Genomic DNA, 72,089 nt, shown 5'->3' on the forward strand with positions numbered 1-72,089 from the left:
CTTGTAGGTCAAGCAATTCTTTGTTGGGCTTCTACTTAATTCCTGGGGTAACTATGATTAATTAGTTGTCATCATAGATCCCTGCAGATAAAAGATCCTGAATTCCACTCAATACTTCTGTTCATTACAGTAATTATGATCATCCTGTCTTTATTAGTAAAGTGATACTGCAACCTGATTGCAGACATCCTAAGATCTCACCTTCCTATTAAAATCAGTCACTTCAAAGGCATCATCTCTTACTGTCATCCACAGCCTGCAGAGTAAAGTCACCATAGACATTTAATTATTGAAGCTCCTCTCATTAGTGCAATTACTGATGTTTTAATAAGAGTCCTCTGGATTTTCTTATGAGAAATTGCCATAAGGAAAGTGAACAGGTTGCATATAATAAATGCACTCCAACATTCTCATCTCCTTATGCTTTTCAATTCTTCAGATTTAATTCCAGGAAGGTCTGGCATTTTATCATTTCTCATAGACCACTGTAAAGTCTATGCCTCAGTAAACCAATTAAAACTGCTTTAGTATAATTTTCAGCTGTTTGAGCTAGCACTCAAATGAATTTGATCTGGATACTAGGTAAATACACCTATATTAATAAACATTGACCAACCTTATATTATATACTGCATTTCTTAGTCTTACTTATGTGGATTTCATCTCCACATGTGCTTTCCAGGCATCTGCTAATAAAAATTAGCAAATATTTTGTAATTCTTTAGCTATAAAAAATATCTATTCTGGGATCAGGCTTTACACTTCACCTGAGCTATCAACAAGAGGTATTTCTGGTGAGCAAGCCATGAGGAAAATAAGCATCTCTTTTCAAGTCAACTTTTTCAGGTGGATAAATTTTAAGTTCTTTAAATAAGGGAAGACAACCCTCATCAGGCATAGCTGAATATGCTGGTAAAGGAAACTTGGGATATATTGTGATCATGGTTCTCAGATTCAACTGCATCTGTTCAAATAGCACACCTCTGTCCAAACTCTTCATTAAAGAATGAAGAGATTCATTCTTCAAAATTAATGTCTTAATACTGACATAATAAATTGGTAAGCCTGCTTTCAACTTGCAAGGTAACTCTACAAACAACACATGCTTCTGATTCTCAACAGGATTTCCCTCCTGATACAAAGAACTCTAAGAATTCCACAGCAAGCCTCTGATTCCTTGGTTGTCTCTTGAGATAAGAGTTTAAACCTCTAGACTTGTCATTTTCCACTTGAAAGCAGTCCAGCACAATCAGAAACAGTGATCCCATTTTTATCGTCAAATGCAACAGCTACTTGTTTCTCCAAAGCCTAGTTTTCAATTGGCACATCATCCCAAACAAACTAGGTTATAATTTAAAGTAATTGTGATGCCATTTGATGAGACAGATTAATTATAGTATCCCATTTTCCATCTGAATGAAGTTCTGTGGTGTGTTCAAGCTAAAAGAAGCAAGCAATCGAAGTTGCTCTTGAGGATCTGTTTCCTGGAACTAATCCTGATACCTCCCCCTAAATATTGTACTGGTAAAGGTCTACCCAGGAAAATATAAATCAATTTACATATTTCAAATAAAGGAACTTTAATACAGGTGAATGGTTACACATGTGCTGACAGGGCTGAGAAACTTAACAGAAGATCATGAAGCAATCCACAGACTAGCAGAAGCAGGAAAGCCGGTATTACCCTATAGAGCTACAGGAGGCATAAGTGATCTTGCTGGAGTCTAAAAGCCAGCAATATAGAAGGGGGCACATACCACCGGCAAGCTGGGGACTGGGACCACTGAATGAAGGAAGGGTTATCTGCCAGGAGCTGAAAGTAAGGAGGAGATGCAGTTTCTGCCAAAGATGATGCCTAAGTCAACATGAAAGGACATATAACCATAAACTCCCCCTTCTGCTTGTATTTCACCTCTTCTTCCCATTGGCTGACCCTACCTAATAGCTAGATTGCAACACACAATCATAATGGGAATATGCAGTAAATTTATCTAAGAATAAAAATATGCCATAATTGATCTGAGAACAAATAGTCAAATGACTGGCTAGCTTTCACCAGGTGGCACTAGTGGTAAAGAACCTGCCTGCCAATTGCAGGAGGTGTGAGAAACAAAGGTCCGACCCCTGGGTCAGGAAGATCCCCTGGAGGGAGGCATGGCAATTCACTCCAGTATTCTTGCCTGGAGAATCCCGTTGACAGAGGAGCCTGGCACGCTGCAATCCATAGGGTCCCACAGAGTCGGATATGAATGAAACAATTTAGCAAGCACATAGGCAACGGAAAGAATTTGCCATCACGAAATTTAGAGTTTAAGCCAGGCCAACACACAAGTAGCTAGGATTTCTTGTAACTACTTCCTGTGGAGCCCTTTTCTCTCTCATGCATATATTTCTAGCTAATCCAGGTCAGAAAGTTTGCTTTCACAGAAGAAGTTTCATCTGGTACAGCAATTTAGATTAGAAACTTAGGATTGGGTGATTGTCTATAAAATTTAAGTACATGGAGCAGGTGTTGAATGCAGACTTTACCTATAACTCTCCCAATGTCATCACTATTGAAATAATTGACACTAACCCCACTGAGATTTGTATTAATGTATAAACAGAGCATAAAGCATATTTAGAAACATAACATTATACCACTAATCTGCCCTAATATTAGTATTATGGAGTCTGAATTTCAGTTTGAGTAACTCGCTTCTCTGAGATTCAGTCAAGCTTCTCTAAAACAGATTAAAATAATTTGTAAGCGCTCTCCATGTATGCCTTCAACAAACATTTTCCCCAGTCACCTTTGATAACTGACTTCAACTAATTATAAACAATAATCTATCATTTTACTCCAAGTATATTTCAAGAAGCAAATATTATATTAATCAATTAGACAAATGCATATTAAACTGTAACTGTTCTAAGTGCTATGAGGGAGAAGTACATGATTTCATGCAGGCACTTGGTCAAGTGAGAGGAGCCAATTAAAACAGTCCATGAGGAGATGATGCATCATATGTAGGTGTTCAACAGGGAACAAGATGAGAGAAGCATCTCCAAGCAAATACAAAAGCACTGTGGTTGCAGGAATGTGACACATATTTCAGAAAGAAAGACAATGTGCCTGGAGCCGACTAAAGAGAATGGGGACGTGCTACTCACAGACACTGCAGAGGTAGTGAGGGGTCAGATAAAATGCCCCTGTGGACTGTAGCCCAACGGGCTCCTCTGCCCATGAGATCCTCCAGGCAAGAATACTGGAGTGGGGAGCCATTCCCTTCTCCAGGGGATCTTCCCAACGCATGGATCCAACCCAAGTATCTGGCATTACAGGCAGATTCTTTACCATCTGAGCCACAAGGGAAGCCTCTCAAAGATCATAGGCTTGTGTTTTTATTCATAGAGCAGTGGGAAGCTGTTAAAGGGTTTTAACCTGGAAAGTATCCTCTTCAGATTTGTACTATGAAAAGATCTCTCTAGCTAACTGTAGAAAATGAAGTAGAAGGGAAGCAGCTACTGGTAGCTTAGACTAGGTTGTAATTGACAAAAATGATGAGTACTGGGTATATTTGAGTGAGCCTTCGGAAAGTAAAATAACAGGACTTAGTGCTGAACACGACTGGCTTAGTGAATTAGAAGGATTTGTCAAGGATGATCCAATACCTCCTGGCTTGCTTGCATCCGTGGGTGAATGTTGGTGTATTTGCTGATAGCATTACTGAGGGCATCTGCTTGAAAGAGACCAAGGTGAAAGGACAGGATAGAGGTTAACTGTGTTATATTCTTGGACATATTTGACTGGGTAACTTGAGCTACTTAAGACAAAGTGCCGAGTTGGCAGGTGGATATTCAGATGTGAAACAAAAGAATAGTCTAGACTACAACAAGATATTTGGGATTCATCAGCTTAGAAATTATAATTGAAGTTTGGGGCAAAAGTTACATTGCCTAGAAGGAGAATGGCAGGTAGAGAGGAAAGAACCAAAAATGAACTGTGAGTAATTCCATTAGCCAATGGGCAGGTATTAGAGGTTGAGCCCATAACAGAAATAAGGAAAGAATGAATAGACAGGCAGGAGAAATGCCGAGGAAGTGTTGTATCACAGAACTCAAAGTTTTGAATTTTAAGAAGGAGGACATGTTGAAAGCTGCTGAAAGGGAAGAAGAGAAGTGAAAGTGTCCATTCAGTTTAGTGAAATGGACAGTATTGAGGACATGAATGAGAACAATTTTGGTGGAGTCAGGGGATCAAATGACAAACTGAGGTGCATTCAGAAGCAACTGGAAGAAATTTGGCTATAGAGGGGAGGAAAAGAGAAAGCAAAATCTGGAGGGTAAGGAGGATTTTTTTTTAACTCTTCTTAAAAAATAAAAGATATAATCATGTTTGAGAATTAATGAAAAGTATTCAAGTTAGAGGGTACGTTTTACCATGTAAGATAAAGAAACAAGTGTAAAGTTCTAAAGCACACCAGAATGGGTAAAATTCAAAATGTTAGACAGTAGGGAGATCAACATGAAGAGAAGGAAGGACATGGCTGATGCATATTTATGTTAGTTTGCTAGTTGGCAGATGCTTTGTTGTTATTGAAGAGAAGACAGAATTGTCTTCCAAAGGCTTTTAACTTCTCTGCAGTGAATATTTTCTTTCTGGAGAAAGAGGGAAAAACAGCCTGTGGGATGAGAAGGGTTGGAAACTAAAAGGAAGCAGGAAGCAGAAGGTCAGGATACTTCCAGCTCCAGTTTTTAATGATTGTATACTTTTACTTTCTATGTGGTGGTTACTAATTTCAAATTGGAAAGTATTTCCATGAACTAGTATCACGGTCCTTTGGAAAAATTACTTTGTGTCTCATAAAGGCTTTTCTCTTCATTCAACATTTTGAAAAATTAAGCCATGTGAATATTGTTGTTAAAAATCAATCCACCAGGACTTCCCTGGTGGTCCAGTGGCTAAGACTCCACACTCCCAATTCAGGAAGCCTAGATTCAATCCCTGGTCCAGGAACTAGATCCCACATGCCCCAACTAAGAATTTACATGCATAAGATAGGTGTTAGCTCTTCTCTAAATTTTTGGTAGAATTCAGCTGTGAAGCCATCTGGTCCTCCTCTATGACCCACCTCCCAGAATATTGGAAATAAAAGGAAAAATAAACAAATGGGACCTAATGAAACTTAAAAGCTTTTGCACAACAAAGGAAACTATAAGCAAGGCGAGAAGACAGCCCTCAGATTGGAAGAAAATAATAGCAAACGAAGAAACAGACAAAGGATTAGTCTCAAAAATATACAAGGAACTCCTGCAGCTCAATTCCGGAAAAATAAATGACCCAATCAAAAAATGGGCCAAAGAACTAAACAGACATTTCTCCAAAGAAGACATACAGATGGCTAACAAACACATGAAAAGATGCTCAACATCACTCATTATCAGAGAAATGCAAATCAAAACCACAATGAGGTACCATTACACGCCAGTCAGGATGGCTGCTATCCAAAAGTCTACAAGCAATAAATGCTGGAGAGGGTGTGGAGAAAAGGGAACCCTCTTACACTGTTGGTGGGAATGCAAACTAGTACAGCCACTATGGAGAACAGTGGAGATTCCTTAAAAAACTGGAAATAGAACTGCCATATGACCCAGCAATCCCACTTCTGGGCATACACACTGAGGAAACCAGATCTGAAAGAGACACGTGCACCCCAATGTTCATCTCAGCACTGTTTATAATAGCCAGGACATGGAAGCAACCTAGATGCCCATCAGCAGATGAATGGATAAGGAAGCTGTGGTACATATACACCATGGAATATTACTCAGCCATTAAAAAGAATTCATTTGAATCAGTTCTAATGAGATGGATGAAACTGGAGCCCATTATACAGAGTGAAGTAAGCCAGAAAGTTAAAGAACATTACAGCATACTAACACATATATATGGAATTTAGAAAGGTGATAACGATAACCCTATATGCAAAACAGAAAAAGAGACACAGAAGTACAGAACAGACTTTTGGACTCTGTGGGAGAAGGCGAGGGTGGGATGTTTCGAGAGAACAGCATCGAAACATGTATACTATCTATAGTGAAACAGATCACCAGCCCAGGCTGGCTGCATGAGACAAGTGCTCGGGCCTGGTGCACTGGGAAGACCCAGAGGAATCGGGTGGAGAGGGAGGTGGGAGGGGGGATCGGGATGGGGAATACATGTAAATCCATGGCTGATTCATGTCAATGTATGACAAAAACCACTGCAATGTTGTAAAGTAAATCAGCCTCCAACTAATAAAAATAAATGGAAAAAAAATTCACATGCAGCAACTAAAGGCCCAGCACAGTCAAATAAATAATTAAATTTTTTAATAAAATGTTTTAAAAATTCAATCTACTGTGACAAATTATACAGTTAGCAGTCACAGTGGAATTTAGTGACCCACTGTCAAGACCCCGAGAAACCGCTGTCTGACATTGGTTAGGTGTTTAAGGACTTCCCTGGAGTGTTGCTGTCTCTGTCACAAGTGAACTTGCAGCAGGGGCCTTAATCCAAAGCCTGCACAGCCGTTACAAAGCTCCTATCAAAGCGATGAAGAAAAAAAAGCTGCCACAAATTCTTCTTTTCTTACCTTTCCATTCATCTGGTGTGAGTGTTTGAGAAAATTCAGTGAGAATTGCTTAAAATTCAATGTGACACAGAGCAACAGGGATTGTTTGAAAAAGTGCATGGCAGGTAAAATAAAGTGCTTGAAAAACTAACCTCTATATAAGTGAATCACAGGTTCACATTGATTTGTAGCTTCCAATTAGTGAAGTGACCAACTGAATTACACCAAGATTCTCCTCTCAGGCACTAATGTTTGTTCCAAAGAAATGACTTCCTTTCTAGATGACATTACTGGCCACAGAATATTACCATGAGACTGCAACATGAAAGTGATCTTGGCTAAATTCACTCCTAGAATTCAAATTAAAGCAAATCTCCCAAACATTTAAAAAAAAAAAAAAAAGAAGAGTATTCCTTCCTGTCTTATCAACTGTTATAAAATTCATGAAGCCTTGTCTGGCTTGGGTCTTCCATCTACTGACAAATTTGATTAAAATTAGACTTCAGAGTAAGTAGTAATGGAACTGTCCAAGCGTAAGTATGCTGCCACTGAAAATTGGTTTCTAAAAAGGGCATCAATTAGAAAGGAAGTATAGAGTGGTGAGAAATCTACTGCCAATATTACATCTTCAACTATATAAAATATTGCAGTGAAAGGCTAGTGAAATTAGGAAGACTTTTATGAACTAATGTAATTAAAAGCCAATAATTTAGGATCCAACCTATGCACAAAAAGGATATTTAATGTATTGGTTTTCTACTGCTGCTATAACTTAAAACAACACAAATTTATTATCTCACAGCTGTATAATTTCTAAGGCTAACAAGGATTTCATTGGCTAAAGTTAATGTCAGCAGGGCTGTGTTCCCTCTGGAGGTTGTGAAGGAACAATCTATTCCCTTGCTAGAACAGTCTGTTTCTAGAGGTGGCCCACATTCCTTGGCTCATGGCCCCACCGTTCATCTTCAAAGCCGGCAACACAGCATCTCTCCGACTGATTCCATCAGCACGTCTCTTTCTATGACCTCATTTCTGCCTCCCTCTTTCACTTTTAAGAACCCTGTGATTACAATGGACCCACCTGTATTATACAGGATAAATTCCTATCTCAAGATCCTTAAATTAATTACATATGCAAAGTCCCTTGTGCATACAGTAGCTTACAGTCCCATGTAAGCTACCATATTCACAGGTTCTGAAGATCAGAATGGGCAAGGTGCAAGGGGGGGGGGGGCATTATTCTGCCTACCACACTCGGGAAAGCAGAAAGGCACATCATTAAAAGAAATGTTTTATCACCGGGTTTCTCTTTTCTAAGCCTTTCATAGTCAAGGAGGTTTTACAATTTTAAAGAATTTTTTCCCCATAACTGTGCAGTACATCAGATAATCAGATCACTCATTTTCAGTGACAAGAATGCTAAATAAGAAAAGGATTCCTTTGGCAAAATGAAACTAACTCAGAAGATATGAATTGATTGAAAAGCTACCAGGGATGCCCACAGTATGTCATCCATCTCCTTTTCAGGAAATTATAGCAGTAAAGAGAGCAGGCAGAAGCTGTAAAATGGTAATAAAAATGTATTTTAATTAAATTATTTCACAATAAAGCTAAAAGGAATCTGAAAACAAGAGCTGAATATTATCCTTATCATGCTTCTTGAATAGCTTGTGTAAGAAATTATTTTGAGATGAGAGCTGAGATGGTTACAAACTATTTCTCCCTGGTTCTCTCTCTCCTCTGTGTTTTTCTAAGTCTCTTTTTCTCTTTGTCTCTCTCCCTCAATCCTCTCCCTCTTGCATCTTTTATTTTATCTTGCAGAAAGTATAATCTGAGTGAAGACTCAGATGCCTCAATCCATTACCTTTGAAAGTACAGGGAATTAGTGAACTTTGCATCACTGTGGATTAAAACTGGCATAAAGCAAACTGTTGCTTTATAACTCAGCTTGTTCTACCCTTAAAACTTGTCATATGCCAAGAGATACAACTGCCAGGAAAGCTGGGTCCAGGAAACAATAACTTTCACATTTTTGTCATCATAATCCAGATCTAAATTCACTTTTGAAAAATTTCTTGCATTAACCAGTCACATTTTTCAAATAAAAAATTGGGGCATGTGGTCCAACAAAGGATGTTTTATCATTTAAATGCAAAGTGTTACAAAGTCATGAAAAATGAATTCCATTTATCTACATATTGAATAAATTTACTTTATTGAAGAAAAAAAATTATAATAAACCAAGGCAGTCCCTGGAAAACCCAGGATGCACAGTCATCATTATTTCTACCAGGCAGCTGCAGGTGTTATTTGGTTGTAAAGCCCACAAGGTATTTTGTGCAGTGTCTGCCAATGCCTCAAAAGCTTCAGAAAAGAAGTTTTTGCAATCCATGTGAAATCATGTGAACTGAGCATTTGGCCTGCTTAATTATCCCAAGAGTCTGGTTCAGTAGTTCAGGGTCTGGCACGCTAAATACCCAATAAATGTAGATTGAATAAATGAACAAACGCATGAACAATCTAAGATTAGCCACACAGAAAGCAGGCCAAGTTTCATCTCTGCCAAGACTGAGTAAAAATCTCTTAAGATTCATCTGGAAGAACAACTTCTCAGGACATCTGTCCTGTAAAGGGAGGTATTTATAATGAATAATAAGTAACTGATATCATTGAGATGTTATCAACCTGTGGTATACCCACTAAGAGGTTTTAATTTTTTGAATAAAATATTATTTGTCAAGCCTCCATTCCCCTTGGAGTTGGGCTCCCTGATGATATTTAAGTCCAATTTCATAAATTTTCAAACTAGTTTGGATGCTTTTCACTTGAAAACCTTAATCTCACATTCAATTCACAGTTCTTTTCTTCTACCATCTATGATTACTTTGGCTACCTGACATGAAGAGCTGACTCATTGGAAAAGACCCTGATGTTGGGAAAGATTGAGGGCAGGAGGAGAGGGCAGGTGACAGAGGATGAGATGGTTGTATGGCATCCTCAACTCAGTGGACGTGAGTCTGAGCAAACTCCAGGAGGCAGCGAAGACCAGGGGAGCCTGGTGTGCTGCAGTCCATGGGAGTGCAGAGTCAGACACAACTGAGCAATTGAATAACAGCAACAACTATCCATGATAGGCTAGACAATGTCCTGTAGGCTGGGAGTAGGAGGTGGGGGAGGCACGGATGGGGCCTGGGTCTTCTCTCAAGCTACTTCTCATCATCTTTGCTGTCAGACCTCTTCTGGGATTGAAGCAAAAATGAAGGAGAAAACCGATGGCATTCTGCAAGCAACCACATGTGGTAAATCTGCTTCTCTTCCTTGGTGACAGACCACTGCTGGCCTCATTTCCCCTTTCAGCTTCACGCTGACTTGCTCATGAGAGGCATTCACGGATCCTCAGGTGGGACCTCCAGGGGGATCTCCCTGCCTAACTCCCTGACATAGGGTTTCTGTCAGTGGCTCAGCTTTTTCCTCCTCACCTCAGGCCCATCTCAGGTGACCCACACCACATCCTTTTACATCCTTTAACAAAAATGTGGCCCCTGGGAGAGAGTTGTGATTGAAAAAAGTCTTAGTACTCAGTCACCTCACTTCAGTCAGATTCCACTCACATATCCTTATGATACCAAACACAGACATACGGGCTCCACCCTAGCATTTCTCTTTCAACTCTGTCCCATCTCTGGGCCTATTCTCCATGCTCAAGCCTAAAAAACAGACGACCGATCAGTTCAGTTGCTCAGCGTTTTCTAACAAATCTTTCCTCATTTGTGACTTATATATGGAGTGGGAGGAAAAAACAATTTAGGCACTCTCAATCCTGTTGAAAGGTCACAGAACAAATAATCCTTTCTTATGGAGGATGGAATAATTACGACTTTAAACAATTCATACTTCCTAAAAGATGGTATCTCATCCTCTCTGCAGATCTACTTCATATTTGTGGGGTAAGAGAGGGGAAAGTGGGTTCATTTCATTAAACTATTGATTTTTTGCCTTCCCTGAGGAGAAGTAGTTAGATTCCTAGATTGAGATATATTGCACTTAAACTTTAAGGTAACTAGTACCCATTATTCTTACTTGGAGCCACTGGTAGAGTGATTCCTGAAACAAAGAATCACAGTAATAGAAGGTTTACCATGTGTCCAAGGTTTTTCTTATACATAAAGCCCTACACACATCAAGCCATTTTTTCTTCTCATAGCAACTCTACGAAAGAGATATTAGTAAATCTCTTTTATAGTAAATTTGTAAAGAATATTTCAATGTAAATCACTAGTGCCTTGGGTATACCACTCAGCATTTATTAACTTGTTAGATTTTTAAAATTCATTTGGATAAATTGTACTAATTTAGAAGATATTATTATAATCACCTTACAACAGGAGATCAGTAATGATTCCCATTTACAATAACTTGCCCAATTTCACCAAATCAGTAAGTGTTAGAATTAGAACCAGATGTTCTAATTCTAAGCCCGGTGTTCTTCCTTGATGGAGCATAATTAATGGGAAATTGTATTTTTCTTATTATTAACGTTCAGGTCCAGGGGTTGTTCCATTTCCGGACAACACCTGTGCCATGCACCCAGATGTATATGGAGAGCCACACACATATAAAATCATAAAATAGCAAAAAAACAACTGAGTTCATTCACAATGAGTTCATCCAGAAAAAATCTAGATTCTGGTGAAGCTTCTCCATGAATAAAAGACTGCAGTTTTCACAATATGTACTATTCTTGGGCTTCTTGTAGATACTGGAGTGGGTAGCCTTTCCCTTCTCCAGGGGATCTTCCCAACCCAGGGACCGAACCAGGTCTCGCGCACTGCAGGTGAATTTGTACCAGCTGAGTCACAGGGGAAGCACTATCTATCTGGTAGATAGTTTTCTGATGTTTCCACTTGGACCAGCTTGATTCAAAAGGCACACAAACTACTGTAGAGCAAGGTAACTTGGACTGCAGAGGAAATCTCATGTAGTATGCAAATATATTCACCCCATGTGAAGTGTAAAAGTCACTCAATAGTGTCCAATTCTTTGTGACTCCACGGTAGCCTGCCAGGCTCCTCTATCTATGGAATTCTCCCAGCAAGAATACTGGAGTGGATTACCATGCCCTCCTCCAGGGGATCTTCCAGACCCAGGGATCAAAGCCTGGTCTCCTGCAGATTCTTTACCATCTGAGCCACCACATTTAGAAACATGTTTTCCTATATCTTAAAGTCTCATGGCAACATTACTTCAGAGTAATTTTTAATCCAATAAATATTCTGCCCTTACATTTACAATTTGTAACATAAGAAAAGGAGCACTGATTCAGGCCGTGTCTGAACCACTGTGAAAAACTGGTGCTGAAACAAAGACTCCCATAGAGACCCAGATTTCCATGATAAGAAGAGAAAGGTGAGTCCCAAAGGCACTGGGATTATCTCCCCACATCTACAACCTTCAAATCCACCCTTCCTAATTTCTGAAAGTCTTTACAGCATTACATCAACCATTAGATCTTTTAGCTTAACCAACTGAAAAGTCCAACAAAGGATCAGACTTATCCATCAGTAAGATATTGGTAGGAATCATTTCAATTAACAATTTCATCCTATCAATTGACAGAGGCACTGGTGACATAGACCCATTTCAAAAAACTAAAAATAAAGTTGGAGGGCAAAGTGACTATTAACAAGAAGACATGCACAACAATGTTCATTGCAGCCAAGTTTGTAGTAGCAAAAACCAGAAACACTCTAGATGCCCCTGAGGAGAATATAGTATATTATGATGGACATTGCTGACAGGATATCATATGGCAGTAAATATCAACAATTGCATTAAATATATCTCAAAAATGCAATGCTTAGAGAAAAATAAGTCAAGGGAAATTTTTTTGGTGCATTTTTGAGCCTTTAAAAAAATTACTATAAGAAATACTGCTAAAGGTTTTATACCATTACTGTGGTTAAAAACATTAGCATACAACAAACAGCTCAATATCAAATGCAGCTTAATACCAAAAACAACCCAATCAAAAAATGGGCAGAAGACTTGAACAGACATTTCTCCAAAGAAGACATACACGCGGTCAACAGGCACATGAAAAGATGTTCAATAGAGCTAATTATTAGAAAAATGCAAATCAAAACTACAATGAGGTATCACCTAACACCAATAAGAGTGGCCATTATTTAAAAATCTACAAATAGTAATTACTGGAAAGAGTATGGAGAAAAAGGAACCATCCTACACTATTGGTGGGAATATAAGTCAGTGCAGCCACTACAGGGGACAGTATTAAGGTTTCTCAAAAAACTAAAAATAAACATCTTATGATCTTGCAATCCTACTCCTTGGCATATACCCGGAGAAGATTCTAATTAAAAAAGATACATGCACCCCAATGTTCATAGCAGCACTATTTACAACAGCCAAGGAACAAAAGCAATTTAAATGTAAAGAAGATGTGGTATGTATACACACGCACACACACATAAAAAGAGTGAAATAATGTCATTTGCAGCAACATAGAGATGATCATACTCCTAAAGTAAGTCAGACAGAGAAAGATAAACATGATATGGTACCACCTATATGTGGAATCTAAAAAAATAATACAAACTTATTTACACAATAGAAATGGACTCACGGATATAGAAAACAAGCTTATGGTTGCCAAAGGAGATAGTGAAAGTCACTCAGTCGTGTCCAGCTCTTTGCAAACAGATGGACTGTAGCCTACCAGGCTCCTTTGTCCATGGAATTCTCCAGGCCAGAACACTGGAGCAGGTAGCCATTCTGTTCTCCAGGGCATCTTCCTGGCCCAGAGATCAAACCCAGGTCTCCTGCATTGCAGGCAGATTCTTTACCATCTGAGCCACCAGGGAAGCCCAAAGGAGATAGTATAGAGAGACAGATTAGTTTTGGGGCTTGGGATTAACATATACATACTACTAAATATAAAATCGATAAACAGGGGTACACTGTATAGCACAGGGAATTATACTCAGTATCTGACAATAACCTATCATTGAAAAGAATTTGAAAAAGTACTTATATATATATATATATATATTCAACAGTTATATGTAAGAAAGGAATATATATAAACAACTTAGAACAGTGCTAAGTGTACACTAAGTGCTCTGTAAACACTGGTATTTATTATTTATGCCCAGATATATGTAGAAATATATGGCTTCCTTAGTGGCTCAGAGTGTAAAGAATCTGCCTGCAATGCAGGAGACCTGGGTTCAATCCCTGGGTCAGGAAGATCCCCTGGAGAAGGGAATGGCAACCCACTCCAGTATTCTTGCCTGGATAGTTCCATAGACAGAAGAATCTGGTGGGCTACAGTCCATGGGTTTGGAAAGAGTCAGACACAATGAGTGATTAACATATTTCTATATGTAGAGAAGTATGATAATATCAACTGGAACTCATGATATTAGATGCCTTTATTTTGGGGGCTCCAAAATCACTGCAGAGGGTGACTGCAGTCATGAAATTAAAAGATGTTTGCTCCTTGGAAGAAAAGCTATGACAAATTTAGACAGTGTATTAAAAAGCAGAGACATTATTTTGCTGATGAAGGCCTGTCTAGTCAAAGCTATGGTTTTTCCTGTAGTCATGTATGGATGTGAGAGTTGGACCATCAAGAAGGCTGAGGGCAAGAGAATTGATGCTTTTGAACTGTGGTGTTGGAGAAGACTCTTGAGAGTCCCTTGGACTGCAAGGAGATCCAAACAGTCCATCCTAAAGGAAATCAGTCCTGAATATTCATTGGAAGGACTAATGCTGAAACTCCAATACTTTGGCCACCTGACGCGAAGAACTGTCTCATTGGAAAAGGCCCTGATGCTGGGAAAGATTGAAGGTGGGAGGAGAAGGGGACAACAGAGGATGAAATGATTGGATGGTACTGACTCGATGGACATGAGTTTGAGCAAGCTCCGAAGTTAGTGATGGACAGGGAAGCCTGGCATGCTGCAGTCCATGGGTTCACAAAGAGACAGACATGACTGAGCGACTGAACTGAACTGAACTTAGGGAGAAAGAGCAGAGAGGTCAGCTAGGAAAACATGAGAACTTCACCTTTATTCAGTGTCTTTTATTAAAACAAAATAAATATATGAAACCAAAGTACAGATAATGATGAAGAAAATGATGATGGTGATGATGATGTTAATGATGCCAATTTTAAAACCTGAATGTCAAAGAGTAGAAGCAACACAAAGGCAGACGGACCTGAGGAGGAGTCAAGACAAATGTCACAATTTTAAAATATGTCTGCCTTGTTTTAATTGAGGCTCAGGCATAGGAAGGATGCCAGATTAATGAACAGAAGAAGGAAGACTTCAAGCAGAGCAGCTGGATCAGCCTAAAAGGAAACCTTCTAAGCAGGGGGGCAGAGCAAGCTGATCTGCAATTCAAAGAGTAAACAAACTTCTCAGGAAGTTAGAGGTAACAATACAAATGCCTTATAATTAGAGCTGATACCTAGAGAGTTTATTCAAATAAGAACAGGGCAAGTGACAGGATTTAGAGGATGCTGATATCACTCATAAGCAAACACTCAACAAGACTATGGGGGGCTTGAAAAACACCTGGCAACAGACGTCACAGACTTCAGTTTCTGAGAGGTCCTGAGGAGGAGCAGCCATAGGGGGCTGGGCAGAAGGGCCAGATACTGGGATGCCACAAAATCAAGACCAGAATGGACAGAGCTGCAAAACTGACCTAATCCTGCAACACAAACCTAGAGCTATAGCTCTAGAAGTCGATTTCTCCTTCATAGGTGTCAGACTGGGTCTAGAGCTTGTGGAGTTTCAAATATTACAGCACAGCTAGATGAATCTGAAGGCAAGGGACCAGACCAGGCAATTTCCACAAGAAAGTAGCTCTGATCTGAGAGAGGCTGCTGCCCTCCCACATCCCAAGGTTCCTCTTTCCTTCCTCCCTACTGTTCCACCCTCTCTATAGTCTTCCATCCATCAAGAGGACTAACTAGTATCACAGATTTGAGGCTGTTCCAGAAATTCCTGTTTAGAAGTGGACCAAGTAATTTGCCTCTTTGTCCTTCAATTTCCTTATTTCTATAATTGGAATTATAACACCTAATTTAAGTGTTATAGCATTCATCATAGTGATATATTCAAGAGGTTTAGCCCACAGCCAGGTAGAGAAATGAAGAAGGAAATGGCAATCCACTCCAGTATTCTTGCCTGGAGAATCCTGTGGACAGAGGAGCCTGGTGAGCTGCTGTCCATGGGGTCACACAGAGTCAGACAAGACTGAAGCAACTTAGCAGCAGCAGCAGGCAGAGAAAATGCTGAATAAATGACATCAATTATTTCTAGCACTCATCACTTAGTAGGCATTCAATAAATATTCAACTAATTAATTCAACGTAATGTAAAAAGTTGGAACCTCTAGGCAGATGACTACTAGCAGAATAGCTGAGTTAATCCAAATATATGTCTTCTTTTTCTCCAGATGTGAGGGTCAGTTGTTATGAATTCACATATACTTTAGGCTTTGATGATTAGCCTTTTATCTCCTGACATCTAACTTGAAATTTTTATTCCACTCTCAGAATTGTGCTACTTTTCATTTTCAAATGTCAATGTCTGACTGAATGTAACACTGGGCGAGTGGAACACAAGGACAATGGTCCAGATTTTGACAAAGATGACCAGACACTTAGCAACCAATGCAGTTATCAAAGCTCACATATTCAGAATATCAAATGTACAATAAACCACAGAATTCACCCATTTCTGATATTTGGTATTTGCCAGTTTCTGAGCTGCCACTCTGAATTCACATACATGTCTCCTGATATATATCTCCCAATACAGGTTTCTCAGCCAGAAACATCAAGAATCATGGAAACAAATTCTAAGTGATGTTTCTTACTGGGTGGTCTTCAAATGGCTTGATTGCCTATGCAATTAAAAAAAAATGACTTCAACAAACACTCTGTGTTCTACTACCATTAACTAAGCTTCAACACACATTACTTCTTTATTAACAAAGGTGGATGTAAAATTTAATTTCAATAAATTTTCTTTATAATTTTAAAAATTAATTGGTCATCTTTTTATGAGGGATATGACATTTATTTGTACAGATTTAATTACAAAATGTTAAACAATAAAGTATAAAAATAATAATCAGACAAATCAGATAAGAAACTCAAATGCCTACAGAGGCCTGGAACCAAACATAGAGTGAAGAGGGTCAGGCAGAAGACAGTGGAGGAAAGTGTGGAGACTGGTAGAAACTGGGAGGCCATTCACTGGTTTAATTCAAATGATGACACACAGAAACTCCAGTTCAGTATTGCTGAAGTCTCATATGATCCAATATAAGGCAGTAACTGGCCATCTCCTTGACAAATATGATCAGGTAGCCATTGTTCTGACTTTGTGGTAGGTTGCCAAAGAGCTACTCCCAGAACTATTGCTGCCATGTTTGAGTTTCTTATATTTGTACTTTTCCGCTACATTTCAACCCACAGATTTAAGAACATCTCTTACTTTGTGAAGTATAGTGTGCTTTAAGTTCATAAACATGTAGGAATGATACTGAATCAGTCCCTCCAAAAGGTGGGACTTCAGTCTTCCTTCAGAGTAACCCATAGACCATTTGTGATCAACTCACACAATCAGATGAATGTACCATTTCTAATCCATATACTAAATCCTGATGAAGCTTAAGCTATTAGTTAATATTTTTTAACATTAGATAACAATTGAAATGGAAGTTCTAGTACTTTGTCCTCATTCCCTAATGGATTACCCTGCTCATTTCATTATATGTATGCTCCTAACTCTCTTTGGAGACTACTGACATGAATGATTTACCTGACGTAATATACACTTCAACAGCAACAAAAACATTTTGGGGATAATATAAATAGTCTTATGAGAGTCCACTTAAAAAAAAATTACCTGATAAGAATCTCACACTGAAGAAGTCCTGAACTATGTAAGTTAAAAATTCTAAAATTGTCATTTGCTTATGGGCCCACACACATGAGCAGAAGAGAAGCTGCACAGAATAATGTTGCCATGAGCCCCATCATTAATAGAAAAAAGTCTTGCTGGGGTAGCAGCAATCAGAAACTTCTTTGGACATCCTCCATATGCACTGTACTTAGGATGAAATATTGGTTCACCAGGCTTTGACTTGGCCTGCTATGTAAGTCACTGTGTGATATTTATGGCGTGTCTGAATCTAATCTGTTTCTTAATGCCATCCTACTCAAACCAGACCTGGTTGTACCAACTCATGATTTCCACTGTAGTAATAGTAGAATGATACACAGAGCCTCAGAAAAGAACCTACTCACTATTTCCATTGTCACTTTTTGGTTAAGTCAGTTCTGAAAAGGCTATTGCAACCATAAGCTGAATCTATTAATTGGAAAGAAGTGTTTCATTCATTAGAGTATTGCCTTGTATCATCTGATTGATTTGAAAAATAAATTTATATGCAACCAACCAACACTTTAAAATTCTTACTTTAAATCCTTTCCTCCAAAATATTTTATTTGTATTTTGGAGAAGCAAATGCCTTACTTTGCACATATACTCATGTTTTCCATCTTTTCCCCACCCTTTCTGGTTTTAAATAATGAATAATATATATCTCAGTGCTCCACTTCTACTTGGAGAAATTTATGAATGCCCGAAAAGACTACTGTAGCATATATTCTCCCCATTTAAAAACTATTTTCCATGTCTACAAAACTCAAATATGTTAAAGATTTATTTGTAAGTTTTTGGGGAAGCCAGGTAATATTTCTCCAGGAAGAAAGGAGCTTTCTAGGTTATTTATGAAGTGGTAATGTGTGTGTGTGTGTGTGTGTGTGTGTGTGTGAGAGAGAGAGAGAGAGAGAGAGAGCAGTTGTATGTGGGACCACAGTTAAATATTTTCCAGTAACTTGGAGAAAAGGGACCTTAGAAATGACTTGGCCTAATGTCACTGATCAACATAGACACAAAGATCCTCAACAAAATTCTGGCAACAGAATCCAACAACATATTAAAAAGATCATACATCATGAACAAGTGGGTTTTATTCCAAGGATGCAAGGATCTTTCAATATTTGCAAATCAATCAATGTGATACACCATATTAACAAATTGCAAGATAAAAACCATATGATTATCTCAAAAGACACAGAGAAAGCCTTTTTAAAAATTCAACACCCATTTATTATAAAAACTCTCCAGAAAACAGGCATAGAATGAACATACTTCAACATAATAAAAGCCATAAACAACAAACCCAAAGCAAACATTATCCTCAATGGCAAAAAAATGAAAGCATTTCCTCTAAAATCAGGAATAAGACAAGGGTGCTGACTCTCACCACTACTATCCAGCTAGTTTTGGAATTCACAGCAACAGCAATCAGAGAAGAAAAAGAAGTAAAAGGAATCCAGACTGGAAAAGAAATAAAACTCTCACTGTTTGCAGATGATGTGATCCTCTACATAGAAAATCCTAAAGATACCACCAGAAAATTACTAGAGTTAATCAATGAACATAATAAAGTTGCAGGATATAAAACTAATACACAGAAATCCCTTGCACTCCTATATACTAACAATGAAAAAACATAGAAATTAAGGAAACAATCCCATTCACCGTTGTAACAAAAAGGAATGAAATACTTAGGAATAAATTTACCTAAAGAAACAAAAGACCTATATGTAGAAAACTATAAAACACTGATGACAGTGTTGTGTCAAAGATGACACAGATAGATAGAGAAATACACCATGTTAATGGATTGGAAGAATCAATATAGTGAAAATGAATATAATATCCAAAGGAATCTATAGATTCAATGCAATCTGATTCAAGCTACCAACAGTAGTTTTCACAGAACTAGAACAAATAATTTCACAATTTGTATGGAAACACAAAAAATTTCTAATAGCCAAAGCAATTGAGAAAGAAGAATGGAACTGAAAGAATCAACCTTCCTGACTTCAGACTCTACTACAAAGTTACAGTCATCAACACAGAATGATACTGACACAAAGACAGAAATGTAAATCAGTGGAACAAAATAGAAAGCCCAGAGATAAATCCATGCCCCTATGGACACCTTAGGGCTTCCCTGGTGGCTCAGATGGTTAAGAATTTGCCTGAAATGCAGGCAACCAGGGTTCAAACCCTGGGCTGGGAAGATCCCCTGGAGAAGCACATGGCAACCCACTCCAATATTCTTGCCTGGAGAATCCCATGGACAGAGGAGTCTAGTGGGCTATAGTCCATGGGGTCACAAAGAGTCAGACATGACTGAGTGACTAACACTTACTTACTTACTTATGGACACCTTATCTTTGACAGAGGAAGCAAAAATATACAATGAAGAAAAGACAGTCTCTTTAACAAGTGGTGCTGGGAAAACTGATCAACTACATGTAAGAGAATGAAACTGGAACACTTTCTAACACCATACACAAAAATAAACTCAAAATGGTTTAAAGTTCTAAATGTAAGACCAGAAAATATGAAACTCTTAGAGGAAAACATAGGCAGAACACTCTGTGACAAATAACAGCAAGATCCTCTATGACCCACTTCCCAGAGTAATGGAAATAAAAACAAAAATAAACAAAAGGGACCTAATTAAACTTAAAAGTTTTTACACAATAGAGGAAACAATTAGCAAGGTGAAACAGCATCCTTCAGAATGGGAGAAAATGATAGCAAACAAAACAACTGACAAAGAAGTAATCTCCAAGATACACAAGCAGCTCATGCAGCTCAATACCAGAAAAATGAACAACCCAATCAAAAAGTGGTCAAAAGAAATAAACAGACATTTCTCCAAAGAATGCATACAAATGGCTAATAAACACGTGAAAATATGCTCAACATCACTCATTATCAAAACCACAATGAGGTATCATCTCACACCAGTCTGAATGACTGCCATCAAAAAGTCTACAAACAATAAATGCTGGAAAGGATATGTAGAAAAGGGAACCCTCTTACACTGTTTGTGGCAATACAAACTGGTACAGCCACGATGGAGAACAGTGTGGAGATTCCTTAAAAAACTGGGAACAGAACTGCCGTATAACCCAACAATCCCACTGCTGGGCATACACACTGAGGAAACCAGAATTGAAAGAGACACAGGGACCCCAGTGATCATTGTAAGACTGTTACAATAGCTAGAATATGGAAGCAATCTAGATGTCCACTGGCAGAGGAATGGATAAGGAAGTTGTGGTACATATACACAATGGAATATTACTCAGCTATAAAAAAGGAACACATTTGAATCTGTTCTAATAAGCTGGGTGAAACTAGAGCCTATTATACAGAGTGAAGTAAGTCAGAAAGTGAAACACCATGACTATATATTAATGCATATATATGGTATTTAGAAGGATGGCAATGATGATCCTATATGCAAGGCAGCAAAAGAGACACAGATGTAAAGAACAGATTTTGGGGCTCTGTGGGAGAAGGTGAGGGTGGGATGATTTGAGAGAACAGCATTGAAACATGTATATTACCATATGTAAAGTAGATGACCAATCCAAGTGTGATGCATGCAGCAGAGCACTCAAAGCTGGTACTCTGGGACAACCCAGAGGGATAGGGTGGGGAGGGCAGTGGGAGGGATTTCAGGATGGGGGGACACATGAGCACGTATGGCTGATTCATGTTGATGTATGGCAAAAACCATCAAAATATTGTAAAGTAATTACCTTCCAATTAAAATAAATTATTAATAAAAGAAGCGACTTGGCCTCTTTGGATATAATTGAAGTGGCAAACTATCAGCATTAAAGGGGAAAGGGGGAGGGGATAGAAATTAGAAGTTTGAGATTAAAACATCTATATTACTATATATAAAATTAATAACCAGTAAGAACCTACAGAAGAGCACAGGAACCATGTTCATATCTTGTAATAACCTATAATGGAAAGGAGTCTGAAAAAGAAATAGATTTATAAACATATATGCATCCAGTCCCATCACTTCATGGCAAATAGATGGGGAAACAGTGGAAAGAGTGGCTGACTATTTTTCTGGGTTCCAAAATCACTGCAGATGGTGACTGCAGCCATGAAATTAAAAGATGTTTACTCCTTGGAAGGAAAGTTATGACCAACCTAGAAAGCATATTAAAGAGCAGAGACATTACTTTGCCAACAAGGTCTGTCTAGTCAAGGCTATTGTTTTTCCAGTGGTCATGTATGGATGTGAGAGTTGGACTATAAAGAAAGCTGAACGCAGAAGAATTGATGCTTTTGAACTGTGGTGTTGGAGAAGACTCTTGAGAGTCCCTTGAACTGCAAGGAGATCCAACCAGTCCATCCTAAAGATCAGTCCTGGGTGTTCATTGGAAGGACTGATGCTGAAGCTGACCAATACGTTGGCCACTGATGCAAAGAGCTGACTCATTGGGAAAGACCCTGATGCTGGGAAAGATTGAGGGCAGGAGGAGAAGGGGACAACAGAGGATGAGATGGCTGGATGGCATCAGCGACTCAATGGACATGGGTTTGGCTGGACTCCAGGAGTTGGTGATGGACAGGGAGGCCTGGCGTGCTGTGGTTCATGGGGTCGCAAAGAGTTGGACACGACTGAGCGACTGAACTGAACTGAACTGAAATGTATGTAAGTCTGTTCTTACAGATCTAGATCTGTCCTATATATAGACAAAGAAGGTAAAACTGAATCACTTTGCTGTACACCTGAAACTGACACACACTGTGAACCAATTATATCTCAATAAAAATTAAAATAAAAATAAAATGGGCTTGGCTAGTGAAGACGTTTGAATAAATGGAATCACCAAAATATCTTCCTAATTCTTTTTTTCACTGTTCAAGATGGATGTAGCCAGGCAAGTTTCTCTGGGAGGTAAATGTGTCTGTTGCAGAGATAGACAGCCAATCTATAGAGCTTGATGTCTCAAGATTTTATCTAGCAGCCAATTCTATTTCTGAATATTTTGTACAGCTTTTTTGGAGGCATAGTTTATACATCATGACAGATACCCATCATAAGTATACAGTTGAATAATTTTACTAAATTTATATAGCTTTCTAATCATGATCACAAGCCAGTTTTAGTACATTTCCATCACCCAAAAAGTTCCCTTCTGCCATGTGCAATCAATTCTCACTCACAGTCCCAGACTATCTAAATTTGCCTTCTATCTCTACAGATTCACCTTTTCTTGAAATTTCATATAAGTGGAGTCATAAATATATAGTCTTTTGTGTTAAGCTTCTCTCATCTAGTTGAGGTATTTGAAATTCATCCATGTTATTGTAGATATCAGTAAATCACTTTTTAAACTGATGAATAGCATCCCCTTGTATAGCTCTAAATTTATCTATTTGCCTGTTGGGGATATTTGGATTGCATGAATAAGCTGCCATGAACAACCAAGTCTTTTAGAGGACCTATGTCTTAAGTTCTCTTGAATAGATACCTAGGCATGGAACTGCTGGGTCATATATAAGTATATGTAAATGTACCCATTTTACATACTCAACAGCAATGTCAGAGGATTTCAGTTTCTCTAAAACCTCACCAGCATTTAGTAGTGTAAATCTTTTGGATTACAGCCATTTTAGTGGGTGTGTAGAAGTATATCACTGTGATCTTAATTTGTATTTCTCTAATGATTAATGATATTAAACATCCTTTCAGGCACTTGTTGACAATTTGTATATCTTATTCACGAAGTGTCTATTCATATATATTGCCCATTTTTAAAAAAATTAGGTTGTCCTGTTGTTGAACAAGAAATATGTTAAATATATTCTGGTACAATGCCTTTATCAGATATGTTTTGCAAATATTTTTTCCCAACTTGTTAGTGGTCTTTTCATTTTCATTCTTCTGAAGAGTAAAAGTTTTTAAATTTTTATAAAGTCAAACTGATCAATTACTCCTTTTATTGATCTAAGCAATTGCTGTCTAACTCAAGTCACAAATATTTCTCTTGATTTCTTCCAGAAGTTTTGTGATTTTAACTCTTAAACTTAGGGCTGTGATTCATTTTAACTGAGCCTAACTCCTTACCTACTGGGCACAACCATGGGAGTAAAATCACTTCAGACCAGCCACTAGAGCAGGCAGGACAAAGTACAAATACAGACTTCCTTGAGAGAACAAAACAGGCCAAACTTCTCAGACTTTATCAGCTGTTCCACCACCCTGAGAGCAGTTTGGATTTTTTGTTAACCTTTACAAAATTTCCAAAATTAAGCGAAAAGTTTTATCTTTCTGTAATTGTCTCTCTCTCTCTTTCTTGGATTAAGAGGTAAGGAAGTAGTCTCTTCTTTTTTTTTTTTCCTTCTTGCCTATGTATATCTAATTTTTCCAGCTAATATGACTATCTACTCCTTCACAGAATTGCTTTGGCACCTTTGTTGAAAGCCAGTTGACCATAAATGTAAGAATGTGTCTCCCTTAACATAATGCAAATCACAATATCCTCTCAGAATAACTTGACTCCCACATAAATTAGCTTTTATCTAAGGAATGCACTGCTGAGCCCAATGTGAATAGCAAAGCATATTTCTCATTTTAAATAAATTAAATGGAATTCCAATTCATAAATAAGTTTTAAGTGCAGTTAACCTGAGTTTTTGAATGCACAAAGCTGAAGACCTAACAGGGATAAATTTCTTAAGGTGATTATAATCTTTGGAAGACTCCTGGCAGTCAGTCAGCCTCTTCAGATATCATTTTCTAGAAACTTTCCAACTTTAACCACAAATATCTGCTGAGCTTCTTTTTTCAATTAATTAATTTATTTTAACCGGAGGATAATTACTTTACAATATTGTGGTGGTTTTTGTCATACATCAACTTGAATCAGCCATGGGTGCACATGCTGAGCTTCTTTTATGTGGGAGTCATTATGAAGGATTCAAAGAGATATAAACTGTGTCAGTATTCCTCTGATATGTGCCAGTATGACCAGATCATTCACATCAGCCTTCATGATTAGTGAAGTCTATCCATTTCACTAATTAGTGAAGTCCAGTGTGGGTCTATACCACATTGGTTATAAATATTTTGACCATCACACTGAACAAAAGATATGGTTGTCAGTCTTCCATGAGCTAGTTGGAGAGCTAAGGTAGCTACATAGTTAAAATGATCAAGGTAGTAAATGGTATGTTAGAGTCAGAAGATGAAGAGAGGGAAAATCACAGAGAGATATTGGTAATGCTAGTTAAAAAAAAATAGAAAAAAAAAGTTTCTAAAAATAAAATCAGTTTTTAAAAGAATAATATTATACAAATGTTAGGCTCTGGAGGGTTACAATGTATTGCCTCAATTATCTTAAGCAGTGATACCTGGTAAAAAATTAATTTAAAATAATAATTTTGACTGTCTTACTAGGTATTAGGCTATGAACAGTATTACCTAACTCCGCTAGGCTATAGCTATAACTATGCTATGCTCTGGGCTATATCATGTCTAATCCTTACAACAAACCTAATAAATAGAAGACATTACTACAGCCATAGGCCTAACCTGGCCATCTTGAAATAAAAATAAGGCTACAAAAAGACAGTAATATTCAAATTAAAATATTCTAACCCTGATGCCTATAATGAAAATTTTATTCTCCAAGCTTCCTCACTCTAAGGAATGACTCAGAACTCAAGGAATGATTATGTAGATTATAAATTATTTCTCCTCTTTGGTTCTTGCCTCCTGCCTTTGGCCAGGAGGGGCCTGAAATTCACTCACAGACAATAGGACCAGTCACCATGACGACTAGTCTTTGGACAGCCAATTTCAAGGTCACAGTTTCTTCCAATGATGTCCTACCACTCTCACTGATGAAGTGCACTGTGATTTTGAATTTTCAATGTTCATCAAGATATAGGAAAGTGACGTTCCTTTCTCCATTGTCATGCTGAGTCCTGGAGCCCACTGCATAAGCAGTTTTTATTAAGCACAAGCATGTCCCTGAGGGTGACCATGATGACAGAAACACAAGGCACTAAGAAATTGAACAGTTTCTGTGTCAACCTGTACATCTTTCCCAAGGCTCCCACCATTCAATCCCTTGAGATTGAAGAAATTCATACTTCTCCTAATGAAGTAGAGAGCTGACTGATAGTTGCTTTAGGAGAACATTCATTTATTACCCTATCTTCATTTTAAAGCTAAGAAAACAGAGGCAAAGAGAATTTCAGTGAGTTGCCTAAGAGCACACATCAGCAGACATGAAATACAAACTTAATATTTTCAAATTCCCAAAACCAATATTTTTTCACTCTGTTTTATTGTCTATCTATCAAATCCATATTAATTGCAGATAAGTCAGTTCTGGGCAGGTTGGATCTGAGGAAAGGGCAGCCTAAATGTGTTCTCTCATCCTCACAGACAAAGCTCATCAAATAATATTTAAAAGGTACCTGGTAGACAGCTTACAAGGCCTCTCATTCTCCCACAGTTTCTAGTCTGAAAGAATATTTGTGCAAACTAGAATATGAGCTGTTAGTAAATAACATGAAGCTATCTATTAATTGGGGGTAAATGGCGTGCTGCGATTCATAGGGTCACAAAGAGTCGGACACGACTGAGCGACTGAACTGAACTGAAAAATGCAGTTGAGTTTGGTTCTGCAAACAAACTCATAGGATCCAACACACCCAGACAGTCTTGCAGGACAGGGAAAGAGAGAGTGAGAATGAGAAACATTCTGATATTACCTTCCTGCAGTAGAAAAAATTCCTACTAGGATGACAGGCACAGATTTAATGGTTGTGGCTTTATCACTAACTAGTTGGTTGTCTCCTTCAGCCAGTCCTTAAATCTGTATGGACCCCAGCTACCCAGCTTATCTGCCTTTAAGCTGGAGCTAAGAAGGGTGGGTGTGAGGACATGATGATATGAAAGAAACATAGAGGAAAAAATTCAATACCAACACAACAGCACATTAAGAAACTTTGTTGAATAAATCAGTAAGATAAGTAACAGTCTGGAGTATTAGAAAAACAATGACGTCTGAAGTCATATAAGCTGTGATAAGTAAGCAAATTAACTCAAATATAACCTCTACCATTAACTAAACCTTTGACCCTGAGCAAGTCTCTCCTCTTACTTTCAGTTTGCCCATCGCTACACCAGGGCCCATATTGCCAAAATAAGAATAAGGGGCAGGCTGGCTATCACTCAGGGTGCTCATGTATGGCAGTGCTGGAAGGTCAGTGGATTAGATGGAAAACTTGGCCCTAGCTGATTTGAGTTCCCAAATATGGCTTCTAGTGAAGCCTGGTGACATGTCCTTGGTTCCCTTTTAACCAAAATAGAGTCTTCTAGTAGACATTTTAAAAATAGAAAACATACGTATGTCACTCTAAATAAATAAATGTATGTATAAATAATATGTTGGATTAGGGTATAGTGCAGCAATAATTCTGGAAGGTCAATGGCTCAAAAAATAAGGGTTTATGTCTCAGTGTTTTATGTACGCTGGTTGACTGTTCTTCAACATGAACTTTTATCACCTATGAAATACATGATTTTTCCAAGTTTACTACAGTAAATAAATAAAGACATAGAAGATGTGTGCTGAGTCACTTTAGTCGTGTTTGACACTGCAGCCCTATGGACTGTAGCCCACCAACCTCCTCTGTCCATGGGATTCTCCAGGCAAGAATACAGGAGTGGGTTGCCATGCCCTTCTCTAGGAGATCTTCCCAACCCAGAGATCGAACCCATGCCTCTTGCATTATAGGTGGATTCTTTATCACTGAGGTACCACAGAAGACCCTGGCATTTGCTCACACTGTCTTAAAGTGGCATTCATTATTTCTGCTCCCAGTCTCTTGGATAAAATTTTGGTATGAATCAACCTAACTGGGAAATGTAAGGACTACCTACTGGGTCTCAGATGGCATAGTATTTATCAGCTTAGATACCTAATGTCTGAGTATAAGCATCAATATTATGCAGTGATTGTGAGAATTACATTAAATAACTTACAGTAAGAACCTAGCCCAGGGTCAGGCACACACTTAGTGATCAGTAATTGCTAGTCTCTTTTTCCCATCGCCAAACTCAAAGGTGAACTTTGCCGATCCTGCAGAATTAACCACAACAACCTGTGTACTCCCAACTACTACAGCCGAAGCACTCTCACATCTTGCTCAGGGCACCAGAAAGAGGGAGACTGAAAATGATAACCGCATCCCTATGACAATGTGCAGCCCACCTTTCAGATCAGCAAGGTTACAAATGTATAGCATAACGTTCATATACTGAGGGTCCTTCTATGGTTCGGTTCAGTTCAGTCACTCAGTCGTGTTGACTCTTTGTGACCCCATGAATCACAGCACGCCAGGCCTCCCTGTCCATCACCAATTCCCAGAGTCCACCCAAACCCATGTCCATTGAGTCGCTGATGCCATCCAACCATCTCATTCTCTGTCATCCCCTTCTCCTCCTGCTCTTAATCTTTCCCAGCATCAGGGTCTTTTCCAATGAGTCAGCTCTTTGCATCAGGTAGCCAAAGTATTGGAGTTTCAGCTTCAACATTAGTCCTTCCAATGAACACCCAGGACTGATTTCCTTTAGGATGGACTGGTTAGATCTCCTTGCAGTCCAAGGGACTCTCAAGAGTCTTCTCCAACACCACAGTTCAAAAGCATCTATTCTTCGGCGCTCTTTCTTTATAGTCCAACTCTCACATCCATACATGACCCTTCTATGGTTACCCAAGTTTTAAGAAAACAGTTGAAACTCGTTAATGTAACACGCTTTATAGAGTTGTTACTCCAACCTCCCTCACTTGGATCACAACGCCTCACTCACACTCACTCTCCACTCCAGCTCTGACAAACAGGCTCAGTGTCCCCAGACAAGTGTTTTATGTCATGTCTCTGCATGAGCAAGAGCTGATGAATTTTCCAGGAATGTCTTAAATCACTCTTCACCTGACAGCTTATGCTTTATTTAAACCTCATCTTATCTGAAATGCGTTCTCTGGCTTTACCAAGATGCCCCTACATATAAGCCTCACAGTACCATCTGCATTCCTATATCACAAATTATTGAATTACAAACATTGGCCCAAGGGTCTATCTCCCCACTTTCAAGGTAGAGTTTCACAGGAGGCCAGAGCTATGTTGTCTTCAATGCAGGACCTGCAGGGCGTAATAAAGTGCTTGGCACACTGTAGAGACAAATAGTCACATAATCAATGAATGGCAACCTCATTTTGTGTTTTGCTTCATATATCAGATCACAATCTCTTCCTGTGCTCTGACTCCTAGATTTTCCAGCAAATTACAACCCAAATATGCTACCTCTCTGTCAGTTACTGGCTTCAGATGCTTTGGGCCACTTCTGACTCCAGCTGGGCGAAGTTCCAATCTGCATTTGACGACCAAGGTTAAGGGATGGACAGTGCATTGTTTGCAACCAGAAAGGCCTGGGACCAAATCTAAATCCTAGTAAGTAGGATTACTACTTACTATTTGTGTGAATTCAGGTAGAGCCTGTTAAACTCTACCACCTCATTTGCCTCACAAGGAAATTAAGACTTCTGTCTCCATACCATGGGGCTACTGTGGATATTAAAAAGGAATTCTAATTTTTTTTATCTACTGCATTTTCCTCCAAGTAGAAAAACAAAATCTATTTCCTAGAAGCCCCCTTGGGCAGGGAAGAGATTGTTTTCCCAGGAAGTTTCTTTAAAAGATGATTGAAATAACATTTAAGACCAAAAGAGGCTTGAGAATGGACATCACACTGTAAGTGACAAACAAATTGTTCCTTAAGGGCAGCAGAAAAGAACGCAACAGGGAAGAAATGAGAGAAGGAAGAGTCAGGAATGATGGCCAACTTCTCTGTAACCTGCCCCCGCCGCCCCACCCCCCCCCCCCCCCCCAGTTTTAAACTAAGTCTCAGAACATGGAGTATACATTTTAGAGTATCTAATAATATACCCTGTCACATAATAAGTAGACTACAAACTATAGATGCAACTACCATATAAAGTGCTGTCATTATTATTAACCCAGACTCAGCTATCAGTCAATTTGCAGAGAGGTTAGTTGAAAACTGGAAATACCCACCAGAGCTTTTGTCCTATTTCTCACTCTAGGACAATTTCTCACTTGTATCCTGATTTTCTTTGTTTATAGTTCTCTATCCAGGGTCTTTCATTGCTGTCACCTTCTTACAAATTTTATTGAAGTTCAATTTGTGTACAAGAAATAGCATCCATTTAAAACATACTATTCATGAGTTCTGACACATGTATACATCCATTCTATGTGCATGCACAAACAAAAAAAACACACAATCAGATTCAGGTATCAGATCAGATACAGATCATTTGCATTAAACTCATAGTTTCCTTGGGCCCCTTTGTAGTCCATGCCTCTGTGCCCTTGTCCTAGGTAAGCACCAATATGACTTGTATCCCTAGAAAAATCAAATGATCTAAATTTATAAATACAATAGAACAGTGTGGTGAACATTTGGGTTGTTTTTGTATATTGTGAATAATACTGATATGAATGTTCACATATGGGTTTTTATATGGACATGTATGCTTTCATTTTTCTTTGGTGTACATGTAAGATTGGAATGAGTTAACTGATATGCTAGATGTATATCTAACCTTTAAGAAACTGTCAACAGTGGTTGTAGCATTTTATATTCACCATCAACAACATATGAGAAGTCCAATTGTTTCACATCCTTAACGCTTGGTATTGTCAGTCCATTTAATTTCAGCCATTCTAATGAGTACTCTCTCACTAGAGGTAAAGGCATCTCATTATCTTAATCTTCATTTTCCTGATATCTAGTGGTGGTAAGTATCTTTTCTGTATATTTTCTTTTGTCTTCTATTGACTTTGAGGATCCTTGAGAATGTTCCTTACTGGTTCTATACTTAAACTGTCCCTACTGTTATTCTGAGGCATCACCTTCACATCATTAACCTTCTGAATGCTGAGAACGTGCCTTTCTTATATTGCCCTTCCTGGTTTAGGCTGGTCTTTTGGATTTATTTTTAGATGTGTACTACTCTTTTCACCTGTGACATAAGAATTTGCCAAATTTTAACACTTGGGGACAATGTATTTCGAAGACACATTCAGTAGATCAACTATACTTTAGTAAGTAAATAAAAATTGAAAAAACATCATTTCAATAGACAAAAGTTTTGCTCAGTTTAGCAGCTGATTTATGTTTGTCAATTTTATCGATTATTTTTATATAATTTCAAGGTTTCAGATTGGAACATGCTGTATTTATTTTAAAATCTGCATCTAGCTTGGGAAATCCTAGACTAATTGCTTAGCTTCTCGGCCAAGCCAATAATAGTGAACTTCTGCCTATTTTCCATGGATTTACCATCAAAACTAGGAGTTAGAAGAACTTGAACAGGCAAACAAATGTACCACAGTTAAGCCATGTTACAAGACTTAGCAATTTAGATTCTTAAAATAAAATGAATATTTAATACATTTGTCTCCAGGTGCATCGGAGAAGGCAATGGCACCCCACTCCAGTACTCCTGCCTGGAGAATCCCCTGGATGGAGGAGCCTGGTAGGCTGCAGTCCATGGGGTCGCTAAGAGTCGGACAGGACTGAGTGACTTCACTTTCACTTTTCACTTTCATGCATTGGAGAAGGAAATGGCAACCCGCTCCAGTGTTCTTGCCTGGAGAATCCCAGGGACGGGGGAGCCTGGTGGGCTGCCGTCTCGGGGGTTGCACAGAGTCGGATAGGACGGAAGCGACTCAGCAGCAGTCAAGTGCACTAAATTTAAAAGCATCTGTTTCCCTCCATGAATTCAAAATTAAAATGACAGTAGTAAGAGCAAATAAATTCTGAAGGATGAAAATATACCTCAGATGGCCTCATGCTGACAAAATAAGCATTGTGATGGATGAAATCCACAACATTCATCTGAGAACCTTGTTCCATTGGTCTAGAGAGTTGGAGGTGTCTATTCTACTGAATGGGACATAGGCCACGGACATCCATTTCCATGTTGTATAGCAAGACGTGAAAAAGAAAACATCTTTTTATCATAGTGTTTTCAAATATTTGATAATGAAAGGTGTTCATGAATATATATACAAATGATTAACGAATGTATATAATTTAGTGCATCTGCAGAGTTTTCAAATGTGGTTTTCAAATATGAAAATAAGTCTTTATTTAAAAACTTGCATTTTCTTCTGAAATTAAAAAAATGGCTTTGAGAATGTATTTTTTAAAAAACCACAACTTAGAGAAAAGTAAAGTACATTCATCTTCATTACAGAGAAAGTTAAGGTCACTCTGACCTTAGGAGGTAAGATGTCATTCAGGACCACCGGGGTTGGATGAATCTTCATTCCCTAGCAAGATTTATCTCTGGTAAATCTAACCACCATTTTCATCTAATTCACAAAACCTTTTTCCATTTTTCTCTTTAACTTTTGTGTTCCTATGTGGTCTAAAAGTTAAGAGCCTAGAGATCATGCTAATGAATACCACAATTCTGCTTTGAGAATATGTCCTGGAAAGGAATTCCTAAATTTTCAACATTAAAAATAGAGAAATCCTAATAGCATCTGTTTCTAATAATACACTATTAAACCAAGCATGCTGCAAATGGCCTATTTTGGTTATAGTTACTAAAAAAAGAACACAAACGTTTTTCTATAGAACTTGCATTAAATCAGCCAGCGTTTTTAGAAACTGATGGGAAAACAGAGGTGGAGAAAGGTTATATAATTTGCTAAAGCTAACACAGCCAGTGACAAAGTCAGACTGAAAACCAAAGTCTTCTGGCTCTCATGATGAGAAAAAATGTGGTCAAATCAGAGTGTTAGAGTATGCAAACTAGAAAACTAATTGCTTGAATAATTAAGTATTAGGTTGGTACAAAAGTAACTGTGGTTTTGCATTGCTGAAATTTGCCATTTGATATTGGAATACATTCTTGAATAAATGTGATTATGTTATACATCATTTTAATGTGCATGTATCACTCTTTTTTGCTAATATTATTTTTTGCTAATATTATTACTTGCTGCTTATTTTATATTTACTTTAGACCATGGAAATGATAATAGACAAAAAGCAAATTCAAACAATTTTCTTATTCAAATTTAAAATGGGTTGTAAAGCAGAGACAACTTGCAACATCAACAACACATGTGACCAGGAACTGCTAACAAACATACAATGCAGTGGTGGTTAAAGAAGTTTTGCAAAGGAGAAAAGAGCCTTGAAGATGAAGAGTGCAGTGGCCAGCCATCAGAATTTGACAACTAATTGAGGGAATCACTGAAGCTGATCCTTTTACACTAAATGAGAATTTGCCCAAGAACTCAGCATCAACCACTCTATGGTGGTTAGGCATTTGAAGCAAATCAGAAAGGTGAAAAAAGCTCATTAAGTGGGTGCCTCATGAGCTGACTGCAAATAAAAAAAAAAAAAAAAAAAAAACCATGTTGTTTTGAAGTGTTGTCTTATTTTATGCAACAACGAACCATTTCTCTTTGGATTGTGACATGCAACAAAAAGTGGAATTTATATGACAACTGGCAATGACCAGCTCAGTGGCTGAACCCAGAAGGAACTCCAAAGCCTTTCCCAAAGCCAAACTTGCTTCAAAAAAAGGTCATGGTCACTGTTTGGTGATCTGCTGCCCATCTGATCCACTACAGCTTTCTGAATCCCACGACATCATTACAGAGAAGTATGGTCAGCAAATCAATGAGATGCACCAAAAACTGCAATGCCTGCAGCAAGCAGTGATCAACAGAAAGGGCCCAATTCTTCTCCACAACACTTTATCACATGTCACACAACTAATGCTTCAAAAGTTGAACAAATTGGGCTGTGAAGTTTTGCCTCATCTGCCAGTATTCACCTGACCTCTTGCCAACAGACTAGCCTACCACTTCAAGCATCTTGACAATTTTCTGCGGGGAAAACACTTCCTCAACCAGCAAGATTCAGAAAATGCTTTCCAACAGTCTGTCAAATCCTGAAACATGGATTTTTATGCTATAGGAATAAACAAACTTATTTCTCATTGGCAAAAAAACCTGTGGTGATTGTAATGGTTCCTATTTTGATTAATAAAGATGTGTTTGAGCCTAGTTACAATGATTTAAAATTCATGATCAAAAATTGCAATTATGTTTGCATCAACCTAATAATTAGTGACTCTTACCTATGTCAGTGCTGTACATTGTAAGTTTCCACCTCTAGAATTTATCCAAGAAATATTCAATGTACAGGTTATATATTAATCAGCTATTACCTTTTCCTTATGTTTTTGTTCAGTTGGACATGACTTAGCAACTGAACAACAACAACAAACCTTTTCCTTAAGGACCTTAGAGTGTTGTATGAAAATATTGTAGGTATGTTTCTTCACGAATATACTAAATATTACAAAGGCAAATCATAAAAGTGGGTGGGTAATGTAGTGTAGCAATTTAGGATGCGTGCTAAGGATATCCAGTATTACTTCCTATTACCAATCAACATTGGTGCTTAAATATATCTAAGATTATAAAGATGGAGCAGTGTACAGTGAAACACAGGCAGAACATCTCCATGAGCTTCTATCCAATTCCCCCCAGAGAACCCCTGACTGACCACTAAGAATAAGCCACACACATGCCTTCAAACCCAATGAGCCTGCATATAACAAAGGCTTTCTGCTGTTCTTCTTAATCCCGCTGTACATTCCATTTGCTTTCTGGTCACAACTTCTGAGCCCATAGGCCTCTAAACACACCCCTTGACATAGTCTTGCCCCACAGTGGGACAAGACCCAGCTCCATCCACCAGAGGGCAGGGATCAGTCTCTCCAACCAGGAAGCCTACATAAACCTCTAGATTTGCCTTACCAACCAAAGGCAGACACCAAAAGCAAGAGGAACTAAAACTCTGCAGATGGCTGCTGCTGCTGCTGCTAAGTCACTTCAGTCGTGTCCGACTCTACACGACCCCATGGATGGCAGCTCACCAGGCTCCCCCATCCCTGGGATTCTCCAGGCAAGAATACTAGAGTGGGTTGCCATTTCCTTCTCCAAAGCATGCATGCATGCTAAGTCGCTTCACTCGTGTCCGACACTGTGTGACCCTACGGACAGCAGCCCACCAAGCTCCTCCATCCACAGGATTCTCTAGGCAAGAATACTGGAGTGGGTTGCCATTTCCTTCTCCACTGCAGATGGCAAATGGAGACTATAAACACAGAAAGTTAGACAAAATGAGTGGAATGAAACAATATCACAGATGAAGAGAAACAGAAAAATCCTCAACAAAACACTAGCAAACTGAATCCAACAATACATTAAAAGGTTTATTCACTCTGATCAACAGGGATTTATCCCAGGGATGCAAGGATTTTTCAATATTCACAAATCACTCATTGTGCTACACCACATCGCCAAATTGAAGAACAAAAACCTTATGATCAACTCAATAGATGCAGAAAAATATCCTGACAAAATTCAACACCATTTATGACAAAAACCCTCCAGAAAGTACAGAGGAAATCTATCTCAACATAATGAAGGTCATATATGACAAACCTACAACTAATATCATATTCAATGGTGAAAAGCTGAAAACATTTCCTCTAATATCAGAAATAAGACAAGGATGTCCACTCTCACCACTTTTATTCAACATAGTTTTGGAGTCCTAGACACAGCAATCAGAAAAGAAAAATAATTGAGAAAGAAGTAAAACTGTCACTGTTTGCAGATGGCATGATACTACACATAGAAAATTGTAAAGATGCTACAAGAAAACTAATAGAGCTTATCAATGAATCTGTTGAAGTTGCAGGATACAAAATAAATACACAGAAAACTGTCACAATTCTATACACTAACAATGAAAGATCAGGAAGTGAAATTAAAGAAACAATTTCATTTACCACTGTATTAAAAAGAATAAAATACCTAGGAATAAACCTACCTAAGGAGGTAAAAGACCTGTACTCTGTAAACAATAAGACACTGACCAAAAATCTGAAGATGACATAAATAGATGGAAAGATATACTATCTTCTGGAAGAATCAATATTGTCAAAATGACTATACTACAAAAGGTAATCTACCGACACAATGCAATTCCTATCAAATTACCAATGGCATTTTTTTCCTGCAAATCTAGAGCAAAAAAAATCTTAATTGTAAGGAAACACAAAAGACTCCAAATAGACAAAGCAGTCTTGAGAAAGCAAAACAGAGCTGGAGGAATCAGGCTCCCTGACTTCAGGCTCTTATAAAACTTGAGTAATCAAAACAGAATGGTACTGGCACAAAGATAGCTTTATTGATCAATGAAACAGGATAGAAAACCAAGAAATAAACCCACACACATATGGTCAATTAATCTACAAAAAAGGAGACAACAATATACAATGGAGAAACAACTGTCTCTTCAATAAGTGGTGCTGGGAAAACTGGACAGTTACATGTAAAAGAATGAAATGAGAACATTCTCTAACACAATATAAAAAAATAAACTCAAAATGGTCCAAAGACCTAAAGGTAAGACCAGATACTATAAAACTCTTAGAGGAAAATATAAGCAGAACACTCTTTGACATGAATTGCAGCAATATCTTTTCTGGATCCACCCCCTTGAGTAATGAAAATAAAAACAAAAATAAACAAACAGGACCTAATTATACTTAAAAGCATTTGCACAGCAAAAGAAACCATAAACAAAAATGAAAAAAACAGCCTGTAGAATCACAGAAAATATTTGCAAATGATGTGACCAATAAGGGATTAATCTTTAGAATATACAAACAGCTCATGTAGCTCAGTATCAAAACAAAACAAACAGCCCAATAAAAAAATGGGCAGAAGACCTAAATAGACATTTCACCAGAGAAGACATACAGGTGACCAAAAAACACATGAAAATATGCTCTACATCGCTAATTATTAGATAATTACAAACCAGAACTATAACGAGACATCACCTCACACTGGTTGGAGGGGCCACCATCGAAAAGTCTACAAACAATAAATGCTAGAGAGCGTGTGGAGAAAAGGGAAACGTCTTATACTGTTGGTGGGAACGTAAATTGATATGGAGAACAGTATGGAGGTTCCTTAAAAAACTAAAAATAAAACTACTATATATGATCTAGCAATCCCACTCCTGGGCATATATCCAGAGAAAACCATAAGCCAAAAAAATACATGCACCCCCAGTGTTCATATAAGCACTACTTACAACCACCAGGACATGGAAGCAACCTAAATGTCCATCAGTAGAGGAATGGATAAAGAAGATGTGGTACATATATAAAATGGAATATTACTCAGCCAGTAAAAAGAATCAAATAATGCCATTTGCAGCAACATAGATGGACCTAGAGATGATCATACTGAGTGGAGTGAGTCAGAGAACGAGAAACATCCTATGATATCACTCATGAAATCTAGAAAGATGTACAAATGAACTTATTTACAAAACAGAAACTGACTCACAAACATGGAAAACAAACTTATATTTCCCAAAAGGGAAAGGTGGAGAGAAAAATAGGAGTTTGGAATTAACATAGACACACTAATATACATAAAAAATATAACCAACAAGGTTCTACTGTATAGCATAGGGAACTCTGCTCCATATTCTTTAATAACATAAATGAGAAAAGAACCTAAAAAGAATGGATATAGGTATTTGTATAACTGAATCACTTTGCCATATACCTGAAACTAACACAACATTGTAAATCAACTATCCACTAATATCAAAGAAAAAAGAATTATACAAACACATGCTTAACTGATGTGGAGACTCCACATCCTATGATGCTGCAATAAACTAAGCAACTGTTCCTTGAAAGAGACACCAAGCTTTTTTCAATTTTTCTTTTTTTTTACTTCTGGTATATAATGGCATCTCTAGCACATAGTAAGTACCCAAGACATATTAATAAATAAACAAATGGATGAAGATCTCTAATATTTTCAGTGTTCTATCAATCTGAATTAACAAGCATTGCAGGTAGTCTAGATTTTGGACATCTAGAATAATTCTGAGAACTAATCTTTCTTGTAAGTTCTAGTTGATCAAGCCTTAACCAACAATTCCTATCAAACACAAGGATTCATCTTGGGAACCTAAAAACTTCATGAATCTACCCCCAGTGAACACATGCACCAGAGTGCTGGAGAATCAACTTGTAAATCCATATAGCACCATGAATGCAATGAAACTAGTATTCACTAATGAGTTTTTTAATTTAAAAGACTATGGGCAATAGAGATAGAGGTTGGATTTTACTAGTTTATTCATGACTCTCCAAAGGAACAGTTTGGATTATACAGAAAGGTTTATTAGTCAGTCTGATCTTGTCATCTGCATTATCAGAAAGGAAAACAAAAAATATTTCAAAAAAGTAAGATAAATCGGGTTGTCAGACCGTCAGTATTCACAAGAAATGGGCTTATTTTCTCAAATAAAGTCAACATGTTAAAAAAAGATCCTGGGGCAATACACCAGAATTTTTTGTAGACCTCTCTCTCTCCAGTATAATCACTGAGACAATTCACTGATCAGATGTCTAAGTTGAGGATTTGAATATTCTAACTCCAAAATCTAATGGTCAAGTCTGTTACATTACACAGAAATAGCTCCAGTGAGCTTTTAGCACTCTGGGTATTTTGCATGTCCTCTAGTAATTCATCATCTGTGAATCTTGAGGGATTGGGCTTGACTGGGATTTGAAGTCTGGACTATTAGTGTGAGTAATGCTACAAGTGAACAACCGGGGGCCTGACAACAATCAAGCTCAGTGGTGTGAAATATAAAGAATCAAGAAAGCAGCCATGCTCAGCTAAGTGAAGTGAAGCAAAAACAGAAATAGGAATGCAACCGAATAACAAACTGAGGAAATGAAGAGTGACCTCCACAGTTCCAGGCTGCTTCCACACAGTTTCCTCCTGCGAGGCCCAGAGAAGAAGGGCTCAAATTCAATCGCACACCAACATAAGATGTCAAGTGTCTTAGCTCCTAATTACCAGGGGAAAAAAAAGACAAAGAAATAAGAGTCTACAAAGAGTCCGCATATTCGTAAGCTATATTCCTTGTTAAAAATCAAGATCTACCTATGAATAGGGTGGGTTTATCATCTGGACTAATAATTTGTTAGTGGGCTCACAATATTATTTAATAATCTTCACAAGGGCATAATGGCTAACACAAAATATTGCTTCTTTAAGTGTTAAAATATTAATAGTAAAAGCAAAAATACTCAAAGCAAATAAAAAACAATATGACTTCCTAATTTCACTGAAATGAATGTGTTATGTATATGGCAGATTTTCTTGACAAAAAGAACTTTTTTCTTATCACCCAACTCAAATATTAAGGATGTGGAAAAATACATTTTTTTATTTTAAAAATGACAACAGAAAATGTCTGGCCCTGACATTCACAGAAGCAATAAGTCAGGATTCTAATGCATTGCTAGCCTAATGAAAACATCAAAAGCGATATGAAAAATATCATGTGTCTTGCCTGAGAGAAAAATAAAGTGAAATTGTAATCAGTTGCTAAAACTTAATCAATATAATCGCATTGCAAAGTTTCTAGAGAGTGTTTTCTTTAATGAAAGTTTTGAGGTCACTAAGTTGTGGGTTTCTCTGAATTACATCATCAGGTCCTCTCAGAAATGATGTTTATCATTGTCATCACCATAAACACAAGCCCAGTAATTAAAATATTTGTGGATACGTTGACCATTAAGAGAGTCAAAAAACAGTCTCATTTTCATGTTTCCCTCATATCTTAAAACAAGGCCAGCTTGGTAATTCAGCATGTTGTAAAGGGGGTTATATCATATTCCTAAATGTTTGATTAGGCTATTCCATGAAGACCCATAAAGGCAAACATGTGGTCACCCCTTTCTCTGTCCTTCAGAAAAAAAAGAAAAGACAGTTTGTAATCCTGAGGAAGGTCATGAATCCAATTTTAATACTCCTGGTTCTCCTAGTTAAAAATGGACTTTGCTTGAGAAAAAAAGTTCCTTTCAGAAAACCAGTAATTTTCTTTATAATCTTCGTATATGGTGATGCTATCACAACAAGTAGCATTTTGAAACAAAGTTAAAAGGAGGTGGCTTGCAAAACTTATTTCTCCTTGCTCCAACAACTATAATTCTGAAATAATTCCTTTCCATGAAACTTCCTTAAACTAGCTCATGGCTTCAATGTTAACCTTCTCCAAGAAAAATCCAAATTCAAATTTCTTCACTACTGAAGAAGCAAAGCTTAAAGAACCAATAACAGAAGATATGGACTATTCCAGGCATAATTTGAGTATTTTTTCACTCCTGTCCCTATGTTCCATCCTATCCACCAAATCCAAATACATGTTGAGGAAACATATAACTGATGAAAATCTTATGGAAGATACCATGTTGCTAGCATGGCTGGCCCTGCTTAAGTTATGTTCTTTAAAGATTCTCTGTGGCAGACATAAAACAGAGGCTGTACCCGTCACAAGCTGAGTGATAGAAGGCAAGTCATTTAAACTCTCAGAATCTGTTTTCTCACCTGGGAAATAAGGAAAATTCACAGAATTGTTTGAGGATTAAATTAGATAGTATAGGATACAAATTAGATAGGCTATGTGAAAAGTCTAGAAAAAGCACTGGACATATGATGGCTAAAGGTTAACAATTAAATGAAACAATCTAAGCCACTACTCTTCCTGAGAAGTTAATAACAATTATACAACCAAGTTGAAACACTTCTCAGAGTTAAATTCATCACCTTAAATGTTCTTATAAGAGAAAACTGGAGAGACCAAATTTGTATTATGCACTCAGTTAAGTAATTTATTAAAAAGAGTCAAAAGTATCTGAGAAAATAATAATAAAGGAAAATGAAGGCAGAAGAATAAGAAAATAGAGGATTAAACAGATCCAAGAACTAGTTACTGAGGGGAAATAAAAAATATGCAAATAAAATTCTAAAAAATTATATTAGAGCACCTATCTGTGCCTACTTAGAACAAAGTAGACATTTTCCTAGGAATACAATAATTGTTAATTAATAGATTCATCAATGTAATTCAGTGCATTGATACATATTAAAGGAGAAAAACCTGTGTCATCTGAATAGAGGCTAAAATGTTCTTCTATAACCTTCAATATTCATTCATATTAATAAAAAAAGAAGATCTGAAAAGTTAGTAAAATTAAATAAAAGAGGGGCTTAATTTGCTGTAAAATATATCCACAGTAAGCCTACAGCAAGCATCCTACTTCATATGACATATTTAAAGCCTTTCTCACTAAATTCAGAAACAAAGTAGAAATAATGCATGCATAACTCCTTTCACACCTTCTACTGAACATTGTAATTATCCCAAACAATGCAATGAGATACAGACAGAAGATGTAATAATTACAAGACAGTGGACACAAGGCACAAAATTATAATTATTAGTAAATGATATGTCTGGATTCATAAAAAGGTCAAGGAAAGTCACAGATAAAGGATTAAAATCAAAAGAACAAATCAGCAAGTTAGTAACGTACAGTATACATTTAAAAATTTACATTTTTTCTACTAACAAAAAACAAATATATAATGTAATAAAAAATAAAAGCTACTTCTTAAAGGGAATAAAAACTGTGAAGTATATAACAATATATATAATAAGAATTGCATCATCTTCCTAGAGAAAATTTTCTTTAAAGACCTAAATAGGAGACATGAATAATGTGGTGTGTATGGAAAGACTCAATGTTTTATAGATATCATTTAAGCTCAAATTAATCTCTAGCAGCAAATAGTTCTAATCAATTTAAATGACTGCAATATGAAAATACAGCTCCAAAATTCACATGGAAGAGTGCCAGATGTTAAATACATTAGTTAGGATGTACTTGGCTGCAAGTAACAGCAAACCCACCTAAAAAAAATGTCTAAACTGTAAAGAGGCTTAAAGTGTACATCCCATCTATTTACAAGGCTGTTGTGTTACTCTCATATCCTGACTTCTCTATTTAATCTGGTTATGTTCAAAAGAGCATAACATTTCCAGAAGTCACACAAGAAGAAAGCAAACAGAGGCTGCATAGGGGTAGAAAAAATAATTCCACTATTCATTTTCAAAATGAGGGGGAAATACCCAGAGGTCTTCACATCTCACTGGACACATTTCATCACATGTTCAGTCCTAAACTAATCACTGGCAAGCAGGAATGCAGTTGCCACAATTATTTAAAATAATTCTAACTGTATACCCCCACACTTAGGATTTTAATGGTGTTCAAATCCCCAGAAGGACATCATTGCCCAGAACCTGAAAATGAACTGAAGTTCTATTAGCAAAACAGAATGAATGGGGAAGATGACCACTGGGTAGGCAGTCTTACAAAATGTATTCAGAATATACACAGAATCCATTCAATCAATTTAACATTTACAAGCATAAGTAAAAATACAAATAGGCAATTTACAAACAAATAAGGAAATACAAATGTCAAATAAACATATGAAAGTATCGTCAGTTTTACTAAGTGTTCATAGAAATGCAAATTAATACCATGACATGCCATCCTTTTCCATTAGATCAGGAGTTAGCATGCTCTCTGTTAAAGGGATAGATATTAAATATTTTAGGCCCTGTGGCAAAGTGAGGCTACTTTGTAGGTATGTATACAACTATTTTAAATGTAACCATTTAAATATTTTTAAACCATTACTAGTTTACAGATCTATAATAAATGATAGTGGGTCAATTCCTCCATTAAACAAATTTTTAAAAGCTTAATAATAGCAGGTGATAATGAAATGTAATTAAAAGAGTGTCCTGTAACTGGGAAGGTTTATTGGTGCAACAGAAATGGAGAATTATATGGTATTACTTATGAAAAATAAAAATGTTCACACCCTATAACCCAGTATTTTCACTATTTGATATTCCTCCTAGAGAAGCAGTTGCACATATACACAAGAAAGCATGTACAAAATGTTTACTGTATCATGATATACTTTATGAAACATTGGAAAAATCTAACTGTCCATCATCAGAAAATGGCTGAATAACCTAACTGGGATATATTTGTGTTATTTTTCTAAATGTATTGGCAACTAAAAACAAAAAAACAACCAGCTCTATACAAATATGGAAAATTGCTGAAGACATACTGATAACTCTCTAAAGAAAATTATAGAATATACTAAAAGAAACATAAAATAATTTTATGCTAAGAATGTATAAAATAATAGTTATCTACCTTCTATAGGATAAAAAATGAGAACCATAGGTATAAGGGATATGTTTGGAGTGACAGACTAAACTCACAACTCTCATTAACTTTCAAGCAGTAGGAAGAGGCCAGGTTCTAAGAATGCTTCCAGAGGTGCTGTATTTCTGGGGTTTTTGATATTTTATAAGAAGGAAGTATTCATACTTCATTTATTTTTAATTAAAAATTTAAAAGCATATACAAAACATTTTGAGAACTGACACAGAAAAGTGAGAAAATATTCAGCTATAATAAGTTTAAATATCATAGCTAAAAATTCTATGTGTACATTAAAACATATATAGGTTCTGAAATATGATTTGAGAGTAAAATTCACTAAACATTTGGAATCCCAGTATGCAAAGTTCAAAATTTAATGTCAATTAATGAACGGTTCTGATCTCCAAGAGTTGAACATAAGTCACAAGGGCTTTCCAACTAAGTATATTTATTTCATACTAAAGATAACGAAGGGGCTTATGACATGCTGCCTCAAAATATGCCACTCTGGCATACTGAATAAGACACCTGAGGAAGAACAAACACAGGAAGAGTTTGCCCTTCCTAACAAAAATAGGTCATAAAATGTCCCATGAAAAGGATGCCTTCCTTGTACCAAAAAGAATAAAAAAGAATGTCCTGTTAATCAGAAACAGGGAGCAGTGCTAAAGTGGGTCTGTGTAAATAAGCCTATTGTTAGTAAAATAACCCTGATAATCCATTGGTTTTTGTCTTGCCCTCACAAGTATCTCTTAGTCACTTCCCCACAATTTGTTGCCTCTACCGAGCCCAAATCTTTAATATCTGAAAAATACCATTATTTTATTAACAAATAACTACTCTGTTCTCTGTTCTGCAGCATTTCTGATAATGGGGATACAGCAGAAAACAAAGATATACTATGAGGTGAACTTTCTTATGATGCAGCATTATTTATACTCCTTCTCTCTTAAAGATTTTTTTTTTTATTTAAACAAAGTCATGAACTTTTTATTTTGTGTTGAGGTATAGCCGATGAACAATGTTATGATAATTTCAGGTGAATAGCAAAGGGAGTCAGCCATACATATACAAGGATCCATTCTCCCCCAAACCTCCCTCACCTCCAGGCTGCCACATAACATTGAGTAGAGTTCCATGTGCTAACAGTAGATCCATGTTGGTTATCCATTTTATATACAGGAGTGTGTACATGTTCATCCGAAACTTCTATGATTTTTAACTACCCTGTTCAAATATGATTAAAGCCTGCCTTCAGGCTGAAGGCCACAAAATAGAATCTGACCCATCATATCCTTCCCTCCACCATGGAATTCAGACTATCCTGTAATAAAAGCTTAACTAAAAAGAGAAAAACATCAGAGCTTCCCTGGTGGCTTAGATGGTAAAGCGTCTGCCTACAATGCGGGGGACCCGGGTTCAATCCCTGGGTCAGGAAGATCTCCTGGAGAAGGAAATGGCAACCCACTCCAGTATTCCTGCCTGGAAAATCCTATGGATGGAGGAACCTGGTAGGCTACAGTCCATGGGGTCCCAAAGAGTTGGACACGACTGAGTGACTTCACTTTTCACTGAAAAATATGGTATAGAACTTATAAGAAGGAAATAAAAGTGATACTGTTATGAAAAATTAGGTCACCTTACTGTGTGAAGAGGCTAAATTCCCTCCTTATCACAGAGGCAAGAAAACTATAGTAGCAATAGTAAGGATTTCATTTGTCCAGGAAAAGAAAACAAATCTCACTTGATTAAAAGTAACAGTTCTGAAAAAATTATTATCTAGCCTTTCTGATAGTCTCAGTTTTCCAATGATAGAAAAAAAAAAAAATGACTAAGAACTACCACTCTAGACCTAATTACAACCAGGAAAGGAGTTATTTAGTGATAGGGAAGTGATAAAAAATCTTGGAAAAAATAAATCCTGTCATCTTAGATCATAATACCTATGGTATACAATGTTGGGCAAAGCCTATAAAAATAGCCACAGAGACAGATAGGTATATTTCAAAAATAATACCATAACTCATGGTTCCATTGTACACGGTTCTAAGCATGATCCTTGACTCAAGATAGTCAAAAAGCCCTTACTGATGCAATTCCAGTTATGGAATGGCAAATCATCTTAAGTGAAAGAAATAAAGAGGAAATGCATGCAGTAAGCATATGTCCCAAAAATGAAAAAAGGAACTAATAACTGAGGATATATATGAAACCATGGCATTATGGACCCTAAGTCCAAAGAGAGTGGGCTTAGAGATGTTCAGTGTTAAGGACAACAAACACTTTAAAAAATATTATTTCACAAATAAGGCAAATAAGCGAGGACCAAGACCACTGCAAGGGACAAAAGGTGTTAAACTGAAGTTTGGTAGGAAGAAAACAGAACACCTAAATTCCTGCTTTTGCTTCTGATTTCTCTGCCAAGTATAGAACAAGCATTCCTAAGGGAATACAAAATCCAAGGGTAGTAAAGTTCTTTTTGTATGAATTCAAGTCATTTGGCTTAGATGAATTGTATCCCAAGGCTCTAAGAGAACTTATAAGTGAAATCATCCTTGTTTTATGGAAAATCTTAAAGAAGGGCAAAGGAAACAGAAAACTGGAAGAAAGCCAACATCAGCCCCACTTTCAAGTGGAAAATGATAGGTCTGGCAAATAAACCACTGGATACAAGGAAGGATTGCTAAAGGAATGGATGGTGAGTACCTAGAGGAGACGGCAGTCATCATAAAATGTCTAAGAATGTCTTGTCACCTTCTACTTAATGTTTTGCTCTGAGACGATTACAGCACTTGTCTAATATGAGAATGTGGGACACAAAGTTTATAGGAACTTCAGCAAGCCCACGAACAATCAGACGGTTTTCTTTTTAGATACTTTCGCATAGAATTGAGAACTATGGATTGAATGCTAAGAGAGATGATCAGATTAGTAACTGGAGGATGTATTTTAGGTAAACAGTAGTGATTTGGGTAGTAATGAGTTGGTGTCCACCCACAAAGTAATGTTGACAAGTGTTATGGGTGTAACTGTCTGCCCCACCAAAATAAGCTGAAGTCCTGTGCCCTGGCACCTTATTTGGGAATGCAACTTTATTTGGAAATAGGGTATTTGCTATTGTAATCAAGTTAATGTAAGATCATTAGAGTAGACCATAACACAATATGTCTGCTCTGCTTATGGTGTTACTGTTCAGCCGCTAAGTCAAACTTTTTTTGGAACTCCATGAACTATAGCATGCCAGGCTTCCCTGTCCTTCACTGCCTCCCAGAGTTTGGTCAAACTCATGTCCATTGAGTCAGTGATGCTACCTACCATCTCATCCTCTGCCACCCCCTTCTCCTATTGCCCTCAACCTTTCCCAGTACCAGGGTGTTTTCCAATGAGTTGGCTCTTCGCATCTGGTGGCCAAAGTACTGGAGCTTCAGCTTCAGCATGAGAAGAGTTTAATACTGATTGAAGACACAGACACACAGGACCAACACCATGTAAAAATGGAGGCAGAGACTGAAATGGTAGAGCTACAAGGTAATGCATGCCAAGGCTTGCCTGCAAAGCAGCAGAAACTAGGACGAGGCAAGGAAGGATTCTTCTCTACCAGCTTCAGATAGAGCGTGGCCCAGTCAACACGTCATTTCAGACGTCTAGTACCCCGAACTGTGAAAGGATAGACTTCTGCTGTCTAGGGCACCCAGGGGGTGGTATTTTGTTACAGCATCCCTAGGAAACTAATCACAGGTATATCCCAGAATTGGGAGCCTGATTCTGACTCCGTCCATTCGACATTCCAAAAAGAACTGTGAAGATAATAGACATGCTAGAAATACTACCGAATAAACATTGTAAGAATAAAAATGTACTTAAATAAAAATAATAACGTAACCCGTTTAAGGTTGTTTCATCACCGTTTAAAAATAAAATTACACAAGTATATGCAGAATTTACATTTCCAAGTTTTTTCTTACTCAGGAATTCAAGAAAAGTCATTTTTTTCTCTGAATAACTTAATGATGGATCTTTCCACCATTTTAACAACCAGAACTGGCATAGAATGTTTCATTCCAAATACAGGGCATGAAAGAAGCTTGAAAAATGAGTCCCAGTTCTGAGAAAAGTGATCAAAAGAAATGATTTCAAAATCATGCCATATCAAAGTTTAAAGAAAGTGAGAAAGTGACAGAGTTTAGTGTGGAGAAGACATGACTCAAAGCAGATACCACACTGCCTACAAACACAGAAGCAGCACCAGCCAGTTTCTCCGTAACCTCAGGAGGCCTCACTAGTTTCAAGGACTCTCACAGTCCTAGTACTAAGCTGCAATAAGCAATGTGCTACCTGCAGTTTATATCAATAATTAAAGTGTCACATTGTGGCTAATCACATAAATGCAATTTTCAATTAATCCCGAGACACCTTTCCCTGCACATCCTAACATCCCTGAAATCAGCAGAGACCTTACACTTAAAGACTGACAGGTGATGGTCATAAAGGAGTTTTCATCAACTGTGCATGGACAAATTGCACATAGCTTAGCTGTTGAGAAATGTGCATTGCTGGGGCATCACCTGCTGAGTTCAAATGTCATTTAAAATGTTTTCAGGAATACTGTACTTTGATTTAACAATGAAATGAAACTCTTGCATATGAAGAAAGGCAGGGGAACAGAGCAAAAATGTATATGATTGAGGAGCAAATATTAATTAGCAAAGTAAATATTAATCATGGAAGGTATAATTGCAATTCTGTGTTTTCTTGCAATGGAACAATCAAATTCTTTACTAGATTTAGGAAAATATGAATGTTTTGTAACTGATTTACATGCAAAAAAACATTGCCTATCTCTTGGTAAGAGATACAATTGAGGAGGAGCCAAGATGGCGGCGGAGGAGGACGGGGAGACCACTTTCTCTCCTACAAATTCATCAAAAGAATATCTGAACACAGAGCAAACTTCACAAAACAACTTCTGATCACTAGCTGAGGTCATCAGGCGCACAGAAAAGCAGCCCATTGTCTTCGAAAGGAGGTAGGACAAAATATAAAAGATAAAAAGTGAGACAAAAGAGCTAAGGACGGAGATCCATCCTGGGAAGGGAATCTTTAGAGGACGTTTCCAGACACCGGGAAACCCTCGCACTGGCGGGCCTGGGGGAAGTGTTTGAATCTCGGAGGGCAACCTGACTGGGAGGGAAACAATAAATAAAACCCACAGACTATGTGCCTAAAAGCAACTCTCAGCAGAAAAGTACCCCAGACACCTGCATCCGCCACCAGCAAGTGGGGGCGGCACGGAGAGGAGCAGGCAGCATTGCTTGGGGTAGGGTCCAGGCCTGAGTGCCCTGAGGACAATCGGAGGGAGCTTTTGTGAGTTGCCAACTTGAACTGTGGGAGAGTAAAAGAGAGAGAGTAAATTAACCGGCCCGAGCACGCTGCCGGCCGTTCGCAGAACAAAGGGACCGAGAAAGTCCAGAGAAGAGCTCGCAGACTGCGGACTGGCCCAGCCCTGCCAGAGGCGGGAGCAGGTCGCGGCGAGACACAGGGCGCAGGCACCCGACCGGCGCGGGCGGGGACTGGGGCTGGGGACGCGGAGGGCAGAAGGCGCGCGCACCCGACTGGCGCCGGAGGAAACCGAGATTGGGACCGTGGAAGGGAGTGGGCGCGCCGCACCCGGGGCGAGTGCGCCTGTCAAGCCCCTGGCTGCCTGGACCGCTCTGACGGGGAGGGCACGGAGCGGACGCAGCCTTTTGTTCCGCGCTTTTGTGGAACACCCGAGGCCTGGAGCTGCGCGCAGCGCGGGGTGCGCTCCATATGGAGCAGCCGGGAGCCTGAGCAGCGCAGACGGAGAAAGCAGCGCCAGCCCCTCCCGGCAGCGCCAGCCCCTCCCCGCAGCGTCGCCCCGCCCCGCAGAGCGACAGAACTAGCTACCTGAATAAGAGTCCACCTCCGCCCGCCTGTGTCAGGGCGGAAATGAGGCTCTGAAGAAACCGGCAAACAGAAGCCAAATAAACAAAGGGAACCGCTTCAGAAGGAACCGGTGCAACAGATTAAAATCCCTGTAGAAAACACTGATTACACCGGAAGGGGCCTGTAGATATCAAGAAGTGTAAGCTGGAACGAGGAGATATCTGAAACTGAGCAGAACCCACACTGGCTGCAACAGCTCCAGAGAAATTCCTAGATATATTTTTACTTTTTTTTTTTTTAAGTAAGAAAAAAAATTTTTTTTTTAATTTTTTCTTTTTTATTTTTTCTCTTTTATTTTCCTTTAAAATTCCCTATTACTCCCCCATTACTACTTAACTGTCATTTTCATTGATTTTTTTGATTTTTTTAATTAGGGAAAATTCTTTTTTTTTTCTCCTTTTTCTCTTCTATTTTCTATTTTTCTTTTTCTCTTATTTCTTTTAAAGTCCTCTAGTACTCCTCTACCACTCCTTAATTTTCATTTTCAATACACTATAACCTTACTAAAAAAAAAAAAAAAAAAAAAGAAGAGAAGCCCTATTTTTAAACAGAACTTGATATATATTTTAAAAAATTTTTTGTGTGTGTTTTGGTTTTTGTTTTTAATATAGTATTTTTAAGAGTCTAACCTCTACTCTAGATTTTTAATTTTTCTTTTTCAGTATATGATATACATTGTGAACATTTAAGAATCCAATATTCAGTTCCCATTTTTATTCAGGAGTGTGTTGATTATTCTCTCCCAACCTTGACTCTCTGTTTTCTACCTCAGAACACCTCTATTTCCTCCTTCCCCCTTCTCTTCCCAATCCAATTCTGTGAATCTTGGTGGGTGTCTGGGCTACGGAGAACACTCTGGGAACAGACAACTGCGTAGATCTGTCTCTCCTCTTGAGTCCCCCTTTTTCTCCTCCTGCTCATCTCTATCTCCCTCCTCCCTCTCCTCTTCTTCATGTAACTCTGTGAACCTCTCTGGTGTCCCTAACGGGGGAGAATCTTTTCGCCATTAACCTAGAAGTTTTATTATCAGTGCTGTATAGTTGGAGAAGTCCTGAGACTACAGGAAGAATAAAACTAAAATCCAGAGGCAGGAGACTTAAGCCCCAAACCGGAGAACACCAGAAAACTCCTGACTACATGGAACTTTAAGTAATAAGTGACCGTCCAAAAGCCTCCATACCTACACTGAAACCAACCACCACCCAAGAGCCAATAAGTTTTAGAGCAAGACATACCACGCAAATTTCTCCAGCAACGCAGGAACATAGCCCTGAACATCAACATACAGGCTGCCCAAGGTGACACCTAACACATAGACCCATCTCAAAACTCATTACTGAGCACTCCATTGCTCTCCAGAGAGAAGAAATCAAGTTCCATGCACCAGAACACTGACGCAAACTTCCCTAACCAGGAAACCTTGACAAGCCAAATCGTCTAACCCCACCCACTGGGTAAAACCTCCACAATAAAAAGGAACCACAGACCTCCAGAATACAGAAAGCCCACTCCAGACACAGCAATCTAAACAAGATGAAAAGGCAGAGAAATACCCAACAGGTAAAGGAACATGAAAAATGCCCACCAAGTCAAACAAAAGAGGAGGAGATAGGGAATCTACCTGAAAAAGAATTTAGAATAATGATAATAAAAATGATCCAAAATCTTGAAAACAAAATGGAGTTACAGATAAATAGCCTGGAGACAAAGATTGAAAAGATGCAAGAAATGTTTAATAAAGACCTAGAAGAAATAAAAAAGAGTCAATTAAAAATGAATAATGCAATGAATGAGATCAAAAACACTTTGGAGGGAACCAACATTAGAATAACGGAGACAGAAGATAGGATAAGTGAGGTAGAAGATAAAATGGTGGAAATAAGTGAAGCAGAGAGGAAAAAAGAAAAAAGGATCAAAAGAAATGAGGACAACCTCAGGGACCTCTGGGACAATGTGAAAAGCCCCAACATTCGAATCATAGGAGTCCCAGAAGAAGAAGACCGAAAGAAAGGCCATGAGAAAATACTCGAGGAGATAATAGCTGAAAACTTCCCTAAAATGGGGAAGGAAATAGCCACCCAAGTCCAAGAAACCCAGAGAGTCCCAAACAGGATAAACCCAAGGCGAAACACCCCAAGACACATATTAATCAAATTAACAAAGATCAAACACAAAGAACAAATACTAAAAGCAGCAAGGGAGAAACAACAAATAACACACAAAGGGATTCCCATAAGGATAACAGCTGATCTATCAATAGAAACCCTCCAGGCCAGAAGGGAATGGCAGGACATACTGAAAGTAATGAAAGAGAATAACCTACAACCTAGATTACTGTACCCAGCAAGGATCTCATTCAGATATGAAGGAGAATTCAAAAGCTTTACAGACAAGCAAAAGCTGAGAGAATGCAGCACCACCAAACCAGCTCTTCAACAAATGCTAAAGGATCTTCTCTAGACAGGAAACACAAAAAAAAAGTAGATGGCAATGGGACCACACCTATCAATAATTACCTTAAATGTAAATGGGTTGAATGCCCCAACCAAAAGACAAGGATTGGCTGAATGGATACAAAAACAAGACCCCTATATATGCTGTCTACAAGAGACCCACCTCAAAGCAAGAGACACAGACAGACTAAAAGTGAAGGGCTGGAAAAAAATATTTCATGCAAACGGAGACCAAAAGAAAGCAAGAGTCGCAACACTCATATCAGATAAAATAGACTTTCAAATAAAGGATGTGAAAAGAGACAAAGAAGGACACTACATAATGATCAAAGGATTAATCCAAGAAGAAGATATAACAATTATAAATATATATGCACCCAACATAGGAGCACCACAATATGTACGGCAAACGCTAACAAGTGTGAAAGAGGAAATTAATAGTAACACAATAATAGTGGGAGACTTTAATACCCCACTCACAACTATGGATAGATCAACTAAACAGAAAATTAACAAGGAAACACAAACCTTAAAGGACAAAATGGACCAGCTAGACCTAATTGATATCTATAGGACATTTCACCCCAAAACAATCAACTTCACCTTTTTCTCAAGTGCACACGGAACATTCTCCAGAATAGATCACATCCCTGGGCCATAAATCTGGTCTTGGAAAATTCAAAAAAATTGAAATCATTCCAGTCATCTTTTCTGACCACAGTGCAGTAAGATTAGATCTCAATTACAGGAAAAAAATCATTAAAAATTCAAACATATGGAGGCTAAATAACACGCTTCTGAATAACCAACAAATCATAGAAGAAATCAAAAAAGAGATCAAAATATGTATAGAAATGAATGAAAATGAAAGCACAACAACCCAAAACCTATGGGACACTGTAAAAGCAGTGCTAAGGGGAAGGTTCATAGCATTACAGGCTTACATCAAGAAACAAGAAAAAAGACAAATAAATAACCTAACTCTACACCTAAAGCAATTAGAGAAGGAAGAAATGAACAACACCAGAGTTAGCAGAAGGAAAGAAATCTTAAAAATCAGGGCAGAAATAAATGCAAAAGAAACTAAAGAGACCATAGCAAAAATCAACAAAGCTAAAAGCTGTTTTTTTGAAAAAATAAACAAAATTGACAAACCATTAGCAAGACTCATTAAGAAACAAAGAGAGAAAAACCAAATTAACAAAATTAGAAATGAAAATGGAGAGATCACAACAGACAACACTGAAATACAAAGGATCATAAGAGACTACTACCAGCAGCTCTATGCCAATAAAATGGACAACTTGGATGAAATGGACAAATTCTTAGAAAACTATAACCTTCCAAAACTGAACCAGGAAGAAATAGAAGATCTTAACAGACCCATCACAGGCAAGGAAATCGAAACTGTCATCAAAAATCTTCCAGCAAACAAAAGCCCAGGACCAGATGGCTTCACAGCTGAATTCTACCAAAAATTTAGAGAAGAGCTAACACCTATCTTACTCAAACTCTTCCAGAAAATTGCAGAAGAAGGTAAGCTTCCAAACTCATTCTATGAGGCCACCATCACCCTAATTCCAAAACCAGACAAAGATGCCACAAAAAAAGAAAACTACAGGCCAATATCACTGATGAACATAGATGCAAAAATCCTTAACAAAATTCTAGCAAACAGAATCCAACAACATATTAAAAAAATCATACACCATGACCAAGTGGGCTTTATCCCAGGAATGCAAGGATTCTTTAATATCCACAAATCAATCAATGTAATACACCACATTAACAAATTGAAAGATAAAAACCATATGATTATCTCAATAGATGCAGAGAAAGCCTTTGACAAAATTCAACACTCATTTATGATTAAAACTCTCCAAAAAGCAGGAATAGAAGGAACATAACTCAACATAATAAAAGCTATATATGACAAACCCAGAGCAAGTATCACCCTCAATGGTGAAAAATTGAAAGCATTTCCCCTGAAATCAGGAACAAGACAAGGGTGCCCACTCTCACCACTACTATTCAACATAGTGTTGGAAGTTTTGGCCAATCAGAGCAGAAAAAGAAGTAAAAGGAATCCAGATAGGAAAAGAAGAAGTAAAACTTTCACTGTTTGCAGATGACATGATCCTCTACATAGAAAACCCTAAAGACTCTACCAGAAAATTACTAGAGCTAATCAATGAATATAGTAAAGTTTCAGGATATAAAATTAACACACAGAAATCCCTTGCATTCCTATTATTCTAACAATGAAAAAACAGAAAGAAAAATTAAGGAAACAATACCATTCACCATTGCAACAAAAAGAATAAGATACTTAGGAGTACATCTAACTAAAGAAACAAAAGACCTATACATAGAAAACTATAAAACACTAATGAAAGAAATCAAAGAGGACACAAACAGATGGAGAAACATACCGTGTTCATGGATTGGAAGAATCAATATTGTCAAAATGGCTATTCTACCCAAAGCAATCTATAGATTCAATGCAATCCCTATCAAGCTACCAAAGGTATTTTTCACAGAACTAGAATAAATAATTTCACAATTTGTATGGAAATACTAAAAACCTCGAATAGCCAAAGTAATCTTGAGAAAGAAGAATGGAACTGGAGGAATCAACTTGCCTGACTTCAGACGATACTACAAAGCCACAGTCATCAAGACAGTATGGTACTGGCACAAAGACAGAAATATAGATCAATGGAACAGAATAGAAAGCCCAGAGATAAATCCACGAACCTATGGACACCTTATCTTTGACAAAGGAGGCAAGGATATACAATGGAAAAAAGACAACCTCTTTAACAAGTGGTGCTGGGAAAGCTGGTCAACCACTTGTAAAAGAATGAAACTAGAACACTTTCTAACACCATACACAAAAATAAACTCAAAATGGATTAAAGATCTAAATGTAAGACCAGAAACTATAAAACTCCTAGAGGAGAACATAGGCAAAACACTCTCCGACATAAATCAAAGCAAGATCCTCTATGACCCACCTCCCAGAATATTGGAAATAAAAGCAAAACTAAACAAATGGGACCTGATGAAACTTAAAAGCTTTTGCACTACAAAGGAAACTATAAGTAAGGTGAAAAGACAGCCCTCAGATTGGGAGAAAATAATAGCAAATGAAGAAACAGACAAAGGATTAATCTCAAAAATATACAAGCAACTCCTGCAGCTCAATTCCAGAAAAATAAATGACCCAATCAAAAAATGGGCCAAAGAACTAAACAGACATTTCTCCAAAGAAGACATACAGATGGCTAACAAACACATGAAAAGATGCTCAACATCACTCATTATCAGAGAAATGCAAATCAAAGCCACAATGAGGTACCATTATACGCCTGTCAGGATGGCTGCTATCCAAAAGTCTACAAGCAATAAATGCTGGAGAGGGTGTGGAGAAAAGGGAACCCTCTTACACTGTTGGTGGGAATGCAAACTAGTACAGCCGCTATGGAAACCAGTGTGGAGATTCCTTAAAAAACTGGAAATAGAACTGCCATATGACCCAGCAATCCCACTTCTGGGCATACACACTGAGGAAACCAGATCTGAAAGAGACACGTGCACCCCAATGGTCATCGCAGCACTGTTTGTAATAGCCAGGACATGGAAGCAACCTAGATGCCCATCAGCAGATGAATGGATAAGGAAGCTGTGGTACATATACACCATGGAATATTACTCAGCCATTAAAAAGAATTCATTTGAACCAGTTCTAATGAGATGGATGAAACTGGAGCCCATTATACAGAGTGAAGTAAGCCAGAAAGATAAAGAACATTACAGCATACTAACACATATATATGGAATTTAGAAAGATGGTAACGACAACCCTATATGCAAAACAGAAAAAGAGACACAGAAATACAGAACAGACTTTTGAACTCTGTGGGAGAATGTGAGGGTGGGATGTTTCAAAAGAACAGCATGTATATTATCTATGGTGAAACAGATCACCAGCCCAGGCTGGATGCATGAGACAAGTGCTTGGGCCTGGTGCACTGGGAAGACCCAGAGGAATCGGGTGGAGAAGGAGGTGGGAGGGGGGATCGGGATGGGGAATACGTGTAAATCTATGGCTGATTCATATCAATGTATGACAAAACCCACTGAAAAAATAAATAAATGGGGGGGGGGGGAAGAGATACAATTGAAAGCAAGATGTACTGGCTGTATTTATTAGAATAGCTGAAAGAATATTCCAAACAAAAAGTGGCTGGTATGATCTTTACATGCCTCAAACAGCATACTAAGGCACTATATAGTTTAATTGGTAGTATATTTGTTCTAAGTGAAATGTAACTAATGATACATTTTATGATTTATAATCATAGGCAATAAAATTATGACACTTTTTATTTATACAGTATGTTATAATTTACAAAGCATTCTCATGAATATCATTTTAGTTGACCTCAATAGATACATGAAACAAGCAATCTATTTTTTTACAACCATTTAGACTCAGAGGGTAAAGAATCTGCCTTGTAGGAGATACATCTGACATGCAGGCCCGATCCCTGGGTCAGGAAGATCCCCTGGAGAGGGAAGTAGCAACCCACTCCTGTATTCTTGCCTGGAGAATCTCATAGACAGAGGAGCCTGGAACGATATAGTCCAAAGTGTTGCAAAGAATCAGACAGGACTGAGTGACTAGACGCACAGCAGAGGAGAAAACTAATGCTCAATAGTTAATTAATTTGCTTATGGTCACATGTTTAACACATGACAAAACGGAAGCTAGGGTCAAAGACTCCTAATTCCTATTTCAGGGCTTTTTCTATTAAAAAAAAAAAAAAAATGATGGATTCACTTTTTTTCCTGGATACATTTATATAAACTAAGATCCAGTGAAGATAACTTCTATAATATATAAAAATTCTTACTTTGCCTTTTGATAACCAAAAAAAAAAAAAATGTCTAGTGAAGAACTTACCTTTTCAAAATCATTTTCTCTTTTTACCTAGCACAAAGATAGGCTCAGAACATAGAACTTCTGCAGGAAGTTGCTGCAAGTGATACAAACAAAAAAACCCAACTCTCTCTCCTAGGAAAGAATGAATAGCTTTGCCATTTTACCTCCCCTAAAAATAACATAATTTCTGAAATTAAATATTATTAACAAGATTTCATAATCTAGGCTCACACAATGCATGACTACAACCAAACAGAATATGTAATTTCCAAATATCTGTCTGTCCTTTGAGGCAAATATGAACCTCTTTAATATACCTCCTTGACATAAAGCCTACAAAATATTCTGATTCTTGGATTTTAAATGTTAAAGAACCATGGTGTATTAAAGTTTTGGATAGTATCACAAATCTCACTTAATCATCTTAGTCATGCTATATCTTAATCTTGAAAACAATCCTGTGAAATGTTATCACCGTCAACAACACTACCATTATTATCAACACCACCATCATGAAATCACCATCACCATTATTACACTATTACCATCACCATACTGTCGTGCCACTGGACAGAGGAAGAGACTGAGGCTCAGAGTAACAATACTTGTAACTCAAACCAAGTGGGTTGTTTGTACCTTTTGGTTACCACGCATAATGGTGCTACGAATACTGGTGTACAAGCCTCTGTTTGAGTTCCTGCTTTTTATTCTTCCAATTATGTATCTAAGAGTGGAATTGCTGGATCATACGGTGGTTCTATGTTTAACTCTTTGAAGAACGGCCAAACTATTTTCCACAACAGCTGTACCATTTTACATTCCCACTAGCAAAGCACAAGGGTTTGAATTTCTCCATATTCTCTCCAAAACTTGTATTTTCTGGATTTTGTTTTTTTGTTTTTCTTGATAATAGCTATCCTGATGGACATGAAGTGGTATCCCACTGTGGCCACTGTCCATTTTTAACGAGGTCACTTTTCTTTTTTCAGCTCATGTTTGTTGAGTTGTAAAAGTTCTTTATATATTCTAGATATTCCTTTTAATCAAACAACGTCTGTCACATACTGATAATGCCCAGCATGAGACTGATATGACAGAATTCCCTACAGTGGCTTCCATTTCAATATTACCAAAGAACTACATGTTTAAAGGGGCAGTCACATGTTGGTGAGAAGCATTTTTCCTAAGTTTACTAAACAACCATGGTGTGTCCACGGTCAGCGTTCAGAACAAAGGCAGCTGCAGTTCCCACCATGCCTCTGTGGGTACACTGTGCTCCCACGTGTATGAACTTTCATTTTTTAAGATCTGCTACTTTCAGAGCCCAGAAATAACTTTAAAAGTCACAGTAGATTAGAAGCAGATATTTGGTTATTAATGAAGAGCTCTGAGATGGCAATTTTGTAAAACCATAGGGTGGTGGGAAATGGTGTTTTATTAAATGCTGCAAAACCTCCAGGTACAAAATGGGCAGGGATAGGGAGAGGGGGACTGTCTCTGTGAGCGGGTAAATGATGCCTTTCCATTTCCTTATCTTAGGACGTGTCAGGGCAGTGCTAAGGATTCCCATTCAAATTCTGCAGCCGAGGACAGCCCAGATGGAATAAAAACAGACGCAGGAGAAGTGGAGCAGGGTTAGTGAAGTGTGCAGTTGGCGAGATTGATGTCGATACTCTTCACTGCCAACTGAAATGCCAATAATGCTTGTATAGCATTTTGTGAGGGCAATGGGAGTATCGATTCCTGAGCAATAATAAAGAATGAAGCCGCTCTCTCAGGTATAAAAATATTGGCAACTGTTACAAAGAATTGACTCATAGGAGCCCGAGTGCTGGCCTATCTTAATACAAATAATTCAGGCTTCAGACGGATTTCAAGAGCAGCCAGGCATGGTTCTCAGGCACTGACTCTACTATTAATTTACCCGAGGCTTTCATGGGCCTCCCAGCCAATGAGTCAATTGGTCTTAGTAGAGCAGGATCTAAATGGATTCCTGAGGTCTCACTGAAAGTTGAGAGAAAACAACAAAAATGAAGAAAGAAGGGAAGTAAAAAGAAAGACTGTAACATTTTTACACATACATTTTTAAAGTTACAGATTCTGTTGGTGTTTCTGAAAATGAAGTAATGCATCCATGTGGCAACCACCTAAACAAAGAACACTATATGAGCTTTTAAACACATTTCAATTAGAGGTGCTATTTCCAAGAAGAGTGTTTTATGCTATGGATTACAATAAGTCTCACATACTGAAACCAAAATATAACACTTGCAAATATATAGACCTATTACATTTAATGATATCATATAGTTGGCAAGAAAACTTACAAACATTCTAAGTTTATGTAGAACTGGAAAATTGGCTGGAGAAGAGATACAATATTCCACTCCCATAGTCACCCCCTCCTAAATCAGAGTGACCTCTCAGAGAAATAAAAATAAATCATCACCACTGGGACACCTAAATGTCTTAACAGCTTTTGCAGACGGTAAAAAGGATCTTGGTCTCGTATGAACTCAGTACCTGGCCTAGGGATTAGAAACCTATTTGAAACAATGAATCTTTAAAATACAGAGCCATGAGCAATGGATAATTTTTTTAATAACTGTATGTATATATAAATGTATATGTGTGTGTATATATACACACACATATATGTACATGTACATATATATACACAATTATATATGTATGTGTATATATTACATGTGTATATATATGTGTATATAAGTGTACATAAGTATATATTATATATGTATATATTATATGTGTATATAAGTGTATATATGTGTATATATTATATGTGTATATAAGTGTACATAAGTAATATATACACACTTATAAAAACTGGTTTGGGCCCAATTATCCTTATAGGAGAAAGGTATTTTGAGAGTTAGAAAAAAAAAGATTGGCCCTTAAAATTTATCCTTTCTCAGATGGTTTTTAGTTTTTCCAAAACTTGCTAATGTGCAAGTAGTTTGTATTTTTTAGTTTTGTGTTTGTTTTGCTTTTTTGCTACTCTGCTCATAATCACTCCTAAGAACACATGTGCAAAAACAACTGTACTCAAATAAAATTTAATTTTGAAAAAAGAACATGTGCAACATGAGAATTAAAATACACTGAACTGAGGAAACAATAAGCTGATACAAGCTCAACGTGAATAATGTCAGGCACTGGGAGTTAAGTCAGATTGTGAAATAACCCACATTGGCTTCAAGTGAGTTCTGCAGAGGCGCAGATTTCCCTAATATAGTTTAAAAGCCTCTGGCCAACACAGACTCTTAAATGCCCAAAGTTCTTGTCCAAGGTAAAGGAAACAGCTATTGTCTCTTGCTGCTGGTGGGAATGGTGTAATTTTCCCATAGGCAACATCTCACAAAGCTTTAACAGGTTGCTTAATACAATTCTGAAGTTGTACATGTAAACATGGATTTCACAATGATTCAACCATGAGATTGTTCACAGCTGTGTTATTTACAACACTGAAAAAATGAAGGAAAAATACCTAAATGTCAACAACAGGAAACTGAACAATTTTAAGTGAAAAAGGCTTCGACACTTACTTAGAAACGAGGAAGATCTATAGCCACTATGACTGATTCTGCAGCTTATGCACTGTCAATATCATCTCACCTCATAAAATGGATAAACTCCTGAATGTGCTAATCCAGCCACCCCTCACCCATGTAACTCAGAAAAGTTGACTCTGTCCAGTTCCAAGGAGTGAGCACCCTTAGTATAAGCCAGCCAGATTCATCTCTTAACCTTTAACAATGATGAAAGAAAGAAATTTCTTTACTGCTTAGGACAGTAAGAAAGTTGACTTGCAACTTTCTGCTATCAACAGATGATCACGTGTTTATAATAGCATAACCATATTTATGCTATAAAACATATAATAGCTAAATACATCCTCAATAATAGTTCTCTTTAATATATTTCTTTCAATACCAAGAATACAAAATAGTATATATCCACTGACTCTCCTTTTGTAATCAAATGTTATACAAATATAATCCAAAATAGTGATTATCTTGCAGAGTAATAGTGATATGATGCATGATTTTGTGTGTGTGTGTCTATGTACTCTAAATTTACTATTTCAAATATGTATTGTAATTGAAATAAGAAGAAAAGTAATTTTTAAAATCCCTACCAAGATTAGTTAACAAATAAATTGCTGGTTATATTTGCTTATCTGGTTCTATAGCAACTAAGAGTCAGGGATTTCTAGCTATATTTTAAATAAAAAGATAATAAGTTTCAAAAAAATCTAATTTTGCTTCCATAGCAGCAGGTATCATTTAGAATTAGGTACCCCACTGAAGTCTTGGTCTGTGCAGCAGACACTAGATGAGAAGATACATATTATCTAAAATTGAAAACGTTGTCCTGTTGCTATTTTGATATAATAAGATAGCTTCATTATTTCATTAATTTATTACAAACATATATTGAGCATCTGTTGTGTTCCAGGCAACATGCTAGCTAGGCAGAGAGATGATAAAGATGAACGAAAAATGGTCTCCTCCCTGCAGGAGCTCACAGTCAAAAGGGCAAAACAGGCATGTAAAGGTTTACATGATAATAAGATATTGCTGAAACACAGGCATGAGAAAAGTAAGTGGAAACACGAAGAAGAAAGTGATTCGTTCTAATTATGCAACAGGGAAGACATGCAGAGACAACAGCATTAGATCTGGGTTTTAAATAATTAGTAGAAACTACCCATGAATTGGAGGAAGTAATCCCACCAAAGCAAAAACAAAGGACGATTATATATAGGGTGTCCTGTGAAAGTCCAATAGGTTGGTTATGACTGCAGTATGTCAAATGTAGTGGCTAATAAGAAAAGAAGTTGAAAAAATAAAATGTGTATCCATTTAACCTTTAGGCAATGGGGAACTTCCAAAGGTTTCTGGAGCAAGTAGATGACATGACGATACCTCTGTTTTAAATACCATTGGAAGGTAGTCTGAAGGAAAATGTGAATGCAGAGTGTTGTCTGGGGAGATACCACAATAGTCCAGGTAAGATATTTATAATGAGGGTGTAAACTTGGGCAGCAGTAACAGAACTGGAAATGAACATAGAAGGAAGGTGGTTTTAAAGGTAGAATTGATGGTGTATGGCGACAACTGAGGTGGAGAGCAAGAACTGATGATTCCAACTTGCTAACTCAAAGACTAAGAAGATTGTGAGGATCTTAAATCAAAAAGGGAATACAAAAGGAGATGACTTGGAAGGGGGAAAACGTAATAAGCCTGGTTTTCGAAAGCAGTGACTGAAATTCCTGAGGGAAAGCAGGTAAAAATGGCTCACAAGAGTTTGAGAACATCTTTAATGATTTGGTTTCCCTCTTTCTCAAATGAAGAGCTGTAATCTACAAATTATGACCAAGTTTTAAAATATCATTTAAGAGGAGATATATAAAAATTCTTCTTGACACTAGTCTAACGCAGCAGCAGGGGAAAAAAAGGCCATTTATTTTAGGAATGGAATGAGGAAAAATCTGCAGGGATTTATCAAAACCCAAAGCCTATTCCCAGTTTGAGAATGAAGTTTGAATTTACAATACTCATTTGCTCTGTAAAACACAAGCTATAACATTAACATAACACTTTCTACAGGGCTATTGGAATGCATGCAGTTCTGACAAAAGCAAAACCAACCTTCCCTGAAGAAACGGCTTTCACATCTCAGAGTTCATGGGATTCCTCCAGAATTGTTACCCTACTTGCAGAATTGTAATCAATAAAAATTTACAAACTATCAAGTAAGCACTATGAGGGAAAAACTAAAATAGAAGAAAAAACAGATAAATAAGTACCCTCAAGTATTCGAAATAAAAGAATAATTGGAAAATGATTATAAAGATACACAGGTAGATAAGAGACAAATAAAAAACCTAGAACACATGAGGAAAGATAGAACAATATAATAATGAATAGACTTGAAATAGAACTGTAATGAAGAGACTGCCACTGAAATTACCCTTACTCTCATAGATATGTCAGAGTAAGTTAAACTGAATTATGAAGCACAATACTGAATTATAATGGGAGTAATAACAAAATTTGGGGGAAAGAGCTAAAGTCATATTTAGCAGAATATTTATAGTCCTGGTATCACTTATTAGTAAGCAAGGAAGAATTAAATATTATCTTAGTTAAATTATCAACACAAGAAGTAAGTAAAAAGTAAACCTAAGGAAAGTAAAAGAATTAAAGGCAAAATAGGAATTAATGAATAGGACAAACAATAGAAAGAATCACCAAAATATTTTTTAATGAAAGCAACAACAGAAAGATAACCACTGACATAAGTAGTGTAAAGCATATACTCTGAAAACTAAGAAATATTGTCAAAAAAAAGTAGAGAAGATCTGACAAATGGAAAGACATCACATATTCATGGATAGAAAGACTCAGTATGGTTAATATGGTGGTACTCCTCAATTAATTTTATTGTCAATTGATTTTCAACGTGTGCTAAGACAATTAAATGGGGAAGGAAAATCTTTACAACAAATGGTGCTATGAAAACTGCATAGCCACATGCAAAAGAAAGAAAAAAAGTCAGACACCCTACATCACACCATATGTAAAAATCAACTCAAATTGTAATCAAAGATCAAAATGTAGAAGCTAAAAGAACGAAATTCTTAAGGAAAAAATTGTAGGCATAAATCTTCATGACCTTGAATTAGGCAATGCTTTCTTAGGTAAGACATCAAAAACACATGCAACCAAAGAAACCATCACCACAACCAATTTCAGAACATTTTCATCAGCCCCGAAAACAACTCCTTATCCATCAGTCACTCCCATCATCCCCTACCCCTTCAGGCCTAGGCAACCGCCAATCTACTTTCTGTCTCTAGGACTTCACTTAATCTGGAAATTTAATGTGAATAGAACCAAACAATATGTGCTGTCCTGTGCTAAGTCACTTTAGTCGTGTCTGACTGTTTGCAGCCCCATGGACTGGAGCCCACCAGGCTCCTCTGACCATGGAATTCTCCAGGCAAGAACACTGGAGTGGGTAACCATTGCATTCTCCAGGGGATCCTCCCAACCCAGGCATCAAACTTAAGTCTCCCAAATTTCAGGCAGATTCTCTAACATCTGAGCCACCAGGGAAGCCCAAGAATTCTGGAGTGGGTTAGCCTATCCCTTCTTCAGGGGCTCTTCTGGACCCAAGGATTGAACTAGGGTCCCCTGCATTGCAGACGGATTGAGTTCTTTGCAAAAATCGGATTCTCAGTGTTGCAGCTGTATTGCTCGGTGACCAAGACAGCTCTCTAGTTTTGTACCTCTGTGCCCTAGATAAATGGGAAGGGGATGGAGGGGAATGAGGCACTTGCTGGACTCACACTTAGGTTGGAAACCTGGACCAATACTAGAGCTAAATCTGACACTCCTTCTACAAGTGGAGCAGTTTGAGTTAAAATCAAAGACACGCCAAGGAAAAGAAGAATAATAGCTAATGTTTCCAACATACTTTGAAGGAAAAAAGCAGGTTAGAGAGGCAGGTACTGTATGGTACCAGTTATGCAAGTTACATTAATAGAGATACATGACATATTTATTAAAATATGAAAAATTGTTATCTCCAGGTGCTGGGATCTAGGATGATTTTTTTTTTTTACTTTTTCTTTATAATGTTCTACATTGCTTAATTTTATTTTCAACAAGCATGCATGAGTCTTTGCAAAATAATAAAGCTATTAAAAAGTAAACTAATACAAGCCAAAGGAAAAAAAATAAAATAGTAGCTGAAAGTAATGACCAAATGGATCATACAATGAGGAAAATACATTGTGGGGCTGCAGTGAGAGAGGCTCAGAGAAAAAGAATAATTTTGTCTCAGCGTAATTAGACCAAATGGCTAAAAGAGTGAAGCTGTATGTTTGCCAAGGTCACCTCCACTTTTGGAAACTGATAATGCTGAATGGAAACCTGAAAACTTGAGTGGCATCACAGTGAGATATATTCCAGTCAGAGTCTATGATGATGAGTAGAAGCAATTGTTAACAAATGAATAGAACTCTAGTAAGGTGCCAATCTCTTATGATCATTACTATTCAAGTTATATCCATTACATACCTAGCATTCCAAGTTCCTATGCAATATTCAATATGTCAGCAAATCTGGAAAACTCAGCAGTGGCCACAGGACTGGAAAATGTAAGTTTTCATTCCAATCCCAAAGAAGGGCAATGCCAAAAAATGTTCCAACTACCCTACAATTGCCCTCATTTCACATGCTAGTGAGATCATGCTCAAAATTCTTCAAGCTAGTCTTCAGTAGTACGTGAACCAAGATCTTCCAGATGTACAAGCTGGCTTTAGAAAAGGCAGAGGAACCAGGGATCAAGTTGACAACATTCGTTGAATCACAGAGAAAGCAAGGGAATTCCAGAAAAACAGCTACCTCTGTTCCACTGACTACACTAAAGCCTTTGACTGTGTGGACCACAACCAACTGTGGAAAATTCTGAGAGATGGGAGTAACAGATCATCTTACCTATCTCCTGAGAAGCATACAAACTTCTTGTATATGGGTCAAGAAGCAACAGTTAGAACAAGACTTGGAGCAACAACAGCCTGGTTCCAAATTGGAAAAGGAGTGCGTCAAGGCTGTATATTGTCACCCTGCTTATTTAACTTCTATGCAGTGTGTTAGTTGCTCAGTTGTATCTGACTCTCATACAGAGATGATACCACTCTAATGGCAGAAACTGAAGAGGAACTAAAGAGCCTCTTGATGAGGATGAAAGAGGAGAAATGAAAAACCTGGCTTGAAACTCAACATTCATAAAACTAAGATCACAGCATCCAGTCCCATCACATCATGGCAAATCAAAGGGGAAAAAGTGGGAACTGTGACAGATTTTCTTTTCTTGGGCTCCAAAATCACTGTGGACTATGACTGCTGCCAAGAAATTAAAAGATGCTTTCTCCTTGGAAGGAAAGTGATGACAGACCTAGACAGCATATTTAAAGAAGAGACATCACTTTGCTGACAAACATCCATGTAGTAAAAGCTACGTTTTTCCAGTAGTCATGCACAGACATGGGAGTTGGACCATAAAGAAGGCTGAGCACCTAAGAATGGATGTTTTCAAATTGTAGTGCTGGAGAAGACCCTTGAGAGTGCTTTAGACTGTCAGGAGATCAAACCAATTCTAAAGGAAGTCAATCCTGAATATTCATTGGAAGGACTGATGCTGAAGCTCCAATACTTTGGCCACCTGATGTGAAGTACCGACTCACTGGAAAAGACCCTGATTCTGGGAAAGATTGAAGGCAAAGGGCGAAGCGAGTGGCAGAGGATGAGATGGTTAGATGGCATCACCAGCTCAATTGACATAAATTTGAGCAAACTCCAGAATATAGCAGAGGACAGAGGAGCCTGGCATGCTGTAGTCCATGGGGTTGCAAAGAGTCGGACACAACTTAGTGACTTATCAACAACATCTATTACAGAATTCTGTTCAGGAATCATTAAAATAGTGGAAATAGCATGAAAATATTACTTCCATGAATTTCATTTAGGTCCCTATATCTTAGTATTTTAATAAAAATTATTTCACTCACTCAAAGTTTGTATATGAAAATAGGGGTATTTTAACAAAATTATTTATTTCATTCTTAAGTTCTGATAAAATAGTGTGCTATTACTTACTACGGAGTCAATGAAGCTAGCATTGGGAAACACAGCAGCTTGGAAATAAGCACAAAACACCCTTATAGAGGAAAAAAGTGCTTTATAAAACTGTGTGTCAGTCACTCAGTCATGTCTGACTCTTTGCGACCCCATGGACTGTAGCTCTCCAGGCCCCTCTGTCCATGGGGTTTTCCAGGCAAAAATACAAGAGTGGGTTGCCATTCCCTTCTTCAGGGGATCTTCCCACCCCAGGGATCGAACCTGCATCCCTGTGTCTCCTGCATTGGCAGGCAGATTCCTTACCATCTGAGCCACAGGGATGCCCCCTATAAGACTGTTCATAGACTATTATATCATCTGTGCAAAAACAAACAGCAAATGAATAGACAGATATGTTATATAATATTACATCAGAAAATATCCTGTGGAATTCGTAAGAAATTATTAACAATGCTTACTTTTGAACAACAAGATAAAGCATATGGTAGTGGCTGTTGGTAATGAGAATTCTCAATTTTATTTTGTACTTTTTTTGCTGCCATTCACATTTTTACAATGAGAGTATATCATTTACTCAATTAAAAGAAAAGAGGAAAGAAGGGAGCATGAAGCAGGGAGGAAAAGGGTCAAGTGGGAGAGAAAGGGCGGGAAGGAAGGTGGGAAGGGAGGGAAGGAAGTAGGTATAATTATTAAAATGAACAGCAAGTTTGGATGCCAACAAATGGAATCTAAACTGAAGAGTTATAGGTAATAAAACATGCATCCCTAGGGGAAAGAACCATGGATATCAAGAAAATGTCACTTAATCTTGAGTACAACTAAAGAAACCTGTTGTTCAGTTGCTAAGTCATGTCTGACTCTTTGTGACCCCATGGACTGTAACAGGCCAGCCTCCTCTGTCCTCCACTATCTCCTGGAGTTTGCTCAAGTTCAGGTGCATTGAGTCAGTGAGGAAGCTGACCAGAACTGTCAATTATGATCAGACACAAGGTCAGGTGAGCCTAACATCTAGTCATTATAAGCTGAAGTGGCAGATCCAGATTCAGGCATGAGCAGCACTAAATGGTGAAAATTTGCCTCATAGGCAGATGGCCAGATCTCCTATCATCCATTACTACTGAACCAGCACCTCTTATTCTGAGTCTCTCCTATGATAACTAAAGAAAGAATAAGAAGTTCAAGCTTGGAACATGGGCTGCTTAGCCCAGTATGAGTGGAAAGCTGAAAATGGAAAACTGTATTATAGCCCCATTCAGGGATGATGTTGAATATCAGTTGTGAGGGGGAATCTTTCTAATGCACAGGGCTTTGGGCAGCTCAATCAGTCATCCAATTCGGCAGATAAGAGGTATAGTCTGGAGGAGAGTATATATATGAACAATTGGGCAGACTTGCTGGTTGATCAAAGACTTGAAGAAGAAAGAGCTCAAGAAGGGGCACAGAGCATCTGTAAAGAGTACAAGGACCTGTAAGTGAGGAAAAGAAACGGGAAGATTTTTATATCACATGTTAATTCTTACTGGAGAGCATTCACTGCAGAACAGGCATTAGAAAAATAAGTACACATAATGTCTTGGCCAGTAGACATCAGCCAGCCTTTGCTACTTTCTACTTTGGTGCAATGGGGTCAATTCAACAAGCCTACTCTAGTTACTTTTATTGCTGAAAGCCCAATCTGCCAGTTATAAAGATCAAAAGTAAACCTCTCAAGGAGTCCATTCAGCCCTTTTGCAGCAAATTGATGTCATCAGATTCCTTTAATCCTAGAAAATTTATCTCTGACTAGAACTAACACAAACTTGGCATGAGTCCACTTTTCTTCTCTACAGGACCTCACTGAACACACCCGTATGGATTTGCAGTGTGTGTGATCCACTGTCCTAAATAATATCACATGGGGTCAAGGAATCTATTTTATAGATGGACACAAGATCATAGGATTTATCACATTCATTCATAACCCAGGAGTTTCTCCCAGTAACAGCTTATGGAAGGCACAGCCAAAGCTCCAGCTTAAAATGATACCCTGCAAGGACAGGCAGCCATCTTTCCAGATGCACTGTTAGCCGTGTACAATTCAATCATGTCTGACTCTTTGTGACCCCGTGGATTGTAACTCACCAGGCTCCTCTGTCCGTGGAATTCTCCAGACAAAAATACTGGGATGGACAGCCATTCCCTTCTCCAGGGGATCTTCCCAACCCAGGGATTGAACCTGGGTCTCCTGCACTGGCAGGAAGATTCCTTATGGTCTGAGCCACCAGGAAAACCCAAGAAGCACTACTCTCTAATAAATCCACCCCTGAAGGATTGGTATTTTTGGCTACAGAAGTATTTGTTGTGAGAGCTGCCCTGTGAATTGTGGGATGTTTAGCAGCATCCCTGGCTAGAAGCCAGGAACATCCCCACTGCACACTGTGACAAGCAAAACATCTTCCAGACATTCCTATCTGTCCCTCAAGAAGACAAAATCATCCTCAGTTAAGAAACAATGCTCTAAATGAACAGTTGTAATCTGTCCCTATAAGTAAAACAACACATTAATTCCAGGGACCAACTCGAGGAATCTGTGTATCCTGTGCCCACAGCTCTGGGATCTACATGTTTAGAAATCTTGGCTGCCAAAGGAGGAAGATATTCACCAGGGGGCACTGCAAAAATTTCCATTACATTTCAAACTATGTCATCCAGTCAGCCTCTTCTTTGATATAAGAAGAAAAGGCAAATAAAGGAATCAGAATCATTCTGCTAGGGTAATTGACACTGATAATCATGTGGAGGGAGAACTTCTGTTACACAGTAGGAACCAGAAATAATTAGTTTGGAAAAATGATCTACATGAATGTTTCTTGGTATTTCACTCCTTAATTTTGTTGGAAAATGAACAACTTCTTCAGTCACAGCCTGAAAAGGAGGTGGTGACCAGGGGCTCAGATGCATGAAGAAAATGGGCTTGGGTGACTCTACCAGATTTGCCACCTACACTGCAGAACTCTGAGGATTCTATAATAAGCAGTAGAAAAGGGAGACTGAATACTGGCAACAATGATAGTTCATCATACTAACTGACTTCTTGTTACATCAAGAAAAGAGGCCCATCAAGTTATTACAGCAACTTTGGAAAACAGTGTGGAGGTTCCTCAAAAAACTAAAAATAGAATAGTCATATGATCTATCAATCCCATTCCTGAGCATATATCCAGATAAAACTTTAATTCAAAAGATACATGCACCCCAATGTTCATAGCAGCCCTATTCACAATAGCCAAGACATGGAAGCAACTTAGGTGTTCCTCAACAAATGAATGAATAAAGAAGATGTGGTATATACATACAATGTAATAATACTCAGACATAAAAAAAGAATGAAATAATGCCATTTGCAGCAACATGAATGGACCTAGAGATTATCACTAAGTGAAGTAAGTCAGAAAAATACCATATGATATCACTTTAGGTGGAATCTAACATATGACACAAATTGACTTACATGTGAAATACAAATAGACTCATGGACATAGAGAACAGACTTGTGTTTGCCAAGGCGGGAGGAGAGGTTGGGGAGAAATTGAGTGGGAGTTTGGGGGTTAGCAGATGCTAACTAGTATGTATTGCATGGATAAACAATAAGGACCTACTAAATAGCACAGGGGACTATCTGAAATACCCTTTGATAAACCATAATGGAAAAAATATATAAAAAAGAATGTATTTATATATATCTGAATCATGGCTGTACAGCAGAAATTAACACAATATTATAAATCAACTAACAGTTCAGTTCAGTCGCCCAGTCATGTCCATCTCTTTGCGACCCCATAACTGCAGCATGCCAGGCCTCCCTGTCTATCACCAACTCCCGGAGTTTACCCAAACTCAAGTCCATTGAGTCAGTGATGCCATCCAACCATCTCTTCCTCTGTCATCCCCTTCTCCTCCTGCCCTCAATCTTTCCCAGCATCAGGGTCTTTTCCAATGACTCAGCTCTTCGCATCAGGTGGCCAGAGTATTGGTGTTTCAGCTTCAACATCAGTCCTTCCAATGAACACCCAGGACTGATTTCCTTTAGGATGGACTGGTTGGATCTCCTTGCAGTCCAAGGGACCCTCAAGAGTCTTCTCCAACACCACAGTTCAAAAGCATCAATTCTTCTGCGCTCAGCTTTCTTTATAGTCCAACTCTCACATCCATACATGACCACTGGAAATACCATAGCCTTGACTAGACGGACCTTTGTTGGCCAAGTAATATCTCTGCTTTTTAATATGCTGTCTAGGTTGGTCATAATTTTCCTTCCAAGGAGCAAGTGTCTTTTAATTTCATGGCTGCAATCACCATCTACAGTGATTTTGGAGCCCCAAAAAATAAAGTCAGCCACTGTTTTCACTGTTTCCCCATCTATTTTCCATGAAGTGATGGGACTGGATGCCATGATCTCAGTTTTCTGAATGTTGAGCTTTAAGCCTACTTTTTCACTCTCTTCTTTCACTTTGCTCAAGAGGCTCTATAGTTCTTCTTCACTTTCTGCCTTAAGTATGGTATCATCTGCATATCTGAGGTTATTGATATTTCTCTTGGCAATCTTGGTTCCAGCTTGTGCTTCATCCAGCCCAGCGTTTCTCATGATGTACTCCATGTAAGTTAAATAAGCAGGGTGACAATATACAGCCTTGACATACTCCTTTTCCTATTCTTCATTTAAAAAATAAAGTAAAAGAAGTCTACCAAAATTGCAGAAGTGTTTATCCCAAAAATTTTAGCATTAAAAAAAAAATAGTAGATCCAAGCAGTGCAAGGTATGGACTGCAATGGCTACTGTGAAGTTCTGTGGAGATTTCCCATTTGGGGATTCAAGCATTTTTTTCCCCCAGCTGCTGAAAGTAGCAGCAGCTGCCAGCTCTCAGATGAGTCTCTCTTCAGGGACTGCCTGCAGCTAGAGAGACACCCAAGACCTCGCCAGTGTCCAGTGACTAGATGTGAAGTTTCCCAGGGAAACCAAACTGCATATATTGGTGTAACTGATATTCATATTGCTAACAAAACTCCGAGACATCCAGTCACTGCCCCTCAGTGACACCTCAGGATATTCAAGCTCTGGGTCTTTGTTCAGAATTCTTCCTACCACCCTGTAACATCTAACTTAAAGTTCTCCTGTTTTCTCTAACCTCCCAAGAACAATGTTTTAAACTATTTGAAAGAATTCACTTGTCACATGCTCCAAGCTTAATGTTGTTTGAGAAGAAATGTTTATAATTCTATCATTTTTTTCATGGTTACTCATCTGTTTGTATTTTCCCTTTCTACAATTTGGCAATTTCCATTTTACCAAAAAATCATTCCAGGACCTGAAACATATCTTATAGAGTTATACTTTTTTTTCTGCATCTCTGGTTATTTCATCATTTTTCCTTTTGATTTAGTATATTGTGCTCTCTGGTTTTCTTCATTGAGCTAGCTAATGGACTGTTTATTTTATTGACTTTTCTCCTAAAGAGTCTTTTCATGATTGTCAATTTTGAAATTGAGTTTTTCCTCTCTTTTTAAATTATTTTCTGCTTTCATCTTGATTATTTCCTTCCTTCCTCTTTCCTTTGCTTTAATTTGTTGTTCACTTTCTCATTTCTCATGCAGAACATAATTCACTTATTATATCGTTTTTTGCTCAGTAAGATGAATAATAAAGGCTTCACGTTTTTCTCTAATCAAAGTTTTGCCCACATGCCATAGGTCTTGAAAGTACTATTTTCATTATGATTATTTTCTTATTACTTTGTAATTTTATTTTTTAATTTAGCTCTTTTACTCAAAAGTAATTAAACGAGGTGATTTTATAAATTACAAAGTAATAATGATATTTTTGTTGCTATTCATTTTATAATTTCTACATAGGTTGCTATGTGATGAGACATACGGGATAATAATATTTCTAATATGCTATTTTCTCATGATAAAACATTTGGTTGATAAAAAATTTTTTATCCCATTAATCACTGCTGCAATAGCATTCTTAGCTTAATTTGTTTTTGTTTTTTCCACTGTATCCTATAATTTTATTATTTGATCTCCGGTATGATCTTTCTTTCTTTCTCTGACTCTCTCCCCCAGATTTATAAAGCCTATATTCTGTTACTAAACTTCACTTTCACATCCCCATTT

Source organism: Dama dama, chromosome 29 (genome assembly GCF_033118175.1).
Source record: "Dama dama isolate Ldn47 chromosome 29, ASM3311817v1, whole genome shotgun sequence".
NCBI classification, from domain to species: Eukaryota; Metazoa; Chordata; class Mammalia; order Artiodactyla; family Cervidae; genus Dama; species Dama dama.